Genomic DNA, 72,089 nt, shown 5'->3' on the forward strand with positions numbered 1-72,089 from the left:
GAGGTGGGACGGGGCGGGGCTAAGTTCCGGGAATTAGCTCCGCCCCATCCCGCCTCTCCTCATTGAAAATAGTGCAGGGGGGGAGAAGAGGTAGAGAGGGGGCGGGAGCTCAGAGCACTGCTCCCAGCTCTTCCAGCCTCCTCCCCCTGCAGAGAGAGACGCCATATATCGGCCGGCGTGAATACCCAGACAATATACGGTAGTCTGAATGCACCCTAAAGGTTTCTAAAGCCTTTATGGCTCAAAAAGCTGAGTCCTTACGGGATGTATAACATTTAGGCGGCCATCACTGCAGCAGAAATATTGTTGAGAATGAAATGTAAATCACCACAAGTTTTTCTTTATTTTGGTAAGGTTTATAGCCGCTATAAGCCGGTTGCATTTTGGCATGCAAATATTTGATCTTGAGCTCTATCTATTAACAGAATGAATTATTATTGGTCGACTGATAGGGAATGTTTCTTTTGTTCATTAGTTGAAACAGCTCTGGTTTTAGTACCGTTAAAGGAAATCTGTCATCGGGTTCATGCTGGCCAAACCACGTATCAGAAAAAACAAACTTTGAAGCTTGACTCGAGAACAAGGCTCCAAATCACGAAGGCGGGCCCTGCCAGCCTCTCCCCACACACAGCATGTAGACTGACAGTTCTCTCCCTATACACAAAAGGGGAGAAAGCTGTCAATCTTTACGCTGTGGGCAGGGAGAAGCTGTCCATCTCTTGGAGCTCTGTTCCCAAATGAAATGCCCCTGCCTTTGAGAATAAAGTATACATGGGGGTAACAGGCTTCCCTGTCCTGGGTTCGTGCTACATGAAGCTGACGACAGATTTCCTTTAATAGTAAATAGACATAGTTATGAAATGTTTTCTTATCCTCCATTGTGGTGTTCATACACTGAGGCTAGTAAACAAGAGGTGAGGACTTAGCCTGGGGTTGCGTCACTTATTTTTTTTCTTAGAATGGGGCAAGCTGTCCCATCCTGAAAGACGTTGGTGCCCTAATTAGTCAGTAGGATAATGGCACAGCATTGATGTTTGTTTTGGGACTTCCTCTTTTTCTATGTTGGCCACTGACTGCACTATATTGAAATAATGGAAATTATATGTTGCCACTCTTCCTGCCCAATAAAAAGTGTTACTTGAGTTCTTACTTTCTTATTGTGGTATTTTTAGATACTTTTGTATTTGTTTTTATATATTGCATTGTTATTTAGTAGGCATTGGCAGTTTTTCATCTATAGTTTATTGTGCAATACCCAGGGACTTGGATTGACAGAAGGTGGTAAACTAGAAAGTTTTGATATGAAATATTAGCATATGAAAGAAATAAAAAAAAGGCAAAATCAAGAAGAAAAGATGATATTTCTGTAAAATTCTGCATATGTGTATTGCATTGTATTACAAACAAATGTACAGGTACATAATAAATATATGTTTAGAACACTGATTTGTAAAGACAACAAATTAATTTATTTAATCTGTACAGAATCTGGAGTAGGTTTTTATAGGTTTGGGAATTTTAAGAAGAGTATTCATATTCTTCAGCACTGCGGCGTCCGAAATCCATCCAACCCATGTAATCTCTGTCATTTATCCGATGGGTAGGGTCAATAATGGGTCTGCTTGGCAAAACTGCATACCGTCCAGAAGAAGGTCCTGCTAAAATAAAAAATATATCATGTCTCCAAATAAACATAGATTGATATAGCCCTATCACAACCATTACTTGAAGTATCACAATCTATGGTTAAGATTTAATCTTTAAGCCCCTTTCTTACAAAAACTATGCCCAATTCACATCAGTGGACTTGAGTTAGAATACCAGATACAACCCATTTTTGTATAAAGGCCCATTTAGACACAACGATTATCGCTCAAAATTCGCTCAAAAGCCGTCTTTTGAGCGATAATCATTGGGTGTAACTGCACTGACATCGTGAAGTTTTTGTTATGGCATCGCTCATCGTTGTCTTTCAGCATGAGCCTTATCAGGGATTCACAGCGGGATACAGCTGATACTATTGTTTCAGCTGTATCCCGCTCCCCGATGACAGGCTGAGTATGAAGAACAGAGCGTTCTAGCAGGGCGCTCCATGCAGAGCACAGCTGGATGCAGAGGACAAGAGCGGCCACCCTGCTTGTCTTCTGCATCCTCCGCTGGGAGCACAAGGTGATCGCTCAACGTTTGAGTGATCAACTTACGCTTAAGTGACACAACGATTATTGCTCAAAAGTCACTCAAAAGACATCTTTTGTGTCTAAATGGGCTTTTAGACAGCAGTAATGCTTTTTAAAAAAAATCCTGGACCAAGCCCTGTAACGTACTCAGGATTGAAAGATGGAACAGAAGCACAGAAGAGATTTGAGGTTTCTGTATCCCTGTGGTAGCATTGGCTTCTTTATTAGCAATCTGCCGAATTCATAGTGCTCTACAATACTTGATCTTCCGATTATGGGGAGCTTCCTTCTATTCATGCTCTTCCCTCTATTCATGTCCCCCTCTATCATTTTGTTTCTCTCTATTTCCACTTTAGTTTTCATTTCTGATCTCTTCCTTTTCTGTATCCACAAGCACAAGTATCCACATAGGGACCAAAGTGTCAGCCTAGTCTTCATGACCCTTCTTAAAAAAATGTTTTAATATTATGTGTTAGTACCTGTTTGGAGTCTGTTTGACACTAGATGAAAGCTCCTATGGGTTCTGCAACTGCTCTAAATATTATTATCCAGCATTGGCTACCAATGGGGCATTACATGCAATGCCCAGATGAGACAGGACCTTCAGAGGGAGGGCTAACCGTTTCTGTTGGTAAAAGGGAGAGTCCTAAGGGGGGACTGTCTATTATATTCATGGAGGGGGGTTTCTAAAGCAAACGAGCCATTTAAACCTTACTGAAGCTCATGTGCCTCAGTATTTCTGTGATGGCTACCTAATAACTTTCTTTTTCTCAATAGCAACTTTTTTGGTCGTGATTTATTATTATTCAACACTTGTTATAATGAAAGTCAAATCTCTATGTACTAACTTATTGGTGAACCTGTAGTGGGCCTATGCTTATAAAAACAGCCAATCTGAACAAGAGTTGCAAGGATGTGGGGCCGGGACAAGAAGTAGCGTCATCCTCTGATTAGCTGGGACCTGCTTGCACCATTATTCAGGATATATGCTCCGAATATTTTGCCCTGTGCTCTGAATGTCTGGGCGAACGCCTCAATCAGCTACATTGCCATCCCCAGTTGAATACTGTAGTGTGGCACTAAACGCTATGGCTTCCTGCTCTGCCATTTGCCCTAATAAGCCACAGGCTAATATAGGCCTGCAGCCTATGAGAGTACAGATCAATGTCACAGGAGGTATAATGACATCATTGCGGTTGCCTGCATCAGGCTGCTGGAAGAATCCTGTAGTCTGTAGCGCACCCCTGATGATAACATGGAAGAGGTATGAGGTGAATAACAGGTTTCTTTCTTTAAAATTTCTCTGTGGTACACTTAACGTGTACCTAAATTTCAGATGACTTTTCAGAATATTCTGCCATATGTGTTTACATGAGGAATAACACTATTTCTGGCAATGATATGATTATACCATACATTTTTCACAATTTTCTCTCTGCAGGCTCTATCTGTAATATTCAGTTCTCTCGGTTGTTAGGCTGTGTTCTATACACTGAAAGAAGATTGCAAATTCTGCTCCCTAACTCACTGTAACTCACAGAGACATAGCATCATCATGTTGGATACTATAGATGTAATGGGCAGTGCAAATGTTTTACTATTTACTATCACTTACTATTAGCTTTAAGCAGCATCTGTGTAACATTTCTTTCCCTTCAGCAGCTTATTCTCCCCTCCCCTCTCCTTCCCTCCCTTCGCCTTCCCTCCGCCTTCCCTTCCCTTTGCCTTCCCTTCCCTTCCTTCTCCTCTCCTTCCCTCCCCTCCCTTTTCCTCTCCTTCCCTCCCCTTCCTTCTCCTCTCCATAGTCTTCTATGGACAGCAAGGGTTATTATCACCCTTCTTCACTTCAGTTTCTCTGTCTTGTTATCTCTGTTATTAAAGATAGGCATCATCTGACATCAGGCATTAGACAGCACATTAGAAGGAAAGGAGACTTCTAATGACCATCACTTTACAGTGATTTTTTTTTGTACAAAAACATCATTTTAGATAAAGTGATTTGCACTTTTGCTATTTATCACATTGGCTATCATATAAGCACATGTTCTTGGAAAATGTTAGTGACAATTTAAATTGAGAAACTCTATGGAGAATGGGGGGGGGGGGGGGATAATCCTAATGAACTAATTCCTAATTACTATTGCGGGCACTTTGGGGAAGCATTACTATTGATCACACATCTGGGGACACTGAATCCTGGCATAGTTACTTTTGGGCTGCTGTAGGGGAAACTCTGCTTGGTACAATTATATTGGAGGGTACTTTTATGGAACAATAACATTAATAGTTTTGGAAGCACTGTACTGTTACTGTCAGAAGGATTACCCACTTGCCAATATTTTTGGGGCACTTAGTTGGCATTATTACTGTCAGGGGCACCAGTATGGGGAGTTGAGAAGATGGGAAGGATAATGGTAAACTAAAATGTCTGTGTAAAAAAACTCTTCAGAGACAAGTCGTGGCTGGAAGAAGTATCATGGTGGTCTGGGACAAATGGAGAAGATGAGGAAAGAGAATGACTGGTCAGAGTTGATGTCACCCATGAACCACTGGTTATAAGTGCTGTGTATTTTGCTTATGATTGCATCTGATCAAAAGTGTACTTTATTGGATGTTCTGCAGCATTAAATTTAATGTAGAAAGTAATATCTTTCCAGTGACCATGTACTGCTGATTCTCGGCATCAAGACCTAGCATGTAAATGGGTCTTTGGCATGGGGGAGGGAGAGAGTAATTTGGTACATACAGTATGCATTGGTGTTGTGCCCCTCACCTTTTAAGACCCCAGCAATGCCCCTGCTGATTAGGCAGACATTTTTAAACTTACAACTGGACATCTAATTCATGTGGACTATGTTGTACACTGGTTCTTCATACTACAATGATCTCAAGTAACAATATGTTCACCTAGCAATACTTTTTCTTGTGCCATCAAAACTTGGAACTCCAATCAACTAACGATGTCACATGCAGCGCTAATCTACGGCACATGCAATTGATTGAAAGATGCAGCCAGGCACCAGGGGCAATTAATTGGTAAAATGACTGTGAATCAGACCATCGTTTGGGGGCAAGTAGAGATAATCAATGGGGCTGTATTATAGTGCATCTGGTGTACTGTGCACAGCTTCATGTGCTTTCCTTCACCCTGTGACCGGATGAGCTTCTCCCTTGGGCACCAGGTGAGGGCGCGTCAATGTTATTTTTTGGTATACTATGCTTTGTACAGGACTCTGAAGAAGCTTCTGTCCTCTATGGAGAAAGTGATTTATGGCTTCCTACAGCTAATTCTGAGTTTATATGTAGGAATGCTCTTTATCTATCTTACTTATCTGCTTTCATTTGTCTTTACTCTAACATAGTAGCATACATAGTAACATGGTATGTAAGGCCGAAAAAAAAGACAAATGTCCGTCCAGTTCAGTCTATTACCCCCAATGTTGATCCACAGGAAAGCAATAAACTCCAATGAGGTAGAAGCCAATTTTCTTTATTTAAGGGGAAAAAAATTCCTTCCTGACTCCAATCTGGCAATCAGAATAATCCCCGGATCACCGACCCTCCTGAGTAATCACTGATATAACATGTAATACTGTTGCATTTAAGCAAGGCACACAGGCCCTCCTGTACTCTTTAATCGAGTTCACCATCACCACAACCTCAGGCAGCGTGTTCCACAGTCTCACTGCTCTTACAGTAAAGGACCCCCTTCTATGTTGGTGTACAAGCCTTCTTTCCTCTAGACGTAGGACGCACCTCCTTGTTACAGTCCTGGGTATAAATAGATGATGGGAGAGATCTCTGTATTGTCCCCTGATATATTTATACACAGTTATTAAGTCGCCCCTGAGCTGTCTCTTTTCTAAACTAAATAACCAGAATTTTAATAACTTATCTGGGTATTGTAGTCCGCCCGTTCCATTTATTACTTTAGTTGCCCTCCTTTGTACCCGCTCAAGCTCTAATATGTCCTTCTTGAGTACTGGTGCCCAAAACTGTACACAATATTCCATGTGTGGTCTGACCAGTGACTTGTAAAGAGGAGGAACAATGGTCTCATCATGTGCCCCTAGACCTCTTTGATGCCCCCCCCCTTAATCCTATGTGCCTTGGCAGCAGCTGCCTGACACTAGTTGCTCCAGTTAAGGTTAGAGTTAACTAAAATCCCCAAGTCCTTTTCCATGTTCATGGAAAATGCATGAATGGGCAAAGTTTGCACATGAAACTTTGTCCATTCACTGGAGCAGCTGCTCCATGAAGGTCCCCTCGTCACTGAATACTCTGACAGCACTGTCACAGTTTTCAGGGATAAGGGGACTGCAGCAGGGATGGAAGAAGCCCCTGCCACAGCTGTGGCAGAGGCCCCCGATGCTATCCCATTGCTTTCAATGAAAGGTTGGAATGAAGGCAACCCCGCAGCAATGATTTTCAGGGAGGGAGGTGTTAAAATATAAGCACTACCCCAAAAATCATTCCTAGTTGTAGCAAAAAAAAAAAAAGGTAACTCACCAAGAAGCGCTGTCCGGCCCTTCTCCCCATCCCCGGCAGACTTAATCTGTATTCTGGTGGCCAGGAAATGAAAAATCACTGCCTCCAGAAAGCGCTGCCTCTGATTGGCTGAGCGCAGTGCTGTCACAGTGTTAAAAGTACCCTCCGGGAGTCCCCTCATCCCCGCTGGGACTAAGGGGTTAACAGCAGGACATTTAAAAGGTGCTTCTGGCCAGAAGCACCTTTTAAATGCCCTGCTGTAAGCAATGGGGAAGCTATTGGCAGTGCAGGAGTTTCCATTACCTTCTGCTCCCATAGGAGTCAATGGAAACTCTGGCAAAACGCGCACTAACAGTGCGCACCATGTCCTATCTTTTTAAGGTGCACACCTGCTCTGTATAAGCGCCTGAATTGGCGTTTTTCCGCGATTACGGCCAGCATTTTCTCATCCATTCACACAACTGTGAGTGTCGATTTCAGCGAAAACATATGCCGCACCCCAGAAAATCCTCGCTCTGCCACAATCCTCCGGATGCCTTCCAGTTCCTATATAGAGGCACCTGTAAGCTTTTCGCAGCATTGAACGCTACAAAAATGCCTCCTCCTCCCTTCTTTTTCTCTGTTCCCATAGGAGTCTATAAGACCCGCCGGCATATATTTGCCAAAACATAGTTCTAGAACTATGTTTTGGCTGAGCGTATATACGCCGGCTGCGTATATATTCTATTTTTGCGCTACTGGTGTATTTACGCACCGCGTATTTGCCCCTTGTGAACGGCTGCATTGAAAACCAATGCTTCACATGAGTACCGTATATGCGTGCGCGTGTTAAAAAGGCGTCTTATATGCGGTATAAAGCCTTAAACCTCATTTGCCATTTTTCTGCCCCCAACCTATCCAGATCCTTATGGAACCGACTTACATCCTCTCTTGTGTTCATTTCTTTACATAGTTTTGTATTACCTGCAAAAATTAATATTTTACTGCACAATCCGTATACCAGGTCATTAAAAAATATATTTAAAAAATACGGCCCAATACTGCCCTCTGTGGTGCCCCACTAGTAACGGTGACCCAATCAGAGTATATACCATTAATAACCCCCTCTGCTTTCTATCACTGACCAGTTACCCACTTACATTCTCACACAGACCAGGCATTCTCCTTTTATATACCAACCGTAGGCTGGATTCAGACGAACGTATATCGGCTCGGTTTTCACGCCAAGCCGATATACAGTGTCCTCATCTGCAGGGGGGGGGATGGAAGAGCCAGGAGCAGGAACTGAGCTCCCACCCCTCTCTGCCTCCTCTCCACCCCCTCTCCGCCCCTCTGCACTATTTGCAATGAAAGGAGGCGGGATGGGGCGGGGCCAAGTTCCAAGAATTAGCCCCGCCCCATCCCGCCTCTCTTCATTGCAAATAGTGCAGATGGGCGGAGAGGAGGCAGATAAGGGGCGGGAGCTCAGAGCATTGCTCTTGGCTCTTCCAGCCTCCCGCCCAGCAGAGAGAGATGAGGTATATCGGCTGGGCGTGAAAACCCAGCCGATTATACATTCGTCTGAATCCAGCCGTATACGGCGCAGTATCAAACACTTAGGAAAAGTCCAGATACACAAGATCTAGTGACTATATATATATTGTCAATGATTTGGGGCTTTGGAACTAATTATTAGTTTTCTGTAGAATTTTGGACTCCAGTTAAAATGTTTTCAAATTACAATGGTGGTCCTGCAAGAAATAAATATTGTAACTTGAGGGACCGCTGTACTAATGCATTATCAAACGTTTTAGTCACATACTGTATAAACAGCAATGTTCATGCATGAAACGGCCTAGAAATAAATGTATAAGTAGATAAACTGACTCCCAAGTGTCAAGATGACTAATCAATATTTCATCAAAATACCATCACTCTACATTTTCACTAAGCAGCTATTTTTTCCATTTTCTCTGTGTATAAGCCCAAAATAGAAGATATCATAAATAGGAATTGGTATAGCTGTACACATGGGTAATGATGGGTGACCTGTGTCATGCACTGTACACACTGGCAGTTAGTACTGGAACCTCTGCTGTAAATCTACCATAATCCATGTGCTTTAAGCCAGAGGAACGGCTTCCTGACTATAACTTAGCCCCAGCCAGCTTAGCATGCCTTTGTCCTTCACCTGTTATTAATTAAAGAGGTTATCTCCCCCAAGATGTCTATCACCTGATCACAGGATAAGTCATGAATGTATGTCGACAACTGAGAACCCCTGGGACTACTGGTAGGGTGCCCCCCGAGTCCGGCTAATGATTGAAGTGTCACAGAAGATGGCCATACTTGCTTATATAAGTTTATACAGAGATACAAGGGCAGGTAAAAACAGCAGTTCCCAACAGTATGCAGAACAGGCAAAATGCTACATAGAGGAGCTTATAGAATGACTGGCGTGGCAGCGTGCATGCATGACCACAGCTGCACTAATGTCTATGGGACTGCTAGAGAAGGCTGAGCATAGCGCTCAGCTATCTCCATAGGCAGTGAATGGAGTGGTCACACATGAACACTGCTGCTCCATTCACTGCAACTCATGGTATGCTTTTGTGTGATGCCTGAGGGTCCCAATGGTCGGACCACCAGCAATGATACATTTATCACCTGTCCTGTGGATAGGTGATGCATGTTTTGAGTGGGATAACCCCTTTACGCTACAGTCAATCTCCTTAGAGACTTCCATAGCAATAAATTTGTAAGAATGGCGAATCCTACATCATTTCAAAAGGCAAATACCTTGATACTGTGATTCTTTAAAGCTGGTATATAAAATTAGAATTAAGGGGCTGCTCTATTTCCATAAACACTGCTATACATGTATGTGTGTGTGTGTGTGTGTATGTATGTATGTATGTATGTATGTATGTGTGTGTGTGTGTGTGTGTGTGTGTGTGTGTGTGTGTGTGTGTGTATAATATATATATATATATATATATATATATTACACTTTTATAGGCTGCCTCTTTCATTGCTAATCATCCCAACTCAAATAAATAAGGTTGACCTGCCTCACATCACAGCCTTTCGGCAAAAATGGCATGGTTTCTGGAAAAAAAACGTATCCTTTATTTTTTTTAAAAAAGCTCCTTCATCTAAAGATGATCACAAACAAAGTGTTTTAACTGCATCAATTAATTGTACTGATAACGATGCCACCAATTGTACCTCTTTTAGCTTGGCCTATTGGTTAACCCCTTCCTTCTATCCACCATACATGTATGGCAGTTGCCTGGCATAAGTGTATACAGCAGGATCAGGAGCTAAGCCCTCTCTGTACATGAAAAGTGTTGGCTATCTTTGACAGCTGACAACTGGCTGCAACTGCTGGCATCCATTAAAACTGTAATTCTAGCTGTTAATCCTTTAGATGCCACTGTCAGTTCTGACAGTGGCACTTAAAGGAAACAACAGAGGGAGGGGGTTCCCTCTGTCACTAGAACGGTTCGCCTGCAATAAGATCATGGGTGACTGTTCAGATATCATGGCAGCCTCGGACCTTGTTACGGGCTGAGGCTGCCATGCTGTGGCACGGCTTAATACATTGCCTACAGAAATATAATATTCTGCAATACTGAATCATTGCAGTATATTATAAGGGTGATTAAATGATCGCCAATTTAAATTTAATAAAGTTTTTCTTAATTATTGGTAAATTTCAGTTGCCCCTTTTTCATCACCCCACCTCTAAGAAAAAAAGATCAAAAAGCCATATGTTCCCCTAAATAGTGCCAATGAAAACTACATGTCAGTCCACAAAAATGAGCCCCCACACAGCTGTATTGATAGAAACAAAGTATTGGGTCAAAAGATGGTAACATAATCTTTTCAACCTCTTCATTCACTTCAGGACCGTCGAACGCTTATAAACATCCTGAAGTGTCTATGGAGAGGGTTTGGGCGCCAAATCCACTCTATATCTGGCAGCTATCAGTTGTTTCTGACAGTTGACAGCTGCTGGTAACTGCAGCGATCTAAGCTAGCACTGAACTGTTTAGATCCTGCAGTCAAAGCTAACCTTGCGTCTACCGCTAACCTTACTAACAGTACCGCATCAGCACCCCTCGCAATGTGATCATGGTGCCCTGATGGATATTATACTGATGCCTCCCGAGGCTGACATGCATAAATGCCTATTAAGCCCTGCCTGCGGGCTGTAGCAGGCTTTTAAAGACAACATCAAAAATTGCAGTATATAATACAAACACCCAAATGGTCACAAGTTCAAGTCCCATGTGGGGACTAAATAAAAGTGTAGAAAAAATGTATTAGTTTGTCTTTAACAGTTAAGGTAAAAAGAAAAAATTAAAGTAAAAAAAAACCCTATTCCCGCTTTTCCCATAAAAAACTGAGCAATTAAAAAAAACTCACGTATTTGGTATTGCCTTGCACATAAAAGTCCAAGCTATTAAAATATCCTAATATTTATCTCACATGGTGAAGGGCGTAAAAAAAAAAAAACAATGAAAAAATTGTAATTTTTAATTCACAAAAAAAGTGAAGAAAAAGAGATGAAAAACACAAAGATAAAAATTACAGCTCACCTCAGAAAAATCGAGCCCAATCAACACAAAAATAATAAAGTTACAAGTACCAGAATAGGACGACGGAAAGTAAATGTTTTTTTCTCAGGTACTTTAATGATCAGCACTAACCATGCGGTTCTGTTTTGTACGGCTTCTTTCAGTTTAATCATTTGCATGTTGGTGTCAGCTTTGATAGTATGAAGCCAGCACATTCCTTGGTGGCCAGATCTTAATATGCTGCTGACCACTCCAAGCATTATCGATGTTTCTAATGAATTAGCTCTCACTATGTGGCCGGAGTATGACAGTCTCTGTTTCGTAACTTTTCCCCCCAATGAAAACTTTAGTTTGATGTAGTCTAGGACTTGGCAGTCAAAAGGAATCCGTAGGAGTTTCCTCCAGCATCAAAGTTCAAAGGCAACAATCTTCTTCCGGTCTATTTTCTTCAGTGTCCAGCTTTCACAGCCGTAAGTTGTGATTGGGAAGATGATTGCGTTGCCTATTCAGCATTTCGTTGCAGTGCTTATGTCTTTGTTTTTCCAGATCTTATCCATACTTGAGATTGCTCTGCGATCTAGTGGAATTCATCATTCTATTTTGGGTCCTGATTCTCTGTTGTGGTCAATTTTTGATTAAAGGAAGATGAAGTTTTGAACTGCTTCATTTTCTTCATTGCTGATTTTTTTCTGTACCATTATAGGCTGTTGTCATGATCTTAGTCTTCTTGATGTTCAAGTATAATCAGCTTTTTCACTTCATTCTTTAACTTTTAGTATCAGTTGTTCAAGATCTTCTGGACTTTCTGCCAGCAAGGTTGTATCATCTGAATATCTGAGATTGTTCATGTTTCTACCACTGATCTTAACTCCGATGTTGAATTAGTCTAAATTGCATTGCCTCATGATCGCCTCTGCATACAGGTTGATCAATACAGAGAATAAGATGAAGCCTTGGCTCAACCATTCCATGTTGCCATTTCATGTCCTGACTGTAGTCTCTTGGTTCTCATATAATGACTGTTTGAGCTGTCACAGATGTCCCGGGACTTCCATTTGTCTTGGGCATGGTCACAGCTTGCCATGTTCAATGGAAAAGAAGGCTTTGCTGTAAATCGATAAAGCATATGTACACCTCCTTTTGGTATTCCCAGGCCTTTTCCATAATCCATCAGCGATTTGCAATTTGGTCTCTTGCTCCTTTTCCTTTGCAAAAATCGGACTGTACATCAGGAAGTTCCCATTCCACTGTTTTCATATAATTCCAAGTTCACCGTCATGTGTTTTTATATAACCTTCAGTAGGATTTTACACGCATACGATATTAGTGCTATTGTGTGGTAGTTTGTGCATTCTGTCGGTTTGCCTTTTTTGGGAAGCGACACAAATATTGTCCTTGTCCAATCTCTTGGCTACAATTTGGTTTCCCAAATTTTGCGTCTGAGTGCTGTTAGCGTTTGGACTGGCAAGGATTTGGGCAGCTCAGAAGGTATGCAAACGATTCCAAGGGCTTTCCGATTTTAGTAGTTGATTCAGTACTCACTCATCTTCATCCTTCAATGCATTATATACTATGTTAAATGGTACTACTAAAAACTACAACTTGTCCATACTAAAAACTACAACTCGTTCATACAAAAAAAAAACCACAGGCCCTCATGTAGCTATATTGCCAAAAAATGAAAGTTATGATTGCTTGAAGGTGGGGATGGAAAAATGAAAACAAAAAAAGCAAAAAGGGCTGTAGCAGGATGGGATTAATAACATATCACATATACATGTGTAGAGTACATACCTAGTACATTAACATCACTGGTGCATATACTGTATGAGTTGGGAAATGGAAAAACAAGTGGATTCTGCTTTTGTAACATTTTGTTACTTAACCTTTACCCCATTTTATCATTATAGATTGTATGGGCTCATTGTTCATGGGCAATAAGGGTCGTTAATAAGGGATGGAGCTCTACTGACAAAATATCCAGGCACATGGTAAATAACTTCTGATAATGTCTACTATACTTTTAAAATGTGCACCTTCACCTTTAGAGACACCTGGGTTGTACCACAGTAGATTGCTTTATCAGTTATAAATGCTCCCATCATCCAATTTTATCATTTAGATTAGTAGCATTTGGATAGTTACTGTAATTACATTGTATTATGTAAGTCTACTTTTCCATGATCCTATCATACCAGCTCCCACAAAAGGAGTACATGATTATCAAACTGTACATGTTTCCATGTTACAAAAGAATAGTCCCTTTTGGAAATAATAGCCTCATACAACTCCTTAAAGCATACCTACACTTTCAGACAATGTTTCAGAATAACCTCCAGTGTGTACATGAGAAATAGCACAATTTCTGGATGACTTTGCATAAAAATTCTCAGTTTTCCTTGAGCTGTTGTGTGTAGACTATCTACTATGATATCTTTCATACACTGCAAACAGAGAAAATCAGTTTTAGCTCCCCTTTCTCTATTTCACATATACAGGGGTGCAGCAGTAGCATGGAGGACATTGTGGAGAAGTACTGTGCCGCATAGATGTGATTCCAGTAGATGTGAGAGAGTAAAACACTTACTATTAGCTGCAGCACCAGCTATCAGTCTCTGTTGTTCTCACTTGGCTCCTCCTGCTCTACTTCTCTCTATAGATTTCTATGGGAAGCATGTAAACTGATCTGTCCAAGAGCTTTCAGTTCATCTTGTCTACCAAAATCGATTTGGGCACTTTTTCAGAGTACATAAATAGTTTTAGATGGAGAAAGGAGAGCAGGAGCCTGATAAGGGAAGAACGAAACATTTTATCCTGCTTAAATATATTACAATGTTTCTTATATTCACCTCTACTATTGATTTATGCACGGTTTGTAGAAAGCTAAGTCACCACTTAAATTCTATAATAACATTAAAACCAAAGTGGAAACTATTCAAAATTAATGTCAAACTGATTTATTTAACTTCCGAAACCGTAGAGCAAAATCTGTCTAAAGATGACCACTATTAGCTCCGTAATGGAACTGTTCTCTTTACCCAATATACCCTCAACAAAGCTCCAGAGATCACATTATCTGGAGATTGTGCTATTCATTTTCATTGTATAATTCTAATTAGTTAAATCATGAATAAACCATTTTGCCTAGAGTATATTGCCCTTTGCAACCATGTGCCTTCATGGCAGTAACCTACGTAATTCACCCACTCTCCATCATTTTGGCACACACCATCAACTTATGTCCTCATTTTAAGTGAAATTGGCACACCTACATATTCTATGTTGCGTATCACATATGCCAGCTGTTATCTCAGCATCTGTCATCTGTACTAGCTTCTGAATGAAATCAATCCAGCATCTGTTCACACAATTCCCCAATTCATTACATGGTTCTGCTTCCAAATTTATCAATCTGACCCTGACTATTAAAGCGTAAACCAGCTGATTACCTAGTAAATGTTCAGACATGCACTATATCTGTAATTGTGTTGTGCAATGCAGTTACTGGGAGGTATTTCCATGATGAGCATGGCACTACAATTTAATACCACCTGTACATAAATGCCAAGCATTGGAAAATCAGAATTGGTACAACTAACCATCGGGGCAAAGTATGTTTCTCGAAAATGTAGTTACCATTGAGTTAATTGTCGCCATATACTTTTAGCTTTAATAACTAACCGCCAGCTGTTAGACACAATGAATATTGTCAGCACTGAAATGCACATTTGAGACCCATTCCTTCTAAGACAATCTTCAACAGATTACAGACTAGCGAGTTTTAGGGCTTGGAATTTGCCGCAAACAGCTTTCGAGATCGGCTTTAAATTGAATACAAGTAACTTTCTAACATAATATTCAAACAGAAATTAGAAGAATTCTATTGTTTTGTTCACCATGCTGATTAAAACTGTTGACTGCCCTATACATTCGCTAGCAAAGAAAAACCTATATTGTCTGATAGCAACAGTTTGAAACTTACTAAAACTTCTAGTCTATATAATTTGCACCTTTCCTGTCTGCTGCATTACTTTTTCTACATCATCATCCATTCCGCTATGAGTTTCTACAAAATTAAAGCCCTATGTTATGTAGTCGTTATGTCAGCTGACAATGCTATGTAATAGGCTGGTTGACGCTACATTGTATCCATTGCTAGTCTGAAATTTTTCTCTAACTGAAAAAATGGAATATACAGAATTCATTGAGCCTCCATGTATTTAGTTGGGTTCGATAAATGTTATTTTCATACTCCATTACTGGAAGCTTCATCAGACAAGGCTTCTTAGAAAAGGAAAAGGAGTAGGGGATAATAATAATAATCTTTACTTGTATAGCGCCAACTTATTCCCCAATGCTTTCATACCTTGTCCACCATCTAAACCTGCCAAACAGCTACTTACAAATAGTCTTATGGAAGCTTCAAATTAGCAATATTAAGCAAATGTTCATGTTGTAAAGAGTTTAATACAGTGACTTTCATAGTAAATTGTTTGAGTAAGGTCTCAGTAGGTAGCATCTGTGTAGTACTATACATATTACTTAATATATGAACTATCGGCTAGTCATCGCTGCCCTTTCCTTCACCAGGGCAATTAACAATTGATCAGTTCATTACCATAGCCCTCTGTCTACCTATATTGTCCAAGGCAGCGTGGCTTGTTAGGCTTCCTTTGACCCCCCCACACCTAGACAACCTGCTCCCCAATCCTACCCTACAGTAGTTATGTCTCTGCCATTAAGTTTCCCACTAAAACTAATACATTAATAGTCGTATATGTATACAGACAGTAACTTGAAATATTTAGATAGCTAGATTTCATTTTGGCAGCCATCACATCGATTTTCTAATGGAAAAAGACACATTTATACAGTTTCATTATAATCACTATTTAAACTATTTGCTATCACTAACGCTATGCTGACTTTGCTGAAGAAATAACTTTTCCTTTAGCAAAATAAATCACCGCTGACGGGAAATTCAAGCTCCAAAATATGATCGGAATGAGAATTTTCAATCAAATTTTTAAGACACATTTTTGAAATAAATGTCTCCACTTTTATGGCAGATATTTTTGTCTCATTTAGAAACCCCAAATGGAGTTTACATCAAAGAGAAAATGTGCAATTTGCTCTCATAGTAAGAGCTACATTGATCCTCGTGTCCCATCGACTAAAATGAACCTATGAACTAGATTGGGCATGGAAGGATTCAGCCAACAATCAAAGGGGGTCAATGACCTAAACACATCATCACTTTAATTGGTGTAGCTTTTTGTTAGCATAGGCAGCTCCATCTATGCAGCTCCATGGACAAAGATATATATATATATATATATATATATATATATATAAAATCACATCTGCCTAACATTTATATACAGTAGAATATAGTATGGATGTGCAATGTACTACACTATATGGCTCTCCATATCTATTCTCCCTGAAATGAGATGTCTAGGGTGACAATTTAATGCAAGGAGAATATAATAAATAAGGGCTTGTTATGGGCTAAGAACTTTTTTGCATTATTTTTTTTCTTCCTTTGTCTTTCTGTCCTAATCTACTTATCGATTGCTCTGGATCTTTGTTCTGAAACTTGCCCACTGCATGTATTTTCTCAGTACAAGCCTATCTATTGTTAGGAATCTATGGTGAATAAGGTTAATGTCTAGGATCTTATGACAAAAGCCTAATCTTACCTTTCCTGGTCTGAAGATATTTGGCCAACATTGCCCCAAAGTTAGCCTTTTGGTCTCCATTTCCATCAAAGCGTTGGAAGGTTCTTAACTGGCCAGAGGAGGCACGGATATGTCTTGGGTGATGTAATAGGTTCTGCTGTTCTATTTCACGGGTCCCAAGGTCCTCATTCATAGAGCCCACAGTTTGCTGTCCTGTTGAGCTTGCAGACAGCACGGCAAGTAATACACAGATGCATATTCCTCTGTACATAGCTAAGGGAAAGTTATAAGCCATGATAAACTTGGAATCAATGTAATAAGAAGATATCTGCACACATTAAAAAATTGACAATCTTACAAATGATCTAAAATGTAATTATGCAAAAATGCGTGCATAATCATAATAAGAACTCCTCTCCAAATGTTTTCCATTAACACATACTATCTAACAAGTAACACATACCACACAACTGAGTGTGACATTGGATGAGGTTTACGATGATATCACATCATCTGCTTTTACATAGAATTCTAGGTGAACCCATTGTAAACCTGATCTTACTATGTACAAGTCGTGCAGCCTCTGAAAGTCAAACTCTGGTCACTGAGTGTGTTTCACAATTCAGCAACTTTTAGTGACCATTGACCTTTCCTATGTAGAGTCTATGCAACATATTAAAGAAGCTGCAACGTTATGCATGCGCCTCACATAACAATACACAGCTCATTAATATTCGATGACCTTCTTGCAAAGCAACAGCCTAAGAGAGGGAAAATGAATAAATGATATAAGGAAAACACAGAGTGGAATGATAACACAAAGTTATTGCCATGATATATATTTCTGCAATGCTGGTGGATAGACCACGGTTTTACATGTATGATCATGTGCAGATGGCACCGAGACGACTAGTTGTGAATCTACTTCAAGACAGAAAAAACAAGATATGTTGCAGTGGTTATGAAATTTTCATCTGCACAAGGTCTACCTTAATTACGGAATGACTTACTGTAGTTCTGTTTTGTCTTACTATATTAATGTAAGACACATCAATTGGAAGACCCTTGCATTTCACTGTATGCTTTACAAAACTGTCAAGCAATGGCAGTTACATTATTAGATGAGACTAAACTCTACACTGTACAAAATAGTGGGAAATCGTTGTAGTAATTGTGATGCTAGTAACGAAGTATCTAATGGTGGGAATGAAGGAAAGGTTTTCTGGCATTTCTACAAATGCGTATTTGGCACTAATTTTGTTGTAACCTTTAAGATCTCTCATTAATGACAAAAGTTGATAATCGTCTATCAACATAGAGGCAAAACTCCGCATCAGTGGAAACCCTTGGTCACCCAGTGGTTAACTTTGCTGCATATTGACTTCAATCTCTTAACATTGAGATCTTTTGTCATACCAAGTTCTACCTGCAGACAACTGTAGATTTTCTAAGGATTATATCAGTGCCTAGTGCCCATCCCAATGCACGACATGACATATTAACCCTAATCAATAATTAGTTCTGACCTATGAGTTTCTTATAATTATTTCATATAATTGGCATTCTGTCCTATATGAGAAAACGTATAGCGGAGGTAGAGATGCGATCTCGGTGTTTTCTGCCATGTATTCAACGGTCTCACATATCGCTAATGATAAAAATCACAAAGGTGTATTTGTTGCATAAGTTGTTCAATTCACGCTGTACCGTTCATGCAGGTAAAATGAGGCACATCTGAGTAATTCCGAAAAATTGAAATCTAACTGGGAAAATAGCAGGGATACCCGACACCAAGGGGCAGTTTATAGGTGCATGCCCCCGCCTCTGAAAGTTTAGGGGGAAAGTAAAATCTGACTTTGCTCTGAAATCTCTAGTATTTGCAGAACACCCTGTCTCATCTGAAGACATCCACAGTATTTCAGTGTGCTGTACTTACTGATTAGACTGTATTCATAGTACACATCTGCATAATAAAGACATATTTGATGAAAGGCAGATTATTCATGTCGTCTTATGACCCCAAATTTTCTGTTTGCAGCCAACACATAGGCTAATATTATCCACATATCCTCATATAACAAAACGTATTCTAATATTCACTCAAGTCATACATTCTAGAGAACCCAGCGGGTCTTCCGTTACAGTATTTGCACGCTGAAATATCTAGACGGAAAAACTGAAGAAGTAGAAGACATAGTCAATTAATAACAAAGAGGGTGAAAGATCAGCAGCCCATTGGAGAACCGAAAAGCCTCAAACTTCACAGAACTTCTCTGTACTGAGGAACCTGCAATGTTGGCTGCATGTTCTTCTGCACAGTAACTCTTTGTATAGCAAATTCCATTACCCACATAGTATTTCTATAAATGAATGCAATTTCCCTTCTCTTTGTAGCATTGAAGAACGTGTAATGCCAATGAATAGACAGAGTACTCACCTTTCCAAAAAAGATCTGCTTTTCCAAAAGAGAAGCAGGAGAGGGCAGTGCTCGGTGTGCAGGAATAGTTACTGTGCTCTTGGCTGCTGCGCTGGAGCTTATATACTCCCCCTCACTGTCATCTGTTTGCACAAGGTGATGCAAACAAGGGATCGCCACATGTTCAACTGGATGCCATCAGGTTATAACCAATTCATGTCACTCCAGGCGAGTCCGCAGATAGACCCCTTAGCATCACTGTGACCCTCTCCCAGTCATTAGACGGCACACATATAGTTGCTGCATCAGTCTGATCATCCCTGGAGAAATTGTATAATCCTTTATGGAGGCTATATAGCTTCAGGGGGAAAATTGAGAAAATTCATTCATTCACTGTTGAAATCCTTTACTAGAGAGCAAGGCAGCATTCATTATATGGGTTACTTTATGGATATCTTGCTTGTCTTAAAAAAAGCTAACATGTTTGTAAACTTACAAATATAACTTGTTTCGTTAGCTAAAGCTAATTTGCATTATCTCCGCTGTTCTTCAGTGCATGGCTGTGGTATGTCTTTATCGTGTCTCTGCCTTGTGGTTAAATGTGATTACTCTGAGAATGTCTGGCTATACATTAGTGGTAATTAATTGTTGGCATGAAAAGATAATTTCCTTATGAGTTTATCAAGATCTGTATAATAAACACTGATGGGATATGAATTTTGGCATAAAGCTGCTATAATGGCAAAGTATAAAATGTGACAGTCATAATCACCGTTCGCTCAATGAGCTGTAGGCTGTAGTCACATTTTTAAGGCGGTGTATGAGAATTGTATATTTAGCTTGAAATGCCATTAGATTGTCTTATGGGAAAGCCGCACTCGGAAGGAACCTACAGGAAAGGTTTTCTTGCATTCCCATAAGTCGATCTGATCCGGTATTTGGCACTAAATATACTGTTTAACTATAACATGCGATGAAAGCCGAAGTGTGGCGGAATCGAGAATGTAAATGGATGATATTTATCCGTCATTATTCCTTTACTCTGTTATTTTCTTTACACTGTGCATCAGATTGATAACACAACATCATAACTTCTTTCCTTGTCTATCTCCCACTGGAAATAATTAGTAAACTCGCCAACATCTTTCCTCTGGTGATGTGAGAATGATGTGCAGAACAAGCGGAGGAGTATGATGTCTATGTCAAGAATTACTTTATCCTACAACAGCTTTCTCTAACCTTTTCATGTTGTAATGAGAACTGTAACCCATTCGTATCCCTACTGGTGATGGCTTAACTATAGTACATATGACTGTAATAGATAGGAAATACATCCATGTACTATGTGCGCCCAGTGGTAGTACATATTGCTTAAAAAAGTCAGAATGCAAAAAAATAAATAAATACCCCCCTTCAGGGCTTACATAATAGGCTGCCTTCTTTACAACATCTCATTTTCCTTCTATTTTATTGATTTCTACTTTATGAGTATAACATGTAAGGGCTATATTATGAATGGTATTAGTATGATTACCTACTATCATTAGTATTGCACACAGATACTACTAATACACATAGACTAGACCCATTGCTGACTTGTGTTTCATACAACTCAGTCACTATAAAAATATGTAGCATATATACAGGAAGCAGCACTATGAACTCATTTTATATGTTTTACATTTCATACCAGAAGTGTAAATTGAAGCTGCTGGACCCCAACGCAAAATCTGTAACAGAGCCCCCCCAAGTATAATACTTCTAGTCAAACTACTAATGCCCACTTGACTGTGAGTATGTATGTTTGTGTGTGGGTGCTTCTCATGCACTGCCCTGGTGACGTCAGCGCTCCGCCCCTGGTGATGTCATCGCAGGTCCTATAACTTATATAAAACACAGAGCCTGACTGACAGAAGAACAACAAAGTTAGGGCTCTTGGAAGGTGAGGACGAAAATAACAAAATCAGAATTAGAGATGAGCAAGCATACTCACTAAGGGCAATTACTCGAGCGAGCATTGCCCTTAGCGAGTACCTGCCCGCTCGGAAGAAAAGATTCGCAGCATGTCAATTTTATCACCGTTTCTGCAGCAGAATTCACCTCTTCCCATTGACGGAATGAATTCTGCACAGAAATAAAACCCACCTCAAACTCCACACCAAATGGTGCAGGTTTTGAGGCAGGCTTTCCACTGCTGATCTGGCCCTATGTGGCCCCAGCCTTAAGCTCTAAGGCACAAGTGCAACTGCTTCTTCTGCACCTGGAGTATCATAGCTACACCCCTACTTCCTACAGGTCCTCACTGGTTCTTAATACTTTCTTCCCTTCCTTTAGGATAAAGTTTGCAGCATTTGGGTTTTCAAATAAAGACTGGTCAATACTAAAATACTTGGATCTTCAATGCCAACAGCACATAATATCCATATTAAGGGTTGTTGATCTCAAATGTTGATTCAGGGATTATTCTGACTGCCATTATGGAGTCGGGAAGGACTCCTAGAATGAGGGTAAATTGGCTTCTGCCTGTTTTTATTTGCCTTCCTCTGGATCAACAAGGGGGGTGTAATAAGGCTGAACTAGATGGACATTGTCGCCTTTCAGCCTAACATACTATGTGACGAGATGATTTAATCTCTTGCACTCTATTATCTCTCTACTTTTCATTCATTGCTACAATATACCGCAGGTCTAATCACAGGCTTCTTTAATGGTGCTAATTGGTGTCTACCTTTTTTTCAAATGAAGAAAAAGTTCTAAAACTCAGGGGGAAATTGTCAGAGGGATTTTCATACCAGTTTCCAGGCATTTTTCCCCTCCCTGCTCCATTTTAAAATGTCCCGAACGTATCAATGCGGCACAATGTTGATACAGTTGCTACATATATAAATCTGTCTAGAGACGTGGAGTCCGTTTTTATGCTGCCTAGGTACTGGAGTGATATAAGAATTGCAACATATTTTGTGACTTTTTAAGAAAGTGGCAACTTTCAAATCTATCTAAAAACCACGTTCCACTCAAAACTAGAGATGAGCGAACACCAAAATGTTCGGGTGTTCGTTATTCGGAACGAACTTCCCGCGATGCTCGAGGGTTCGTTTCGAACAACGAACCCCATTGAAGTCAATGGGCGACCAGAGCATTTTTGTATTTCGCCGATGCTCGCTAAGGTTTTCATGTGTGAAAATCTGGGCAATTCAACAAAGTGATGGGAACGACACAGCAACGGATAGGGCAGGCAAGGGGCTACATGTTGGGCTGCATCTCAAGTTCACAGGTCCCACTATTAAGCCACAATACCGGCAAGAGTGGGCCCCCCCCCCTCCCAACAACTTTTACTTCTGAAAAGCCCTCATTAGCATGGCATACCTTTGCTAAGCACCACACTAGCTACAACAAAGCACAATCACTGCCTGCATGACACTCCACTGCCACTTCTCCTGGGTTACATGCTGCCCAACCGCCCCCCCTCCCCCCCACAGCGCACACCAAAGTGTCCCTGCGCAGCCTTCAGCTGCCCTCATGCCACGCCACACTCATGTCTATTTATAAGTGCGTCTGCCATGAGGAGGAACTGCAGGCACACACTGCAGAGGGTTGGCACGGCTAGGCAGCGACCCTCTTTAATAGGGGCGGGGCGATAGCCCACAATGCTGTACAGAAGCAATGAGAAATAGAATCCTGTGCCACCGCCATCAGGAGCTGCACACGTGGGCATAGCAATGGGGAAGCTATGTGCCACACACTATTCATTCTGTCAAGGTGTCTGCATGCCCCAGTCAGACTGGTAATATGCACCTTAACAGTAACCGCGTTGGTGGTAATGTGGTGGTGACTGCGGACCTAGTAGCACGGTTGTATTTTGTTGGTTTTCGGAATGTGGCCAGGATTAAGTGGGCCGTGGCGGGGGGATGGTGTGGGGGCTCTCTTGTTGTGTCGGTAAAGGTGAAATTCTTGGACTGCCACCAGACGAACCAATGCAAAGGCATTTGCCAAGAATGTTTTCCCTGTTGGAGGAGGAGGGGGATGTTTTTGAGGCACTACGTGTCCTCTCCACGTGTCCGTGGTTATATGCACCTTAACAGTAACCGCGTTGGTGGTAATGTGGTGGTGACTGCGGACCTAGTAGCACGGTTGTATTTTGTTGGTTTTCGGAATGTGGCCAGGATTAAGTGGGCCGTGGCGGGGGGATGGTGTGGGGGCTCTCTTGTTGTGTCGGTAAAGGTGAAATTCTTGGACTGCCACCAGACGAACCAATGCAAAGGCATTTGCCAAGAATGTTTTCCCTGTTGGAGGAGGAGGGGGATGTTTTTGAGGCACTACGTGTCCTCTCCACGTGTCCGTTCCATGTCAGCAATAGTAGCACTCAAGACAGGCCCCAGTAACAATTCTGAAGCAGCAGTATAGCGGGAGCGCAGTCTTCGTTCCATGTAAGCAATAGTAGCACTCAGGACAGGCCCCATTAACAATTCTGAAGCAGCAGTATAGCGGGAGCGCAGTCTTCGTTCCATGTAAGCAATAGTAGCACTCAGGACAGGCCCCATTAACAATTCTGAAGCAGCAGTATAGCGGGAGCGCAGTCTTCGTTCCATGTAAGCAATAGTAGCACTCAGGACAGGCCCCATTAACAATTCTGAAGCAGCAGTATAGCGGGAGCGCAGTCTTCGTTCCATTTCAGTAGCCTTAGTATAGCCAAGGCACAAGTTACATTTATGTAGCTAAACTGTAGGCCAACCCCACACACCTTTCTGTACCATGAGTGCAGGCGAAGAACATAGAAATTACTATGATTACACTGTAGGTGAGGGCCCCAAAAAATTGGTGTACCAACAGTACTAATGTACCTCAGTAAAAATTGGCCATGCCCAACCAAGATGGCAGGTGAATCGCTTTGGTTAATGTGGCTTAAGTGGTAACTAGGCCTGGAGGCAGCCCAGTGAAACGAAAAATTGGTTCAAGTTAAAGTTCCAACGCTTTTAAGCGCATTGAAACTTATAAAAATTGTTCAGAAAAATTATTTGAGTGAGCCTTGTGGCCCTAAGAAAAATTGCCCGTTCAGCGTGATTACGTGAGGTTTCAGGAGGAGGAGCAGGAGGAGGAGGAGGAATATTAGACACAGATTGATGAAGCAGAAATGTCCCCGTTTTGGATGGTGAGAGAGAACGTAGCTTCCATCCGCGGGTGCAGCCTACGTATTGCTTACGTATCGCTGCTGTCCGCTGGTGGAGAACAGAAGTCTGGGGAAATCCAGCCTTTGTTCATCTTGATGAGTGTTAGCCTGTCGGCACTGTCGGTTGACAAGCGGCTACGCTTATCTGTGATGATTCCCCCAGCCGCACTAAACACCCTCTCCGACAAGACGCTAGCCGCAGGACAAGCAAGCACCTCCAGGGCATACAGCGCTAGTTCAGGCCACGTGTCCAGCTTCGACACCCAGTAGTTGTAAGGGGCAGAGGCGTCACCGAGGATGGTCGTGCGATCCGCTACGTACTCCCTCACCATCCTTTTACAGTGCTCCCGCCGACTCAGCCGTGACTGGGGAGCCATAAAGCTGGCCAGGCCCTTAAAGACTGTTGCACTGCCTGGGATGTACATGCTGCTCGATCTACGCACATCCCCTGCTACCTTGCCCTCGGTACTGCGCCTTCTGCCACTAGCGCTGTCGGCTGGGAATTTTACCATCAGCTTGTCCGCAAGGGTCCTGTGGTATAGCAACACTCTCGAACCCCTTTCCTCTTCGGGAATCAGAGTGGGCAGGTTCTCCTTATACCGTGGATCGAGCAGTGTGTACACCCAGTAATCCGTCGTGGCCAGAATGCGTGCAACGCGAGGGTCACGAGAAAGGCATTGTGAGGGTTATGAACATGAAAACTTATATATGTATACATTTCATCCATCTGTAATATACGTTTCCGGAGGCTGTAGGCCTAAATGGTACACTCTATTCTGTGTCCTATGAAAAGCTCTGCTAAATGGAGTACTTAATTACATTATGTAGAGGTGTAATCTTAAGTGTCCATCATGTCTCCAAGATCTTGATTATCTCGTTACACTGATCAAAAGGTTGTATGGAATGCTTTGTACTGCTGTCTAGGTAGGGCATGCAATTAGAATGTAGAGTGTGATGATAATCAGGGTACCAGACACGATGTCTACAAACAAACAAATAAAGCATTGTTTTATAGAGAAGACAAACTTATGTACCAGTAAAACAGGCCAACCTCTGTAACACTAACCTACTGATACGCCTCCTTTTTTCTGTATAAGACTAAGTCAATTTACACAATAAAGCAGATTGCTCTAAGACACGACCGTGATGCCTGTGTCTATTGCTTTCTCATGGTGGCCGGCATAGCTCTGATTTGGAGCCCCACAGCATATTAACGTAACATGGATTTTATCCCTAACATAATTGGCGCCCGAACGCGGGGCTTGATGGAACAAGAGGACCACCTACACCTCGAACCCCCCCGGACCCAGATGGGATAAGGAGCCACTCGGAACCACGGATTGACAAAAACTGCGCAGTAAGGTAAGGTTTTATCTTGCCACAATCTATCCGTGCTTCCTGGCTGCTCCTTTCCTGTCCGAGGGGTAAGAAGTGCATGCCTCTTATAAATCTTCAAGCTTTTTAAGAATTCATATGGTGGGCTGAATATGCTGTGCGGGTGTTTAACTGTTATTGTCTTTATTTGTTACTTTGCATGGTCAGTGTACAGAATATGATACCCTATTGCCAATCTCTGGAAGGCATGATATAAGTTATACCAGGGAAGCCTAAAATTTTCAGGGGATAAAACCCCTGATGGGATCCTCTTATAAACATAAGAGAAGTAGTAGAGACGAGGTAAAATATACAGGGTGAGGAAGTAATACCCTATTGCCAATCTCTGGAAGGCATGGTATAAGTTATATCAGGGAAGCCTAAAATTTTCAGGGGATAAAACCCCTGATGGGATCCTCTTATAAACATAAGAGAAGTAGTAGAGACGAGGTAAAATATGCAGGGTGAGGAAGTACAGAATATGAAACCCGCTTGCCGATCTCGGGAAGGCATGGTATAAATTGTACCAGGGAAGCCTAAAATTTTCAGGGGATAAAATCCCTGAATGGGAGCCTCTTATAGGTATAAGAGAAGTAGTTGAGACGGGGGGAAATAAGCAGGGTTGGGAAGTACCGACACTTTTAGACAAGTGAGGAAGTACTGACACTTAAAAAAGTACTGACACTTTAGTAACTGACATGCAAATGTTTTTGTCTTTATGTGTGTGTATAAATGGAAGGACCTGTATGAGAGTTAGACTGTGTTGTATGGTGTATACTGTCCGGTAACCAGAAACGAAATGAAGCAAAAATGACCAAATGCTGAGCCAGACCACAGGGGGTGGAGCTAGGTGATGTAAGGAGATGGGAGGGAAGAACAATAGGAACAGGTCTTGCTCCACCCTACACACAGTCCAGCCTAGGTGAAAAGTGTGTCTCCATTTTAAGTGGATGTTGGTGTATATATATATGTATATTGTGGTAATGTATAGAGTGAAGGTCACTCTTAGACTCCATGTTAAGTCTCTCACTTGAACAAATGGAGTGACCAAAGGAGGGGCATCTAATTTTATTCCTGAGACTAGTTGTGTGAGATAATAGCCCAGGATTACCACAGTGTATATATGTATATACAGATTCGTGGAATATGTGGAATTCAAAAATATTGGGTTGTGTTAATTTGAATATTATTGAATTAAGATATTAATATGAGATAATTGTGTACTTGAAACACCTGATAAGTACTTTAGTCAAATTAATAACAAAAGTTCTATTTAAAGTGTAATTCATCTTCAATGAACAACAGTATTTTATTTGAAGAGTGTATAAAGAAAATAATAATAAAAATAATAAGCCTCTTGGTATACATAAACCGCCAGCCATTGTCCATACTGCTGGTAAAGAGGATAAGGTGCGGAAGATTTCACAGAAAAATAGTGAAACAAACAATTGTTTTATGTGTGTGAAAGAGTAAAAATTATAAGCCTCTTGGTGTACATAAGCCGCCAGCCATTGTCCATACTGCTGGTAAAGAGGATAAGGTGCGGAAGATTTCTAAAGAAATTGGCAAATGAATATTGGTCCCCATCCCACTTATTAGGGTCCCAATCAACTACAGTATGATCCTTTTATAGTGTCTTACTCTCTATAAAGCGTAATTTGAACTAAGTCTTGCTCCTTCCAGCAATACATTAATAGCGCTGTGAACAGGATTACGCAGAGAGTAATACACTAGTTTGTTTTAAAGGAAAATTTTGATAAACTGATAGTTGAAGAATTTCTTGTGATAATCTGGCATAGTGTGAAAATGTCGCTGTTTAAGAAAATCCGCAATAGTACGAAAATGTCGGTAGCTAAGAACAAAGAAGTGTCCGATGAATTGTTAATAATGCCAGGGTGGAATAAAGCCCCCTATAATATATTGGCCGCTGAGTGGTCACAGTGTGGTGAATATCAGTATGTGGGTAGAAATGGGCATAAGTTGTATTGTGTTTGTCATTGGGTAGCCTATTCTGAACGAATTGTGTAAAAACCGCGGTACTAAGAGTTTTTCTTATCTATACATAATTCGCTCATTATTGGAAGTCTGGTGTACAGTAAATACAATCCCAATTTCTACTTCACATATTATCAGTCCGTATAGGAATGAATAAAACCCCCCTTAGTCAGCCCAGGTTATTTGCACAATAGAAGATGTCACAGGCAGTGGAACCAGTTATACAGCTATTTGTCTGGAGAAGTTTCTGTGTTCTATAGAAGATAAGATACATTTCAAAGGGTGGGGAGTACTGGGCTTTAGAAGACCTACTTGTCTTTGCAAAGAAATCTGAATTAAGAATTGGTTATATTTGGCTATACAGGAAGTATGTTGTATTATATATATATATATATACTGTTCAGTAGCTGAAAATGAAATGAGAAAAGAATTCAAAGATGTTCTCTCATTGTCGGGTTAGTTCCCTCTTCCATCTTCACCCCCTCCTTCATCTCAATTCCAACCGTCTCCTCCCCACCCTATGCCAAGTCATCCACTCCAAGGTCAAACATTGGACTGGAGGGATGGACCTGCTGGCATTGTGGACAACAGAACCCGGATTGGAGAGAGAGCTGCCCTGCTTGCGGAGCTCCTCGGCACAAACCGGTTATGCCTATGCTCACTAGATCCTAGGCTAGTGAGTGGAAGCATGAGGACAAGAAAGAGATGCAGGGAGCGGAGGGTGGAATAGGAGCAGATGTAAAACAGGGAAGGCAGTGGGAACGATAATCTAAAATTATGTGAAAAACTATTGTGGCACAGATTAGGATTAAATTAATCATAGAGAATTGAGAAGTGGTAAAATATTTTTAATTTGTCTGAAACATTGGGAAAAAGAAAAAACAAAAATTTGAGAGAATCCTCCTTGTCTCTTTCTAATATCACACAAAGAGAAGGAAGAAAGTGTAAAACAATTCTATGCCCCCCTTCAACAACGTTTGTCAGATCTGGGGTATAGGGGCATAGAAGAGATGGGTAAACATGTACTTAGTATGGCCTTTGTAGAAGGTCTATTGAAATCCCTAAGGTCATAGATAATAAGCCAGAGTGGAGACAGTCTGAATCTCCGGCCCCTTTTCAGACAAAAGGGCATTTATGTAACTGTCCTGCAGGCTTGGACTCCGCCTGAGGGGACTGTGCTGTTGCAATATGTTAATGACTTTCCAGCTTTGTGTTGAGGATCTGAAACATGTCAATCTGCATCTATTTTTCTTCAAAAATTTTTTTTTTAGCAGAAAATGGCTGCAAGGCTTAAAAAGGAAAAATTACAGCTTTGTAAACAAAAGGTTGTTGTCTAGCTCAAGAAGGCAGACATCTCACAGAACGACGCAGGGCTGCAGTTCAAGCCATTTCTGTATCTTCTTCTGCTGCCAAAGCTTCGCACCTTTTTGGGACTTGTCTCATACTGCCGTCCCTGGCCTTTCATGCGACAGCAGTATTGACGCAAAAACATGGAGGACGTCCACGGTCACTTGGGTATTACTCCGGTAGCCCGAGGAGCCCCCTCCTGTGTCTGTGCGGTGGCAGCAGTACAAGTAAGGGTTGACAAGTCTTCTGAGTTGGTCCTGAACTACCCCCCCTAGTGGTTCTCACCCCTCATGACATCCAGAGTATACTCACTCAAGTACAACCTAAACATCTGTCTCTAGCTCGTCAAATAAGGTTGCAATGTGCTTTGCTCATGCCCCCCCTTTAATATTTCTTTTCAATGGTGAACCCGGCTACTCTTCTTCCAATCGAGTATCCTGTTTCAAATGGGGGAGGGGGAGGCATAGGTGATCAAATGGGGGAGGGGGATGCATAGGTGATCTATGTATTACAGATCAGCTATTTTTAAAAATTTTTGCAAATAAGAACGTGATCTATTTGGAATAGAATATCAGCATGATTGTCTAGCATTGATGCAACAAGAAAAGTTTAAGTTTTAAAGAGTTATTGAAACCCCTTGTTAATACATATTTTGAGTTGTATTTTATAGATGGTACCAGGGTGATTGACGACTCCACACCAGATGTTCACACAACAAGATCTCTAAAAGCAGAATGCCTCCGCATGTCTCGATACAAGAAGCGGAACTGAAGGCCCTCACTGAGGCGTGTAGAGTGACAGAAGGTAACCATTTACACTGACTCCTGGTATGTATTCGGCATAGATCATGGTTACGGCCCAATATGGAAGGCCAGACATTTTTAAACTTCTGTAGGACAACCCATTGAGAATGGTGTAGCAGTACAGAACCTTATGAAAGCCCTACTCCTACCAGACAAAGTAGCAATCCTGAAGGTGAAAGCTCATACTAAAGCCAACAGTGCAGAAGCAAAAGGCAACGCCCTAGCAGACTTCAACGCAGACAGCGGCCCTCAAGCCGTGGAAGAAAGAAGAAAAGAAGATACTGACCGCACAAGTCAGAGACTATGATTTGGACTTTGATAAAAATTTGAACATTGATGTACTAAAGACATTACAGTCACAAGCCAGCAAAGAAGAAAAAGATAAATGGACTAATATGAGAGCAGTAGAACAGGGTGGCGTATGGCAAACGGTCAGTAACTTGCCTACCACGATCCCTGTACCCCATGATGGCCCAGCTGATCCATGGAAAGACTCACCTATCGAAGGCAGCTATGTTACCTACGCTTGAGAGAGAAAGGGTTGCCTCCTGGGTTCTTTGTAGCTGCTACATCATTTGTCCAGTTTTGCATGAGCTATGCCGTAAGCAACAGGGTAGAAGTAAATTGACCACAAAGGCACTTGCCAGGACCACTCTACCCATTTCAGGGATTGCAAATTGACGACATTCAGCTCCCACGTGTTGGGAAGTATGAATATGTGCTTGTTGTTGATGTTTTTCAGGTTGGAGGCGTACCCTGTTACAAAAGTAAATGAGCAGGTAACCGAAAAGAAGCTCATGAATAAGGTAATCTGCAGATACGGGGTACCAGAGGTAATCGAGTCAGATAGAGGTACACATTTCACAGGTGAAATAATGCAACACTTCATGTCTGCCCTGGGTAACTCCCAGGCATTTGACACCCCTTATCCACAAAGAGCCAGAAAACCATATTGCATTATAATATTTCTCTTCAGGCAATGAAACCCTGCACCAGAGGAAAACGAAAATGGTATGATACCCTATTAGGGGGAATTGGTACAGGTGTAGGGGTTCTGAACTCTATAGATTTAGAGGTGATGAAGATTAAAATGGCTGGGGTAGGACAGGATGTTTCTAGATTGATAAATGTTCAGGCACAATGCATGCCTTCCTTGTTCCTCCCCCGATGTCTTGCATTAGGATATGATAAGGATGTATTAACGCTTTTTAATCTGGTTTTGCGGTTTAAAAGGATTTGTTTGTAAATATGAGTAAATTCATGAACTATACACAATGTAGCCTGCAATATGTATATAGGATTCACGAGAGGGACAAAGAACAGTCAGATGTGATGACAAATAATGAAAAATTGTGGAGAAATATTCTCAATAATGTAATTCCAGTAGCATCCTGGATACGGCCCGGGGCTGATGGTGTAGAATGCTCTGATGAGTATAGCACTGGGGAAATGATTTTATGATGTAAAGGACACAAGCCTGATGTGTAAGTTTGTAGTACTACCTGTGGTGTTCGGACCGCCTCTATATGCTTTACAATATTGGTTGCCCAAGTTCACAGGTATGATGATTTATAGTGAAAATAAAACCCATGGTATAGAGAACTGTGAAGAAACACTGGATGGCCTAGCATGCGGACGGAGTACAGCCGCATATGAGCCATGTTTCCAGCAGCCTTCAATCAGCATATGTGATTGGACGGTGTTACCTGCTTCTTCTATATGCTGATAGAAGTTGGCCCCCAATATGTATATGTTCTTTGTTGCCAACCGAACTGGAACCACCAGTATGTATAATCTCACCACTCCATTGTCTGGATGTATACAGAACATATCGGTGATACATTGGTTTACAGAAACTTACACATTTTTGCCAGATGCTGAAGCAACATTAAGGTACTACTGGTACCCAGATGCTATCCCTATGTCAACTCTGACAGTATCCTTGGGTAGAATTGTAAGACTAATGATAGATACTGAACACCTTTAAAAGCATTTGGATGTTACTAACCTCTCCCTTATGGAATTAGAAAAATGTATGGGTAGGAGATAAGCTAGTCAGCCTAGGTACTAAGATCCAGGGACACAGAGTATAACTGGTATGATATTTTTACTGAATGGTCACCTATTGCAGGAAAGATGATGGATTTTATGTTTCACCCTTTACTAATACTGTTTCTTTTGTTCATTCTTTTGAGTGTTTGCAATTTATGGACATTCTGTGGGATACGGAGACAAGCAAATTATCTGGAATCGCTCCCTCTACGATATCGTTAAAACAGTCATACGTAAAAGAGCAACAACAGTGGGGATCCGGCGAAGAGGATAGAAAGACCGGCGGGGGTGGCTTAGCACCCTTGATAGTACCACTACAAAGGCTCTTTTCAAGATGGACTGTTTCAAAATGGGGGACTGTGAGGGTTATGAACATGAAAACTTATATATGTATACATTTCATCCATCTGTAATATACGTTTCCGGAGGCTGTAGGCCTAAACGGTACACTCTATTCTGTGTCCTATGAAAAGCTCTGCTAAATGGAGTACTTAATTACATTATGTAGAGGTGTAATCTTAAGTGTCCATCATGTCTCCAAGATCTTGATTATCTCGTTACACTGATCAAAAGGTTGTATGGAATGCTTTGTACTGCTGTCTAGGTAGGGCATGCAATTAGAATGTAGAGTGTGATGATAATCAGGGTACCAGACACGATGTCTACAAACAAACAAATAAAGCATTGTTTTATAGAGAAGACAAACTTATGTACCAGTAAAACAGGCCAACCTCTGTAACACTAACCTACTGATACGCCTCCTTTTTTCTGTATAAGACTAAGTCAATTTACACAATAAAGCAGATTGCTCTAAGACACGACCGTGATGCCTGTGTCTATTGCTTTCTCATGGTGGCCGGCATAGCTCTGATTTGGAGCCCCACAGCATATTAACGTAACATGGATTTTATCCCTAACAGGCATCCTAACATGAAGTCAGCCATGTGTGCCAGGGTACCTGTACGCAACACATGGCTGTCTTCACTAGGAAGATCACTTTCAGGATCCTCCTCCTCCTCCTCAGGCCATACACGCTGAAAGGATGACAGGCAATCAGCCGGTGTACCGTCAGCAGCGGCCCAAGCTGTCTCTTCCCCCTCCTCCTCATCCTCCTCATGCTCCTCCTCCTCCTCCTGTACGCGCTGAGAAATAGACAGGAGGGTGCCCTGACTATCCAGCGGCATACTGTCTTCCCCCGCCCCCGTTTCCGAGCGCAAAGCAGCTGCCTTTATGGTTTGCAGGGAATTTCTCAAGATGCATAGCAGAGGAATGGTGACGCTAATGATTGTAGCATCGCCGCTCACCACCTGGGTAGACTCCTCAAAATTACCAAGGACATGGCAGATGTCTGCCAACCAGGCCCACTCTTCTGAAAGGAATTGAGGAGGCTGACTCCCACTGCGCCGCCCATGTTGGAGTTGGTATTCGACTATAGCTCTACGTTGTTCATAGAGCCTGGCCAACATGTGGAGCGTAGAGTTCCACCGTGTGGGCACGTCGCACAGCAGTCGGTGCACTGGCAGCTTAAAGTGATGTTGCAGGGTGCGCAGGGTGGCAGCGTCCGTGTGGGACTTGCGGAAATGTGCGCAGAGCCGGCGCACCTTTACGAGCAGGTCTGACAAGCGTGGGTAGCTTTTCAGAAACCGCTGAACCACCAAATTAAAGACGTGGGCCAGGCATGGCACGTGCGTGAGGCTGCCAAGCTGCAGAGCCGCCACCAGGTTACGGCCGTTGTCACACACGACCATGCCCGGTTGGAGGCTCAGCGGCGCAAGCCAGCGGTCGGTCTGCTGTGTCAGACCCTGCAGCAGTTCGTGGGCCGTGTGCCTCTTATCGCCTAAGCTGAGTAGTTTCAGCACGGCCTGCTGACGCTTGCCCACCGCTGTGCTGCCACACCGCGCGACACCGACTGCTGGCGACATGCTGCTGCTAACACATCTTGATTGCGAGACAGAGGAGGAGGAGGAGGAGGAGGAGGAGGGTGCTTTAGTGGAGGAAGCATACACCTCCGCAGATACCACCACCGAGCTGGGGCCCGCAATTCTGGGGGTGGGTAGGACGTGAGCGGTCCCAGGCTCTGACTCTGTCCCAGCCTCCACTAAATTCACCCAATGTGCCGTCAGGGAGATGTAGTGGCCCTGCCCGCCTGTGCTTGTCCACGTGTCCGTAGTTAAGTGGACCGTGGCAGTAACCGCGTTGGTGAGGGCGCGTACAATGTTGCGGGAGACGTGGTCGTGCAGGGCTGGGACGGCACATCGGGAAAAGTAGTGGCGACTGGGAACTGAGTAGCGCGGGGCCGCCGCCTCCATGATACTTTTGAAGGACTCCGTTTCCACAACCCTATACGGCAGCATCTCAAGGCTGATGAATTTTGCTATGCGGACGGTTAACGTTTGAGCGTGCGGGTGCGTGGCGGCGTACTTGCGCTTGCGCTCCAACAGTTGCGCAAGCGACGGCTGGACAGTGCGCTGAACTACACTGCTGGATGGGGCCGAGGACAGCGGAGGTGAGGGTGTGGGTGCAGGCCAGGAGACGGTAGTGCCTGTGTCCTGAGAGGGGGGTTGCATCTCAGTGGCAGGTTGGGGCACAGGGGGAGAGGCAGTGGTGCAAACCGGAGGCGCTGAACGGCCTTCGTCCCACCTTGTGGGGTGCTTGGCCATCATATGTCTGCGCATGGTGGTGGTGGTGAGGCTGTTGGTGTTGGCTCCCCGGCTGAGCTTTGCGCGACAAAGGTTGCACACCACTGTTCGTCGGTCGTCAGGCGTCTCTGTGAAAAACTGCCAGACCTTAGAGCACCTCGGCCTCTGCAGGGTGGCATGGCGCGAGGGGGCGCTTTGGGAAACACTTGGTGGATTATTCAGTCTGGCCCTGCCTCTACCCCTGGCCACCGCACTGCCTCTTGCAACCTGCCCTGCTGATGCCCTTGACTCCCCCTCTGAAGACCTGTCCTCCTGAGTAAGCGTTGCACACCAGGTGGGGTCAGTCACCTCATCGTCCTGCTGCTCTTCCTCCGAATCCTCTGTGCGCTGCTCCCTCGGACTTACTGCCCTTACTACTACCTCACTGCAAGACAACTGTGTCTGATCGTCATCGTCCTCCTCACCCACAGAAAGTTGTTGAGACAGTTGGCGGAAGTCCCCAGCCTCTTCCCCCGGACCCCGGGAACTTTCGAATGGTTGGGCATCAGTGACGATAAACTCCTCTGGTGGGAGAGGAACCGCTGCTGCCCAATCTAAGCAGGGGCCCGAGAACAGTTCCTGGGAGTGTTCCCGCTCCTGAGCAGGTGTTATTGTAGTGGAGTGAGGAGGCTGGGAGGAAGGAGGAGCAGCAGACAGAGGATTCGGATTGGCAGCAGTGGACGGCGCAGAACTGCGGGTAGACGATAGGTTGCTCGAAGCACTTTCTGCCATCCAGGACAGGACCTGCTCACACTGCTCATTTTCTAATAACCGTCTCCCGCGTGGACCCATTAATTGGGCGATGAATGTGGGGACGCCAGAAACGTGCCTCTCTCCTAATCGCGCAGCAGTCGGCTGCGACACACCGGGATCAGGAGCTCGGGCTGTGCCCACACCCTGACTTGGCCCTCCGCGTCCTCGGCCGCGTCCACGTCCTCTAGGCCTACCCCTACCCCTCAGCATGCTGTATTACCAGTTATTTGATTTCACAGGCAGGAAATAAATTGGCGCAAGACTGCAGGCCAAATATAATTTTTGCCCTTTTTGGAAAACGAAAGGCCCCACTGCCTCTAGTGAATGAATTATCTAAGTTTAATAACTGTGCTGTGTCCCTGCTAATGTGTCACAGAACGTGAGGGTAGCAGAGTTATTATAACTCTGGCAGAGCAGGTATTTTTTTCCCAATTAAGGAAAGCAAATGGCGAAGCCAGCAGTAAAGCGTAGCTGGGTGCGTCTGATTTAGCAATGTTGTTCCCGCAGCTCACACGTGTCCACAGCCCTTAGGACGGACAGAGGCTGGACAAATAGATTTGTTTTCAGTTTTTTTCCACCAAAAGGCAGCACTGCGTATATTCAATGAACATGAGAAGTTTAATAACTGTGCTGTGTCCCTGCTTATGTGTCACAGAACGTGAGGGTAGCAGAGTTATTATAACTCTGGCAGAGCAGGTATTTTTTTCCCAATTAAGGAAAGCAAATGGCGAAGCCAGCAGTAAAGCGTAGCTGGGTGCGTCTGATTTAGCACTGTTGTTCACGCAGCTCACACGTGTCCACCGCCCTTAGGACGGACAGAGGCTGGACAAATAGATTTGTTTTCAGTTTTTTTCCACCAAAAGGCAGCACTGCGTATATTCAATGAACATGAGAAGTTTAATAACTGTGCTGTGTCCCTGCTTATGTGTCACAGAACGTGAGGGTAGCAGAGTTATTATAACTCTGGCAGAGCAGGTATTTTTTTCCCAATTAAGGAAAGCAAATGGCGAAGCCAGCAGTAAAGCGTAGCTGGGTGCGTCTGATTTTTACAGGTTGCAGACGCAGCTCACACGTGTCCACCGGCGTTAGGCCGGACAGAGGCAGGACAAATTTAATTATTTTCCGTTTTTTGGCACCAAAAGGCAGCACTGCGTATATTCAATGAATAACAACTGTGTTGTCGCCCTGCCTATACAATTCTTTCCCTGCAGTATCAATGGAGGGTGCAATGGTCTGCAGAGGCGATTTTGAGAAGCAAAAAAAAAATGCAGCACAGCCAACAGCAGCCTGGACAGTACTGCACACGGATAAATATGGCCCTAGAAAGGACCGTTGAGGTTCTTGAAGGCTACACTCACTCCTAACACTCTCCCTGCCTATGCAGCACTTCTGTCCCTAATGCCAGGTGCAACGGTCTGCAGAGGCGATTTCGAGAAAAAAAAATTTGCCACTGCTAACAGCAGCCAACACACAGCTATCAGTGGCCCTAATAAGGACCTTTGGGGGGTCTTGAAGCCTACACTAACTACCAATTCTTTCCCTACAGCAGCTCCGGTACAAACAGCACTGTCCCTCATCTAACTCACACGGCATCTGAGGCGAACCGCGGGAGGGGCCGACTTTTATGTTCGGGTGACACCTGATCTTCCCAGCCACTCACTGCAGGGGGGTGGTATAGGGCTTGAACGTCACAGGGGGAAGTTGTAATGCCTTCCCTGTCTTTCAATTGGCCAGAAAAGCGCGCTAACGTCTCAGGGAAGGAAGTGAAAATAACCAGAACACCGCATGGTGTTCGTTACGAATAACGAACATCCCGAACACCCTAATATTCGCACGAATATCAAGCTCGGAAGAACACGTTCGCTCATCTCTACTCAAAACCCTTTTTCTAGACACCTTTGAAAGGTGGAGTGAGAGGTATAACATCTGTTCTTTTGGGTACAAATCAATAATAAATTTAAATAGCAAACTAACTAACTTACTTAGGGCTCCCGCCCATGGCCAGATATTTGCTGTGGTATCTGTGGCGGGTGTTCACACCATGGATCTGCAGCAAATAGCTCCCATAGCATGCTATGGGAAAATAATTCTTCCTCCATGCTTGCAATAATGCTACAAATCGCTTTTATGTAAAGCACATGCTTTCCTATGGGTCTCATCACATTTGCAATGTTTTGTAGCATGCGCCATTGTGTGACAAAAACCCTGCAGGTTTCACAATATGCATGCGATCTGCAAGGTTTTGTAGCCCATGTTTCTCTATGGAGCCTTCCTCTCTGTTGCATTGCATGAAAATGCAGTTCTCGTGTGATGCAACTTTGACAGTAGGAAATCCTACTGTCAAAGCCCTAAACTAAGCCCTGGCTGCAGGAAAATAAATAAAAAATACACATACATCACCTAGGAACGCTGTCCGGCTCCGCTACATCCCCGATACCTGACACTGGTCTTCAGCATCTCTTCTGGATGGGGATCGGAAAATCCCCACGTCCAGGAAGCACTGGCTATGATTGGCTGAGGGACTCAGCTCAGCCAATCAGAGCCAGCGCTCGTTGAACCAATCACAGCCATTCAATGAACACATTCCAATCCCCATCGAGAGGAGATGCTGAAGACCAGTGCAAGGGACTGGGGAGAAGATGCAGCGGAGGCGGACAGCACTTATAGGTGATGTATGTGTATTTTTTTTCTGCAGCTAAGGCTTATTTTCGGAGTATGGCTTATATTTCAAGCCCCAATGAAAATCCTTGCATGTTGGACTACAAAGTCACGCAACTTTGTAGTACCACGTGTGACTTTGTAGCGCCACAAAATCGTGGTATTGCCACGAGAAAACACAGCGATATTGCACTGGACCACCGATGTGGTATCGCTGAGATTTTTTGCGGCGATGCCATGTCCCCCGTGTGAAGGGGGCCTTTAGCTTTAATAATATATCTTGCAATGTATGAGTCATATATTTAAAAGAGGGGTCAGATCAATGAATGAAGCCTGGATATATTTCAGTGTATCTACAGACACAAATAAGATTACAAGTATTGTGACAACTGGTATTTGTTCTGCACTCCCTTCCAGCGTCGCACACACAACTCTTGCGGCATCATATCATTTCCAGCAGAGTGAGAATGCCTGCCTGGATTAGGCATCTGAAAATCCATACCGTGCTGCTTCATTTTAATCACTGTCCAGCAGGATCACACCGCAATAAGCATCATCATTGTGAGCGGTTACATTCTCCTGAGAGACAGATTAAATCCCTTCTCCAAACATGACATTATCATTTACTGCACTCTGAGATCTATAATGTTGACACAGCAAGCTGCCTCTTTCCTGACGTGTAATGCATTTAATCCCTCTCCATATCCCCAAATCAACCCAATGCTACTCACTCATGTACATATCTACATAGGAAGAGCACTGTCATTAACAGGTGTCTTTTACAAGATCATTATGATACTAATGCTTAAGCCATCAAGCCAGGAAAATTCAATGGCGACAAGCAAATCAAGCTGTTCTTCTTAATTCAGTCTTACTTGGTCAATATTTATTTTATATTGCACCATTAACCTAATGTCTTACGAAAGACAGAGCTTCAGCATTTAGCTATTTCGGGGTTGAAAGCTTTATTTTGACACTTGATATTTTATGCAGAATGTATATCATATTTGTATCTATTGTATTAAATATTACGAGCAGCCATATTTAGCTATACACTACTACAAAGATATACAAGGGCAGGTATAGCACCACTTCGCAACAGAATGCAGACAGGCAGATTGCTATATGGAGGAGGCGGCACAGGTGAAGATATTGATGAACAACCAAGTACCTACCGCATATTGGGGGGCTGCTTAGTATTATACTTGCACATAGATAAGGCATACAAAGGGTGTCAGGTCTTGCTGATATGTGTGCTGCACCATGCAGGCTTATAACCTATTAATGGCACCCAGGGGCATAGCTAAAGGCTTATGGGCCCGGTTGCAAAAGTTTATCTTGGGGCCCCCCAACTTCTCTTAACCCCTTAACGCAGAAGTGTAACTTGAAGCTCCTGGACCCCAATGCAAAACCTGTAACAGGGCCCCCAACTATAATGCTTTATTCATAGTACTGGGCTTCCTATATGGAGAAGAGAGGCTTTATGGGCCCCCTAAGGCTCCTGGGCCTGGGTGCAACTGCATTCCCTGCACCCCCTATAGTTACACCACTGATAACGCCCGATTCAGCATCATAAAGTGAGCTACATTGGTCCGACACCCCGGGTACCCCCAGCATATAATGCCATACTGCAAAAAACAATGAATGACATATACTAATACATACGAGGCATCCGTTAATATTTTGGCCAAAATATGTACGTGCGTGAGCCCACAACAAGGGTCCTCATTATCTTGTGAGTCCCTACACTACCATTTTCAAACAAATCACTGCAAAGGAAAAAAAATCAACTTAAATATCACTGCCAACAGCCATGTTAACCTACATACTAATAGAGAGATATACCAGGGCAGGTACATACACTACTTCCCAGCTGAGTGCAGACAGGCAGACTGCTACATGACTGCTATAAGATACTGACGAACAACCACTCACACCTCGACCACATATTGAGGAAAGTTGTTGCTTAGTATTATACTTGTACAAAGATAAGGCATACAAAGGGTGTCCGTGCCACTGATACATGTAGTGCGCCATGTAGGCTTATAACCTATTAATGATCCCGCATATGATTCAGCCCGGTGGGTTGCCCTACATCACAAAGTAAGCAAACTGGCCCGACACCCTAGTCCAATGTGTTTGTAAATGTTAGTGTAGGGACTGGCTAGTGTAGGGTTGCGAGCTTACATAATTTGGCCAAGATATTAACTAACCCCTCATATTTATTGCTATTTACTAGAGATGAGCGAGCATACTCATCCGAGCTTGATGCTCGTTCGAGTATTAGGGTGCTTGAGATGCTCGTTACTCTAGACGAGCACCACGCGGTACTCGTCTCGATTAAACGAGCACTGACCATTAAATTCAATGGAGCCGGCAATACAGCCGGCTCCATTGAAAGCAATGGGCTGCCGGCGATCGCGGGATGAATTGTCGGGAAGGGCTTAAATATATAAGCCCTTCCCTGCAATTCATCCAGAAATGTGTAAAAATAAAATATATATATATATACTCACCTTGTCCCGGCAGACGGAGTTCAGCGTGGCTGGCCTGCAGTGGGTGTGAAGGGGGTGAGTCAGACATGCCCCTGATTGGCTCAGCTGAGCCAATCAGAGGCAGATCTCACTCACACCCATTCATGAATTCATGAATGGGTGAGTGAATGCTGCCTCTGATTGGCTCAGGGCAGCTCTCAGCTGAATGACAGCAGTTCAGCACCATAGTGCAGGGGACAGCAGGAGAACACGTGGCTGTGCCCCGGCAGCTGAAGGGAGGAGAGTATTTATTTTTTTTGTTTTTTAAATCACTTTTAATTCATTTCCAGGGAATGGCTTATATGTAAAGTCCTTCCCTGAAAAAGAATTCAGGTGTGCCAGCGGACCATTGTCTTCAATGGAGTCACCGGCAGCAGCAGCGGCTCCATTGAAGAGAATGCCTGCATTTTTATTCTTTTTTACACTAAAATCTTTCTTTTTCAGGTAAAGGCTTATATTTTTAAGCCCTTCCCGAAAATTCATCCCGCGCTCGCCGGCAGCCCATTGCTTTCAATGGAGCCAGCTGTATTGCCGCCTCCATTGAATTCAATGGGCTAACATCGTTCTTCTCTGCCACAGCTGTTACAGCTGTGGCAGAGGAGAACGATCTTTATGCTGACAGTGCGGGGGGGGGGGGGGGGTTGGGGGTGTCTCACTCTTGCCACCATTGTGGCTTAATAGTGAGACCTCGGAGCCCGAAATGCAGCCCTGCATGTTGCTCCTCGTCTGCCCTATCCATTTCTGTGTTTTTTACATGACTTTGGTGATTTGCTAAGATTTTCACAAATGAAAACCTTAGCGGAGCACCAGTCATATACAAAAATGCTCGAGTTGCCCATTGACTTCAATGGGGTTCGTTACTCGAAACGAACTCTCGAGCATCACTGAAAGTTCGACTCGAGTAACGAGCACCCGAGCATTTTGGTGCTCGCTCATCTCTACTATTTACCATAGTTTTTGCAGCAAACAGTTGGATTCTAGATGCTGGGGGAGCCCGGTGTAATGCTCCAGTGTGGCTCACTTTGAGGTGCAGGGCAACCAGCCGTGATGTGCTGACTCCTATGTGGCATTATTAATAGGCTGTAAGTCCGCATGGTACACTACATGTATCAGAGAGACTTGGAACCCTTTGTATGCCTTATCAATGTGCAAGTATAATACTAAGCAGTCATTCCTCAATATATACTGTAAGTGTGTGAGTGGTTGTTTATCAGTATCTTGCACTTGTACAATGCTCTTTGGTTTAGCAGTGTGCCTGCCTGCATTTTGCTGGGAAGTGGTGTTTGTACTTGCTCTTGTATATCTTTGTGTTGGTATATAGGCAAATATGATATTTGAATTGATTTTTTTTCCTTTGTAGTGATATGTTAGTATAGAGCAGTGATTCCAAACTGCAGTCCTCAAGGCACCCCAACAGGTCCTGTTTTCAGGATTTCCTCACTATTGCACTGGTGGAATAACTCTTGTCAGTGCCTCAGATATCATCATAGGTGTTCTTACTATAGGATATCCTGAAAACATGTCCTGTTGGGGTTCATGAGGACTGCAGTTCAGAAAAACTCAAATAGAGCTTTAAAGGGGTTGTCCCGCGAAAGCAAGTGGGGTTCAGCACTTCTGTATGGCCATATTAATGCACTTTGTAATGTACATCGTGCATTAAATATGAGCCATACAGAAGTTATTCACTTACCTGCTCCGTTGCTAGCGTCCCCGTCGCCATGGTGCCGTCTAATTTCAGCGTCTAATCGCCCGATTAGACGCGCTTGCGCAGTCCGGTCTTCTGGCTGGTGAATGGGGCCACTCGTGCCGGAGAGCTGGTCACCGCGTCGTCATCGTAGCTCCGCCCCGTCACGTGTGCCGATTCCAGCCAATCAGGAGGCTGGAATCGGCAATGGAACGCAAGGAAGGAGAAGAAAATCCATGGTGCACCATGGGAGAAGACCTGCGTTCCACCGTGGGAGAAGACCAGCGGCGCCATCTTCACAAGAAGAAAAGAAGAAGCTGCAGAACGCTGATGCAGGTAAGTGCAATGTGCTTTTTAAAAACTAACCCATGCTTTCTTTTTAACAGGGCAGAATGCGGGGGTAAGTGAAAAAAAAAATTTTTCACTTTCGCCGCGGGACAACCCCTTTAAGTGAATCACACGTGAGGAACTGTCCACGGTGCTGGTAAAATAGTGAGATATTAGTAAAAAAGGCTCTTTTATCCATGGACTGTTTGGTATTACGGTTCATCCATATTCATGTAAATTGGATGAGTTACAATACTAGTCATAGCAAAAGAGTAAGAGTGGTGCTGTTTCAGGAATAAAAACACATTTAGGTACACTGAATACATGACAAATAGATACTGTAGATACAGCATAGCAATTTATTTCAAGTGTAGCTTGTATCAAATTGCCATTTAACTATTTATATTATGTGTTCACACTTCTTAACTGTATATATATATATATATATATATATATATATATATATTTATATATATATATAAGCTGATGTACCTGGCTCTGTCCGAGTTATTTTGGTACGGGGGCTTATGGAAAATTTGATCCGCTTCCCTATGTACTTTACAGTCTTTCAGTATATGCACACAGAGATTCTCCTCAGTATATACAAGTAGAGGAGAGGTAGATTATCCTTAGTATATACACATAGCGGTGAGTTAGATTCTCCTCAGTATATACACATAGAGGTGAGGTAGATTCTCCTTAGTATATACACATAGCGGTGAGGTAGATTCTCCTCAGTATATACGCATAGAGGTGAGGTAGATTCTCCTCAGTATATACACATGTAGGTGAAGTAGTTTCTTCTCAGTATATACACATGCATGGAGGTGAGGTAGATTCCTCTCAGTATATACATATAGAGATGAGGTAGATTCTCCTTAGTATATACACATAGAGGTGAGGTAGATTTCTCTCAGTATATACACATGGAGGTGAGGTAGATTCTCCTCAGTATATACACATGCATGTAGGTGAGGTAGATTCTTCTCAGTATATACACATAGAGGCGGGGTATATTCTCCTCAGTATATACACATAGAGGTGAGGTAGATTCCTCTCAGTATATACATATAGAGATGAGGTAGATTCTCCTCAGTATATACATATAGAGGTGAGGTAGATTCTCCTCAGTATATACACACAGAGGTGAGGTATATTCTCCTCAGTATATACACACAGAGGTGAGTTAGATTCTCCTCAGTATATACACATAGAGGTGAGTTAGATTCTCCGCAGTATATACACACAGAGGTGGGGTATATTCTCCTCAGTATATACACAGAGAGGTGAGGTAGATTCCTCTCAGTATATACATATAGAGATGAGGTAGATTCTCCTCAGTATATACATATAGAGGTGAGGTAGATTCTCCTCAGTATATACACATAGAGGTGAGGTAGATACTCATCAGTATATACACATAGAGGTGAGATAGATTCACCTCAGTATATACGCATAGAGGTGAGGTAGATTCTCCTCAGTATATACACATAGAGGGAAGGTATATTCTCCTCAGTATATACACATAGAGGTGAGGTATATTCTCCTCAGTATATACACACAGAGGTGAGTTAGATTCTCCTCAGTATATACACATAGGGGTGGGGTATATTCTCCTCAGCATATACGCATAGAGGTGAGGTAGATTCTCCTCAGTATATACACATGTAGGTGAAGTAGTTTCTTCTCAGTATATACACATGCATGGAGGTGAGGTAGATTCCTCTCAGTATATACATATAGAGATGAGGTAGATTCTCCTTAGTATATACACATAGAGGTGAGGTAGATTTCTCTCAGTATATACACATGGAGGTGAGGTAGATTCTCCTCAGTATATACACATGCATGTAGGTGAGGTAGATTCTTCTCAGTATATACACATAGAGGCGGGGTATATTCTCCTCAGTATATACACATAGAGGTGAGGTAGATTCCTCTCAGTATATACATATAGAGATGAGGTAGATTCTCCTCAGTATATACATATAGAGGTGAGGTAGATTCTCCTCAGTATATACACACAGAGGTGAGGTATATTCTCCTCAGTATATACACACAGAGGTGAGTTAGATTCTCCTCAGTATATACACATAGAGGTGAGTTAGATTCTCCGCAGTATATACACACAGAGGTGGGGTATATTCTCCTCAGTATATACACAGAGAGGTGAGGTAGATTCCTCTCAGTATATACATATAGAGATGAGGTAGATTCTCCTCAGTATATACATATAGAGGTGAGGTAGATTCTCCTCAGTATATACACATAGAGGTGAGGTAGATACTCATCAGTATATACACATAGAGGTGAGATAGATTCACCTCAGTATATACGCATAGAGGTGAGGTAGATTCTCCTCAGTATATACACATAGAGGGAAGGTATATTCTCCTCAGTATATACACATAGAGGTGAGGTATATTCTCCTCAGTATATACACACAGAGGTGAGTTAGATTCTCCTCAGTATATACACATAGGGGTGGGGTATATTCTCCTCAGCATATACACATAGAGGGAAGGTATATTCTCCTCAGTATATACACATAGAGGTGAGGTACATTCTCCTCAGTATATACACATAGAGGTGAGATACATTCTCCTCAGTATATACACATAGAGGTGAGATACATTCTCCTCAGTATATACATATAGAGGTGAGGTACATTCTCCTCAGTATATACATATAGAGGTGTGGTAGATTCTCCTCAGTATATACACATAGAGGTGAGGTAGATTCTCCTCAGTATATACACATAGAGGTGAGGTAGATTCCTCTCAGTATATACATATAGAGGTGAGGTAGATTCTCCTCAGTATATACACATAGAGATGAGGTAGATTTCTCTCAGTATAAACACATGGAGGTGAGGTAGATTCTTCTCAGTATATACACATGCATGGAGGTGAGGTAGATTCTTCTCAGTATATACACATAGAGGTGGGGTAGATTCTCCTCAGTATATACACATTAGAGGGGAGGTATATTCTTCTCAGTATATACACATGGAGGTGAGGTAGATTCTCCTCAGTATATACACATAGAGGTGAGGTAGATTCTCCTCAGTATATACACATAGAGGTGAGGTAGATTCTCCTCAATATATACACATTAGAGGGGAGGTATATTCTTCTCAGTATATACACATGGAGGTGAGGTAGATTCTCCTCAGTATATACACATGTAGGTGAAGTAGATTCTTCTCAGTATATACACATGGAGGTGAAGTAGATTTCTCTCAGTATATACACATGAAGGTGAGGTAGATTCTTCGCAGAACATACACATGCATGGAGGTGAGGTAGATTCTTCTCAGTATATACAAATAGAGGTGGGGAATATTCTCCTCAGTATATACACATAGAGGTGAGGTAGATTCCTCTCAGTATATACACATAGAGGTGAGGTAGATTCTCCTCCGTATATACACATAGAGGTGGGGTAGATTCTCCTCAGTATATACACATAGAGGTGGGGTAGATTCTCCTCAATATATACACATGGAGGTGAGGTAGACTCTCCTCAGTATATGCACATAGAGGTCAGTTACACTTTTCTCAGTATATACACGTAGAGGTGAGGTAGATTCTCCTCAGTATATACACATAGAGGTGAGGTAGATTCTCCTCAGTATATACACACAGAGGTGAGGTAGATAATCATCAGAATATACACATAGAGGTGGGGTAGATTCTCCTCAGTATATACACATAGAGGTGAGGTAGATTCTCCTCAGTATATACATATAGAGGTGAGGTACATTCTCCTCAGTATATACACATAGAGGTGAGGTACATTCTCCTCAGTATATACACATAGAGGTGAGGTAGATTCTCCTCAGTATATACACATGGATGTGAAGTAGATTCTTCTCAGTATATACACATAGAGGTGGGGTATATTCTCCTCAGTATATGCACTTAGGGGTGAGGTAGATTCTCCTCAGTATATACACATTAGAGGTGAGGTAGATTCTTCTCAGTATATACACATAGAGGTGGGGTATATTCTCCTCAGTATATACACATAGAGGTGAGGTAGATTCTCCTCAGTATATACACATAGAGGTGAGGTAGATTCTCCTCAATATATACACATTAGAGGGGAGGTATATTCTTCTCAGTATATACACATGGAGGTGAGGTAGATTCTCCTCAGTATATACACATGTAGGTGAAGTAGATTCTCCTCAGTATATACACATGTAGGTGAAGTAGATTCTTCTCAGTATATACACATGGAGGTGAAGTAGATTTCTCTCAGTATATACACATGGAGGTGAGGTAGATTCTTCGCAGAATATACACATGCATGGAGGTGGGGTAGATTCTCCTCAGTATATACACATAGAGGTGAGGTACATTCTCCTCAGTATATACACATAGAGGTGAGGTACATTCTCCTCAGTATATACACATAGAGGTGAGGTAGATTCTCCTCAGTATATACACATGGAGTTGAGGTCCATTCTCCTCAGTATATACACATAGAGGTGAGATAGATTCTCCTCAGTATACAAATCATTTCCCTAGGCTTTACGGTTTCTGAGAAAAGAACTATCTCATGTGTCATGGATTTCTGCACAGTTTTTCACTCTCAGAATTGAATATGGAAGTTGTGATCCCTTTACTTTTCCTGTTTAAGACCTAAAGAATGGACCTGCCGAATTACATGTTTGTGCAGTTCAGATGTGTGTTATTCGTTACATTACATAGGGATGCACTTACTTTGGAGCTTAGCATTGAATAATCTAGTTGCGACCCCTTTACTTTTCCTATTTATGACCTAAAGAATGGTTGTGTCAAACGTTTGTGTGGTACAGATGTGTGTTGTTAGTTACATTACATAAGGAGTCACTTACTTTGGCGCTTAGAATTAATTGATCTAGTTGCAAACACTATACCTTTCCTATTTAGGACCTACAAAAAGGTTGTTCCAAATTTCAAGTTTGTACGACATTGGGAAGTTAGAGAATTAGATCAGGTACATTACATAGGGGGTCACTTATTTTTGCACATACAATTAAATAATCTAGTTGTGACCCCTTCACTCTTCCTATTTAGGACCTAAGGAATGGTCATGCCAAATCTCAAGTTTGTACAACTCTGGGAAGTTAGAGAATTAGTGGCGAGTCAGTGAGTGAGCAAGTCAGCCAGTGAGGGCTTTCGCCTTTTATATATACGGTAGATATATATCTCCAGATTTATTCAATATATTATATATATTTATAACTTTTCATTCTTGATTAACAAAAACAGTAGGTGTGCTGCATAATATCATGGAATAAAAAGGGTCAAATAACTTGTCTACACAAACACATTACCGTAAATGTTCATTTAAGTACTTTTCTTACCTAATCACTCTACGTCTCTGTGAGAGAGATGATAAGCAGCATTTATTTCAGCCTCTTCAAAGTGGGGTATTGATATTTATACAGCTTCATGCTAAGAGGCAGAGTGACGTTAGAGCTTCAAAAACCCCCTAAACGTTAAAGCGATGAATACGTTAAGTATGCTTCTAAATACAGAGGATCATACAGGGTTATTTACATGATCTGCTTCTATGATCTCATTTATGATCTTCTTAAGAAAAATGAAGCACCCTCAGGCTTGAGGCATTTGAAATTAGGAATATTCTTAATTTTAACCATCATTATTGATAAGGGCTTCAAGCAGTATCAGATTCTAAGATAAATAAAAGTCATTGCTGGTGATAAAGTTAGGATTCTTGATGAAGTTGTGCCACAAACTAAGTTATTTGGCCCACATTGTCATTATATTACTCTGTTAAGTGCATTAGCTATCAGAAGAGGTACACCCAAATCATGGTTTCGTAATATATGTTAAAATCCTACAAACTACCTCTCTTGTCCTAGATTTTCAATACAAGTTATAAAAGACTAACAGTGCAGATCCAACTTTGGAACCATTATTATACTTGTTATAGAATTGCTTCTATGTAGAATTGGGAGAGATTCCGGTAATAGGGAAGAACAGCAGCTTTCAATGTGTCACAGGTAGAATAAATGGGGGCAACCTGTGTAAATCTAGCAGAGGGGGATGTTTTAATGGCCATCAACTCATTTTGAAAACCCCCTTCTCCTGCAGGATCTACCCAGCAGGACAGATATGAGATTTTATTTCTTTCTGGCAGTCATCACATATTCACGCTGTTCTTATTTATAAAGAAAACAATTCAGGTTTTACGGATATATTAGGGAAAAGCAATTGCTTAATGTACAGATATGTACTTCCTTAACTTGTCCCTAAATCCAACACAGCTGCAGTTGTGTATCACAAGATATTAATTCAACAAACAAAAAAATGCAAACAAAAAATAATGCATACGTCCAACGGATACCTTGATGGATGCCTACTGTTGGATATTCACTGACCATCCATTATCCGTCTATGTTTAATTTATACATTTCTTGTAATGTGATGGCTGTGATAGATGCCTATGATGAATGGCATCTGTCTGCTATGTCAGCCCTAGGCACCGATATTTAAAAAAGCACTCATTTAATGTACAGCTTACGTTTTTTAATGAATGGCACAGAATTGTATTGATTTGGTATCATAACAAATTGTAGAACTTAAGGCAATCTAAGAAATGATAGAGGGAATCCATCAGCTTGAACAAGTTCTCCAAACTGCAGGCATGATGTTATAGAGCAGGAGGAGCTGAGCAGATTGATATATAGTTTTATGGGGAGAGATTTAGTATAGCTTGTATTTTAATTTATTTTATGCACATTTTGAGTTGAACAGTCCAATGGGTGGTCCTATCAGTGATTGACAGCTATCTGTGGTGATAGCTCCGCCCATTGGACTGTTCAACTCAGAATAAGCAAAGATTTAAATGAATACATTTCAAGTTATACTGAATGTTTCCCCATAAAACTATATATCCATCTGCTCAGCTGCTCCTGCTCTATAACATGATATCTGCAGTTTGAACATTATTTTCAAGCTGACAGACTCCCTTTAAGGGTGGAAACATCTGTACATGTGCATTAAAGATCCAATGGATTTGATGACATTGATGGAGCTTCCATCAACATATACATAAATCTCTGGCTTAAGAGTCAAAATGTCATTGAGCTTGTCTCAATGACACGTTAGAAAACATACAAAAGTGGTGTTATATGTCATAATTGAAGAATCTTTATTTAACATACTACAAACTAAACATATCTGAAGTTGGCCATTGATGCATGAATGGCTCATTTGAAAATGCATAGAATTTTAGTTATATCTGAAAATACAAAGGATTGGCTAGGATATAATCTGTCAGTGTCACGTTTGTGCTCCTGGGAGGTCCCAGTTCTGTGGGTTTCCAGGAGCACACTACTGAAGATGTGGTTGATTTGGCTGCCTGATGGTGTGGAGTTCTCCAGACAGCCAATCACCACTGGTCTGCTACATATAAATACCAGCTCCTTTCACTAAAGGGTGCTATTCATTTATTCATCCTATCTCATTTTCCACTCAGAGCTCGGCGTTATGCATATTAGCCTGAAGTGTTTTTCCCACCTTCTCTGAGGATGGTCTGGAAATCTGTATTTACCGTCTGCGTCTTATGCGGACCCCTTTTCCTTTGCTCTTTGACAAGTGTGGCCTCCAGATGTCTAATGTCATGTTTGTTGTCAGGTGGGTGATATCTGACACTGTTCCCTTTTGGTCAGTTCGGTGTCTGACCATCTTTTCCCTTGGTGTGAAGACTAGAGATAAGCGAGCCTACTCCGTAAGGCAGTTACTCGAGCGAGCATCGCTCTTCTTGAGTAACTGCTTAGTGATCCGAGCAGGCTCGGGTGAGCTGCGGGGGTGAGCGGGTGGGAATGGAACGGAGTAGGGGGGAAGAGAGAGAGATCTCTTTTACTCTTCCTCCCGCTCACCTCCGCCCCGCCCCCTGCAACCCACTCGAGCCTGCTCGGATCACTAGGCAGTTACTCGAGAAGAGCGATGCTCACTCGAGTAACTGCGTTACCGAGTAGGCTCGCTCATCTCTAGTGAAGACACCTGCATTAGCTCCTGTTCTATATCTGTATGCATGAAAGTTCTGAGTGGGGTTTCTATCTGTTTGTTGATGTGAACAGCAATGAACTCTGCATCTGTGTAGGTGACTAGACAAGATGTGGGAATAGTTACCTGTCCATGTGTTATATATTCCCCTTGCCGGTTGTTGGTGTGACCAGCGACGTGTGCAGTGTCTGTGAAAGTTACCAGACATGAGGTGCAAATTGTCCTGTTCAGTTTGTATGTTGTAATTCCCTCATCTGTTTGATGATGTGAACAGTTACCTGTTCAGGGCGAATGTCCCTTGTCTGTTGGTGCATGGGAACTGTGTCCTATTTAGTGTGTCTGTTGTATTCCAACTAGAGGGAGCAGACCTCTAGCTTCCAGTGTGAGGCCATCACTATTGGGATGATCACCCCGCTTACAGGCAGGAGTCTCTAAGGTTTGAGTTGTCTTATTAGAGTAGGAACTCATGAGACAACAAGGCCCCTTGTTGTGGGCTCGTGAGCTTAAGTATCTTGGCCAAAATATGAACCAATACCTTGTATGTACTTTAGCTATTCCATCTGCTTAAGGGTCTTGTTATTCTAGGTAAGTCTTTAGTGGTTGTTAGTCATTGTTGATGTCTGCTCAAAAGTCCTATTTGCAGTTCAGTTTGTTACAGTGTTCAGCTCGTATCTACGTTTTCCTGTCCCAATCATTTCCTTTCCGCCCCTATTTGAGTTGCATTTGGGTAGGTAGTTTCTCCCAATGCAATAGTCAGGTCTTTTTTACCATAGGTTGCAATTAAAGAAATGCACCATATAAAGCCCAAGAGTACTTCTAACTGCATAGATTTGTTCATGGATCAATACTGTTCTGTCCTTGGTAAAGGAGAGCATTGCAAATCTTATCCTGATGTCATCATTCTGCATTGCTGTCTTTTTACCCCTCTTTGAATGTGTTTGCTAGGTCATTGATATTTGTCTTATGAATCAGTGTACCCCATTCCTCATAATGATTATATAGCCCCTGTGTTTGCTTGAATATGGGATTCTGAGTTCTCTGATACAGGGATTTGCTTTTATTAGGGACTTGTAGTGAAGCATTTCCTCTGTATGACAAGTTTATGTATCACCAGGCTACTGTCAACACTTAACACTATGTTAAAAATAGTATAAAAATGGTACATAAACCTATCCTTCTCAGTCCTTAACATGCTAAATTGTCTTGGTAGAACTCATGGGAATGAGGTTGCTTTCACATCTGGAAGGGGGGTCCATCTTATGACAGAACTAAACAGCGCCAAACGGACCCTATTGACTATAATAGAGTCTGTTCAGTTTCTGCTTAGCTGCCTGGCATTTTACTGGAAGAATGCAGCACTTTTTCTTCCTGTTTTTTGTACTGGATCTACGATGGGACCTCTGAATGGAGGGTCTAGCGCAAATATGAACCCAGCCTAAAAGAGCTAGAAATAGGAGAAAAACAATGTGGCTACTTGAAAATGTAACATAGTAGAAACATGGTGCCGTGCTGCTAGGATCCAAAAAGTAGCACTAGTACATGGTAGTGCAATACAATCGATTTTATTCCTTAAAGGGGTTGTCTCATGAAATCAAGTGGGGTTCAGTACTTCTGTATGGCCATATTAATGCACTTTGTAATATACATCGTGCATTAATTATGAGCCATACAGAAGTTATTCACTTACCTGCTCCGTTGCTAGCGTCCCCGTCGCCATGGATCCGTCTAAATTCGTTGTCTTCTGGCATTTTTAGATGCGCTTGCGCAGTCCGGTCTTCTCCCTGGTGAATGGGGCCGCTCGTGTCGGAGAGCTGGTCCTCGTAGCTCCGCCCCGTCACGTGTGCCGATTCCAGCCAATCAGGAGGCTGGAATCGGCAATGGACCGCACAGAGCCCACGGTGCACCATGGGAGAAGACCCGCGGTGCATCGTGGGTGAAGATCCTGGCGGCCATCTTGGTAAAGGAAGAAAGAAGTCGCCGCAGCGCGGGGATTCGGGTAAGTACTAAACGTTTTTTTTTTTTTAACCCATCCCTTGGGTTTGTCTCGCACCTATTGAATAAAAAAAAACCCGTTTCGGCGTGAGACAACGCCTTTAATGCTATGCGTTTCGACACTTAAAACAAACGAGCCTTTGTAGGTATGCTTGACAAAGGCACATTTGTTTTAAGTGCCGAAACGCATAGCATTAAGGGAAAAAAATTGATTATATTGCACTACCATGCACTAGTGCTACTTTTCGGACCCTAGCAGCGCGGCGCCATGTTTCTACTATAAGTTATATATCTAGTGAGTACCTGATATCAGACTGCTCATCGGCTCCGGACGTCTCTCCAGACACCACTGGATTGGGACCAAAAGACACTTCTACACGCTAACCAGGACGTGGGGTGCCGGTGGGATATCCCTTGCTGGGGTTAACCCACCGAGCGCCGGGTGAGTCATCATCTCACTCTCCGTTTCTGAATCTATTATATCCACAAGGCGCATCCTCATTTATATTTCTTCTGACTTGAAAATGTAAGGCCAATAAAATGTTATAGCGGTGTTTATTCACACTGTGCAGTCAAGTTCAGTTTGTTTACCCATAATCATAGTCAGAGGCTGCGGTGCGGCTTCAGTGATGATGAGGATGAGACCATTTTCACTAAACTCTGTATTGAGTAAGTGCAAAAGCACAGCAGTTAACACTGATTTGTAAAGACTCCCCTAAAATTGGCCAACCTTTTCGATGAGTCTATGGGTGCTTGTTATGTGATTTAGTGTTATCCATGATGGGCAAAGTACCCACACAGTTTGGACCTAAATGCCATACTTAGTGTTACATTCTTGGCTTTCCCCATTATGTAACTCTTCTTCTCAGGCATCTATGACTCCCACTGAGGCATCTTTAAAATAATCTCCCTTTACTTTTTCTCCTGCTCACAGCACCAACGCACCTTTCTGAAGCAACATATCTCCCCCTTAAATAATAAACCCCCACCCCTCTTTGCAACACCACATCTCGCCATCACAGCAGAGTTCTCCATCTTTAGTCCTGCACCACAACATCTGCCCCTCATCTCCCTTCAGGGCCGCATCGACTCCTGACGGTACCACCTCCCTATCACAGCACGAACCCACCCATAATCTCTCTCCCCCCTACAGCACCACATTTCCCTCCTGCAGAACCACATCTACCTCCTGCAGTATGATCTCCCCCAACGTAGCACATTTCCTCCCTCTGTTCCTCCACATGCAGCAAGAAATGCTTTCCTCCAACTGCTCCACTATTAAAACACATTGGCACATACAACTCCTAAAATAAGTACTTTTCTTCAATGTGCAGTTAGTCTATAAGAGTGTGACAGATGTCTTCTATTAACCAATGAGCGCCAAAGTAAGTACTCATTGCTGTCCAGCAGCAGTCTGTCCCTGAGATTTTCAGATAGAAACCCAACTGATCACACAGACAGGCATTCAACTGTGTTTCTATCTAACAGATCAGGGGCGCAACTTTCGGCAGCGCGGGCTGCTGATTGTTCACTCCTGGTCGATTTAAAGGTATTTTCACAACTGACAAGTAAGCAAAAATTTTCATTGTATTACAGTTGACTAAAGTATACTGCAGACACTTTCCTAAATTAAAACATATCATTATGGCCGCCTGCAGACGAGCGGGTCGGATCCGGCAGCGAGAAATCTCGCCGCGCGATCCGACCCCAGAGCCTGCAGGGGCGAGCGCGTACTCACCCGCGCCTGGCGGCCCCGGCTCTTTGATGTGCCGGCTGCCGCGCAGCCGGCGCATGCGCAGACCGGAGCCGGCGGCCAGGTGAGTGCGTGCTCCGCACAAAATTAGAACATGCCGCGGTTTGTTTGCCGCGCGAGATTTCGCGCGGCCAAACCGCGGCCGTCTGCATAGGAGTGCGTATTGTAATGCACTCCTATGCAGACTTTCAGCGGCGGAAATCCCGCGGGAAATCCCGCGGCGGGATTTCCGCTCGTCTGCAGGCGGCCTATGGGTTTATGCTATTTGTGAATATTCATCACTGATACTGTATTTTGGTGAAGGTTTCTTCATTACTAGAACATTGTAAAATGTGATTGTTCCCAGCAAGAGAAACCACGTAATCTTGTAGATATGATACCTTTTAATGGCCAACAAAAACACATGATGTTACAGCAAGCTTCCGAACCAACGCAGGGTTCTTCTTCAGGTTTAAATGAAATAGATCCGAAGAGGCGTGCATATTTATACACACATACTTATGACAAGGCACATACATGGATGTGATTGGTTTGCACCTAAAGGAATACTGCAACAGAAACACAAGCACTTTTAACTAGACCCTGATAAGGGTCTAGAGTGAAAGTTTTATAGTTCCTGAATTAGTGTTGGGGGGTCACCAGGCCAGCAGTGTTATCTGTGCTATACATTTCTTATACCTCCCATTCATGCATCAATCCTCATGAAGAATGTAACCCTCTATTGAAAGTCTCAAAAGTTGAAATAAATTTATATTAATTCCCTGAGAGATTCAATGTATTCCACCCCACCATGAACCTGACATTAAGCTACTTGTATACCGAAATCAACTTTTTGGACACCACCATAAAAATGTCAAACTCAATACTCATGTATTTTGTTACATTAAAAGCTATTACTTGTTTTCTGTTGCTGGGAACAATCCCATTTTGCTCTACTGGCTAACATGGTACCAAATCTTTTTTTTCATTAGAACATTGTAAGAAATGATATTTTGGTCTAACAACTAATACATGGAAAGAAAAATAACAGTTCATGTGTACTTTTTCCTAGGAATCCTCAGTACATCCAGGTCAATAGGGCTCTAGTGGAAACATGGTGAAGAATATCAAATGGTTCATCAAGGGTATCTTCTCTGGACAAAAGCTAGATATTATAAAACCTATTATGGGAGCATCTACTGCTTGTGTTGATTCTTTATGACCTCCTTAGTGAAGTTTTGTTTGGGTCTCTTGGGTGAAAAGTACAGGCACTTTTAGAATATACAGAATGGTACAGTGAAAATGACACATCCATGGATAACATAGAAGGCCATTAATTCGACAGATGCAAGTAATCTTACAGTTCACCTTTCTAGAAGAAATCGGCAGCACACAGCATCTTCGTGTTGTAAAATCAGCTATTTGCTGGGGTCTAGAAAGCACCGGTCACGCACATATTAAAGGGGTGGTTATTTTCTGACAAAGAGTAAACATTGAAAAATTAGGGTACTAAAGCTTTAGAGAGACATAAAGGAAATACAATGAATAGGCAAATTACAATCCTCGAAAATGTAATTGCTAGTGATTATTAGTACAGATAAATGTTAATTAATTCACATAGCACTTAACACACATTAGTGAAGGCTAATAAACGGGTTGTAGGTTTTAGAAACCTTGATTGAAAAGACATTTTGATATAATTTTGTTAATAATTTTACAAATAACAGTCTTAATTACTCATGATACAGTTATGTGACATATTCTAGAACAATAGTTATTGTTAACATACTATTAACAAAAGTGCTACCCGTTATGTATATGGCTGATGCATCTGAAAGTTACATAATTCTGGCATTACGTAATTTCATAAAGTTATCATAGGTTTATATTACTAGGAGATAGTATCAAGCAGCACTCAGGCAATATCTACTCAAAGTGAGGTGAGAGTAAAGCACGCCACTAAATAAGAGTCTGAACCTCAAGACTCAACATACAGTTCCAAAAATAATATAAAGAAGTGGAAAGAGATTGATTGGTTGAGCTCAATCTAGACCTTAAGAAATTCTTTAGAAATTTGAGATTAAGAAGTATGTTTTCTCTTGTGCCATCTTGTGGTGGCGCTGTTTCAGAGTCCAACACCCCTGAGGGTTTTTCCTTGGCTGGTGTTGGACTGCGCAACAGATTTGTGTACAAGATTTTGAGGGTACATGTAGGCGAGGCTTAATCCTATGTCCGCGATACTGGCGACTTTTTAACCAAGTTGGTGACTTAGGGGTGACTGATGGGTCAATTTTAGCATCTTTTGACGTGGTGTTGCTTTACACCTCAATTGAGCATAAATGTGGCCTTGAAACCGTTAATCGTTATATCACCAAGCGTGGATGGTCCCCTGGATGTATTGGCTTTACCCTGTCGCCGCTTGGGTTCATCCTATCAAACAACTACTTTGTTTTAGGAGGGATGCACTACAGGCAGCGACAGGGTACTGCCACAGGATCGAATGTTGCACCTACAGATTCAAAAATGGTTACGCGCAAATTTGAAGAGGATAATGTGTTTTTGTCATCTTACTGGCCTAAAGTTAAGACTTGGCTACATTATATCGATGACATATTTCTGTTCTGGGAGTGAAGTGTAATGGAACTTTTTAAATTTCATCAGTCCCCAAATGCTGTGTGTCAGGCAATACAATTAACTCTTTGTTACTCTGCCAGGAATATTCAGTTCCTGGATGTCAATGGGATTAAAGTAGGTGATAGACTGTCTACGGACCTGGTCATTGTGCCAACAAATAAAAACTATTTTCTGCATTTTAGTAGTAATCACCCTAAGTCCATGCTACCCTCTCTACAATGGAGCCAACTCCTTCGTGTGAGGCATGTGACCGACAATGAATATGTTGACTCCAGACTTAACCAGATGGGTGCCAGAATTCTCACTAGGGGGTATCCTAAACCCTTTATTGAAAAGGCAATTGTAAATGCTAAACAAAAAGAACTGTTGATTCCTAAAGACAAGAAGAATGAACCTGTGAGGATACTTTTTGTTTCTACATATAATCCCTGTAGTGGACAGATCTCAAACATCATTAAAAAACATTGGTCCCTGCTAACTAGAGGATTTAATAACCAGTCCCATTATGACATATAAGAGAAATATGAACCTGAGATAAACTTGTTAAACCACTGTTTAACACACGTGATTCAGTGAGGCTTTGCATGTTGCAATTGTTCATGCTGTGGGAATGTCATTAAGGGTGATACTTTCTATCATCCATACATTGGTGTGCAGTATAAAATCAAAAATAGGTACTCGTCGTCCTACGTGGTATACATAATTACATGCCCGTGTGGGTTAATGTATATTGGTGAGGCGACAATGGAGGTGCGTTCTCATATAACACAGCATAAATCCACCATACGCACTGGTGACACCGAACTCCCTGTCCCCAAGCACTTTTTAGAAAAAAAACCATAATATGAGCCCACTCCACTTCCGGGTCATTGACCATGTACCCCCCCGAAAAGGGGTGGAGATCGTGTGGCAATTTTAAAGAAAAAATAAGATGGATCTATAATCTAAACACCTTAACCCCTAACAGACTTAATATTGACTATCACTATATGCCTTATATATAATAAATTCCGGTAGGCGTCCTTTCCTTTTTCTGCCCTTTTCCTTTTTTTACGTATAGTTTTTTAGGGTGTATAGTAGGTGTAATAATTAACATTTTCATATGTTATTTTTTTTTCAGATGTTTTTCTAGATTAGATTGTCCTGGTGGTTGGATGGTCTCCTCTGCTCCGTCTTTTTGCGTTGAAGTTGCTCATGTTTTCTGTTATCTCTTTTTTTTTTTTTTTTTCTTCTGGTGCTTGATGTGTGATAATCTTTATCAATAAATTTTTTTTTTACCTGCAGACTGGTGTGTGTATGTGTGTGTGTGTGTGTGTGTGTGTATATATATATATATATATATATAGAGAGAGAGAGAGTTGTATATATATTCTTTATTTTTCCATTATTTTTTATATTAATGAAATGTCCTTTAGACTATTATTTTCCCTCAAAATACCTGGGGGTTGTCTTCTTTATGGTTCCACATTCATACATTGTGCATGAGTATATATGTAGTATACAGAATTGTTTGTGTATATATATATATATATATATATATATATATATATATATATATATATATATATATATGTATGTGTATATATATATATATATATATATATATATATATATATATATATATATATATAAAGCTGAAAGCCCTCACTGACTCACTGACTGACTGACTGACTCGCCAAAAGTTCTCCAACTTCCCGATGTCGTAGAAACATGAAATTTGGCGCAAGCATAGATTATCTCCAAAATAGGAAAAGAAATTGGGTCCCAACTCGATTATTCAATTCTAGCGCAAAAGAATTGGCGTCGAAATTTAACGTACATAATCTAAATCTCTCAGTTCCCAATGTCATAGAAACGGGAAATTTGGCACGAGCATTAATTATGTCATAAATAGGAAAAGCGAATGGGTCCCAACTCGATTATTCAATTCTAGCGCAAAAGAATTGGCGTCGAAATTTTACGTGCGGAATGTAATTTTCTCACTTTCCGGTGTCATAGAAACAGGAAGTTTGGCACGAGCATTGATTATGTCATAAATAGGAAAAGCTAATGGGTCCCAACTCGATTATTCAATTCTATGCGCAAAAGAATCAGCGTCCAAATTTTACGTACGGAATCTAATTTTCTCACTTTCTGGTGTCATAGAAACATGAAATTTGGCACGAGCATTGATTATGTCATAAATAGGAATAGCTAATGGGTCCCAACTCCATTATTCAATTCTAGCGCAAAAGAATTGGCGTCGAAATTTTACGTGCGGAATGTAATTTCTTCACTTTCCAGTGTCATAGAAACAGGAAATTTGGCACGAGCATTGATTATGTCATAAATAGTAAAAGCTAATGGGTCCCAACTCCATTATTCAATTCTATGCGCAAAAGAATTAGCGTCCAAATTTTACGTGCAGAATGTAATTTTCTCACTTTCCGGTGTCATAGAAACGGGAAATTTGGCACGAGCATTGATTATGTCATAAATAGGAAAAGTTAATAGGTCCCAACTCCATTATTCAATTCTATGCGCAAAAGAATTAGCGTCCAAATTTTACGTGCGGAATGTAATTTTCTCACTTTCCGGTGTCATAGAAACGGGAAATTCGGCACGAGCATTGATTATGTCATAAATAGGAAAAGCTAATGGGTCCCAATTAGATTATTCAATTCTAGCGCAAAAGAATAGGCGTCGAAATTTTACGTGCGGAATGTAATTTTCTCACTTTCCGGTGTCATAGAAACGGGAAATTTGGCACGAGCATTGATTGTCATAAATAGTAAAAGTTAATAGGTCCCAACTCCATTATTCAATTCTAGCGCAAAAGAATTGGCGTCGAAATTTTACGTGTGGAATGTAATTTCTTCACTTTCCAGTGTCATAGAAACAGGAAATTTGGCACAAGCATTGATTGTCATAAATAGTAAAAGTTAATAGGTCCCAACTCCATTATTCAATTCTATGCGCAAAAGAATTAGCGTCCAAATTTTACGTACAGAATCTAATTTTAACTCTTTCCGGTGTCCTAGAAACAGGACATTTGGCACGAGCATTGATTATGTCATAAATAGGAAAAGCTAATGGGTCCCAACTCCATTATTCAATTCTAAGCGCAAAAGAATTAGCATCCAAATTTTACGTGCGGAATGTAATTTTCTCACTTTCCGGTGTCATAGAAACGGGAAATTTGGCACGAGCATTGATTATGTCATAAATAGTAAAAGCTAATGGGTCCCAACTCCATTATTCAATTCTATGCGCAAAAGAATTAGCGTCCAAATTTTACGTGCGGAATGTAATTTTCTCACTTTCCGGTGTCATAGAAATGGGAAATTTGGCACGAGCATTGATTATGTCATAAATAGTAAAAGCTAATGGGTCCCAACTCCATTATTCAATTCTATGCGCAAAAGAATTAGCGTCCAAATTTTACGTGCGGAATGTAATTTTCTCACTTTCCGGTGTCCTAGAAACAGGAAATTTGGCACGAGCATTGATTATGTCATAAATAGGGAAAGCTAATGGGTCCCAACTCCATTATTCAATTCTATGCGCAAAAGAATTAGCGTCCAAATTTTACGTGCGGAATGTAATTTTCTCACTTTCCGGTGTCCTAGAAACGGGAAATTTGGCACGAGCATTGATTGTGTCATAAATATGAAAAGTTAATAGGTCCCAACTCGATTATTCAATTCTAAGCGCAAAAGAATTAGTGTCCAAATTTTATGTACGTAATCTAATTCTCTCACTTCCTGATGTCATTTTATATGAAGGAAACGTCGTATGGTTACCTCCACGTGGTGTTTCCTGGGTAACCCAGAGAACTATGCAAAATGGTGAACATATGTTTTCCCTCCGTATCTCTAAAGTAACCACGACTTCATAAGATTTACCGTGTGAACACCAGATAAACACCAGTACCAAATTAACTCGGGCGAAGCCGGGTATATCAGCTAGTATATATATATATATATATATATAATGATTATCATCTAACTTTCCCTGCTTTCTCTCTTTTTTGGTTAGTATATGTATACATTCTTTTCATATGATGATTTTGTTACTGTTATGCTTACTGTTTTTTTCTATTGCATATTCTTGGGTAGGGTGACATATACTCCTGATTTTTAACATCATGTGTTTTGTTTAATTCTATCAGATTCTGTGGAGTCATCTACTATGTACACTTGGCAATTGATGTAAACTTTGCATCTGCGGATCAGCCTGCTCTTTACTATATATGCCTCCACACCATGAGGTTGTGTTGTTACTAGAGATGAGCGAGCACCCAAATGCTCGGGTCCGCATTATTTGAGTCGAGCTTTTCGTAAAATACGAGAGCTCTACTCGAGTAACGAACCCCATTGACTACAATGGGAGACTCAAACATTTTTGTATGTGGGACGCCGGGTCCCAAGCTTTTTTTCACTCTCTCTCTCTTGGAAGAGTATGTTCGCTCAACTCTAGTTGTTACCCTTCGCTATATATACATCATGTAACAGATTTGGTCACATGATGGTTTCATTTGACTGCATCTTCTCCCTCCAGTACTCTTCCGGCATTATTTGGTTGCTGGGGTGAGGACACATGCGCATTATGCATCAACAGCCAGTTTATGGAAACACTGCGATAACTCTTTGATCTCGAGCATGTGGACTGGCATTTTTCAGGCGCTGTGGCATATGACGCGGCAGAAGAGACATCGTATGCCGCCCTCGACCTAATATCTGACCATATGTGGTATGTGGCATTGGCTTGTGTATTGATTATGCTGGGTGTATACGTTTCTGTGATTTGTGGAATGTGACTTGTGTTTTGTTATTTAAGTGTTATACTGTGTATGTACATGGAAGCTTGAAAAAGGCCTTTTATAGGCCGAAACGTAGCTTGCCTTTTTTTAAAGACCATGAAGTAATAAAGATTATTCTTTTATCTAGTTTTTACTGTTTATGCTGCCACTCCTCTATATTATTTTTGGGTGCATATTACCAGTGATTCGTACACTAAATGCAAATGATAATTTATTAATTTAGTATAAAGTTGGGGGTGAGTCAGGAAGCATTTTAACTTTCAATACTATTTTACAGCATATCTATCTATCTATCTATCCCATATCTATCTATCTATCAATCCTATATCTATCTATCTATCTCATATCTATCTATCTATCTCATATCTATCTATCCCATATCTATCTCATATCTATCTATCTCATATCTATCTATCTATCTATCTATCTATCTCATATCTATCTATCTCTCATATCTATCTCATATCTATCTATCTCATATCTATCTATCTCATATCTATCTATCTCATATCTATCTATCTATCTATCTCATATCTATCTATCTATCTATCTATCTCATATCTATCTATCTATCTCATATCTATTTATCTATCTATCTCATGTCTATCTATCTCCTATCTATCTATCTATCTATCTATCTATCTATCTATCTATCTATCTATCTATCTATCTATCTCATATCTATCTATCTATCTATCTATCTATCTATCTATGTATCTCATATCTATCTATCTATGTATCTCATATCTATCTCATATCTATCTATCTATCTATCCCATATCTATCTATCTATCTATCTATCTATCTATCCCATATCTATCTATCCCATATCTATCTATCCCATATCTATCCCATATCTATCTATCCCATATCTATCTATCCCATATCTATCTATCCCATATCTATCTATCTCATATCTATCTATCTATCCCATATCTATCTATCTATCCCATATCTATCTATCTATCTATCTATCTATCTATCCCATATCTATCTATCCCATATCTATCTATCCCATATCTATCCCATATCTATCTATCCCATATCTATCTATCCCATATCTATCTATCCCATATCTATCTATCTCATATCTATCTATCTATCCCATATCTATCTATCTATCCCATATCTATCTATCTATCTATCCCATATCTATCTATCTATCTATCTATCTATCTATCTATCTCATATCTATCTATCTATCTATCTCATATCTATCTATCTATCTCATATCTATCTATCTATCTCATATCTATCTATCTATCTATCTATCTATCTATCTATCTATCTATCCCATATCTATCTATCCCATATCTATCTATCTCATATCTATCTATCCCATATCTATCTATCTCATATCTATCTCATATCTATCTCATATCTATCTATCTATCTATCTATCTATCTATCTATCTATCTATCTATCTCATATCTATCTATCTATCTATCTATCTATCTATCTATCTCATATCTATCTATCTCATATCTATCTATCTATCTCATATCTATCTATCTATCTCATATCTATCTATCTATCTCATATCTATCTATCTATCTCATATCTATCTATCTATCTCATATCTATCTCATATCTATCTATCTATCTCATATCTATCTATCTATCTATCTCATATCTATCTATCTATCTCATATCTATCTATCTCATATCTATCTATCTCATATCTATCTATCTATCTATCTATCTATCTATCTATCTATCTATCTATCTATCTATCTATCTCATATCTATCTATCTATCTCATATCTATCTATCTATCTCATATCTATCTATCTCATATCTATCTATCTCCTATCTATCTATCTATCTATCTATCTATCTATCTATCTATCTATCTATCTATCTATCTATCTATCTATCTATCTATCTATCTATCTATCTATCATCACCTGAGCTCTGCAGTCTCTGAGAACAGCTGATCTATGAGGGTTTTGGACAAAGAACCCCCACTGATCAGATATTGATGATCTATCCTAAGGATAAGTTATCAATATTGGAGTCCCAGAAAACCTCTTTAAAGGGGTTGTCCCGCGCTGCAACGGCTTTTTTTTTTTTTCAATAGGCCCCCCGTTCGGCGCGAGACAAACACAAGGGATGGGTTAAAACAAAAAAGAATAGTTTAGTACTTACCCGAATCCCCGCTCTGCGGCGACTTCTTACTTACCTTCCCAAGATGGCCGCCGGGATCTTCACCCACGATGCACCGCGGGTCTTCTCCCATGGTGCACCGTGGGCTCTGTGCGGTCCATTGCCGATTCCAGCCTCCTGATTGGCTGGAATCGGCACACGTGACGGAGCAGAGCTACGCGATGACGCGTAGAAGGGGGCGGAGCCAGAATGCCGCTCGTGCCGAGACCCAAGAGAAGGGAGAAGACCCTTCTGCGCAAGCGCGTCTAATCGGGAGATTAGACGCTGAAATTAGATGGCACCATGGAGACGGGGATGCCAGCAACGGAGCAGGTAAGTGAATAACTTCTGTATGGCTCATATTTAATGCACGATGTATATTACAAAGTGCATTAATATGGCCATACAGAAGTGCTGAACCCCACTTGCTTTCTCGGGACAACCCCTTTAAGTGTAATTGGCTTATTGATTTATTATTGTATTTCACTTTAGAATTTTGTGTGGTTTTGAGTTTATAAAGTTTTTCGATATAAAAAGTATATTTAATTATATGATTTGTTTAATGTAATTTTCTGATTCTTACATACTTTGCTGCTGCATATTTTTGTTTCATCGATATAGTTCAAGTTTGACGTTGATAGAGATGATTCATTGGGATCTGAAAGACTCCCTAAAGAACAGTTACAGTGGGGAACGCCAACATATTTGATTTTGGCAATTATCAAACTTTCTTTCTCATAAATAAATAGTACAAGAAAAGATAAGAAACTTTGTATTATATTATAGAAAAATTTCTTCAACCATTTATTAACCACTTCTCTTTCTTCTCAAAGTCTCCTGAAATGGTGACTCATTTTTAATATATTGATTAATCCATACACAAAAGTTGGTACATTGAGAGATCAGATTACAGCTGCTACCCATAGAAGGCTATGGAGAGAAAAAGAGGAAGGAGCTGATGGAGGGAAAGAAAGACACATACCGAGCTGCTGCAGCTTCTAGTAAGTGTTTTATCTCACTGCAGAACTGATTCACCTTTACACTGCTCAGTACTGCTATATAATGTCTTCTATGCAGCTGAAGCTTTTTTAGACCTGCTACAAAGAGATATGGGAGCAGGATCTCCCCTTCTCTTTGTGTACTGTGTATGTAAGATTATATAGCAGCTAGTCTACGCTGACTAGCTCAAGAAAAACTAACAATTATGAATAGTAGCAGGAAAAAGTGCTTAAAATGCAGGCTAAAAATCACAAATATCAGGAAAAAAGTTACCGTATATACCGGCGTATAAGACGACTTTTGAACCCCGAAAAATCTGCTCTGCAGTCGGGGGTCGTCTTATGCGCCGGTAATACAAAAAAAAAAAAGTGTAAAAAAAAAAAAATTTATTACTCACCTCCCCCGGCGTTCTGTCGCGCTCCGGCAGGCTGTCGCTCGCTCCTCGTCCCCGGCGCAGCATAGCTTTCTGAATGCGGGGCATGAAATCCCCGCTTCCAGAAAGCTAATACACACGCCGGCAGCCATGACAGCATTGAATGGCTGTGATTGGCTGAAGGCGCACGTGTTAGCAATCACACCCATTCAATGATGTCATTGAATAGTGTGATTGGCTGAAGCCACGTGTGCTTTAGCCAATCACAGCCATTCAATGATGTCATGGCTGCCGGCGTGTGTATTAGCTTTCTGGAAGCGGGGATTTCAAGCCCCGCATTCAGAAAGCTATGCTGCGCCGGGGACGAGGAGCGAGCGACAGCCTGCCGGAGCGCGACAGAACGCCGTGGGAGGTGAGTAATGAATTTTTTTTTTTTTCTCCACTGTACACCGGCGTATAAGGTGACAGTTGGGGGGTCGTCTTATACGCCCCGTCGCCTTATACGCCGGTATATACGGTAATACATTCCTCTTTTACACACACGTCAGCTTAGCACTTTTTCATATCATATTTGAAAAAAACTCCCAAAGGAAGTCTACAATGTATTACACTGTATAGGTACTTTATACAATGAGGTACTCAATTTACTCTATACATTGCCATACTCAACTCTATAGACCTTGAGCTAGGCCCCTATGTACTAGCTAAAGTCTATTGCAGAATGGATCCCGGGAGTAATGTATTGACTTTTTCCATACAGCACAGTTCATGATGTGACTCGAAGGTTGAACTTCATTCTGAGTGGTCACTTTACTGGACACAGCTGTTAACGCTATCCCTATCCCAGAAGATTCCATCATGCCATCATGTCATTTGGAAGATAATGTCACCCCATGGCCAATACAGCTGAAGGAGGTACCAGACTCTCGCCTTCAGGAAGAAAACTTCTCCAAGCTCTGGTGCTCGATCCAAGCAACTCATTCCCCTCTTCTCACTGCAACTGGGATCCACTTTACTTCTCCTTGATGTTTTTCTATAGCGAGCAATGCCCAACATGAGATTGGGCCAACGGCTGCCTTTGTGCTGAGAGCCCAAAAGCAGATGAACCGTTCTAAGAGTGCAGCCATTGCTTTACTATCAAAAGTAGTAGGCTTCCATATATGCATGGATATTATGCTCAGGGAAGCTCCCAAGTAAAATGCAGCTTGAATACCTGATAGAATGTCAAGGTTCAGAGAGGAAACTCCAGTTGCTTGTAGGCCATACACCCAACACCTAGGAAAAGTGCAGCTGGAGGGTCTGACCCTAAACTGCTGAAGTAGCGTATTAGGGCTCATGTCCACGGGCAAAAGAAGAATTAAAATCCGCAGCAGATTTTGACTCTTCTCCTGCCCGCGGATCCGCACCCCATAGGGATGCATTGACCACCCGCGGGGTAGATAAATACCCGCGGAGGGTCAATAAAAGTGATTTTAAAAAAAATGGAGCATGAAAAAATCTGGACCATGCTCCATTTTCGTGCGGGTCTCCCGCGGGCTTCTATTGAAGCCTATGGAAGCCGTCCGGATCCGCGGGAGACAAAATTCGGAATTTAAAAGAATTTACTCATCCGGAGCGGGCGGGGAAGGTCTTCTCTTCCTCACGGCCGGATCTTTCTTGCTTCGGCTCGGCGGATGTGCCCGGCGCATGCGCGCGGCACGTCGGCGACGTGCCGGCGACGTGCCGCCGGCGTGACGAATTCATCCGCCGGCCGAAAAAGAAGATCCGGCCATGAGGAAGAGAAGGCTTTCCCCGCCCGCGCCGGATGAGTAAATTCTTTTAAATTCCTATTTTCAGCGCCCATGTCCGCGGGGCAGGAGGGACCCGCTGCAGATTCTACATGTAGAATCCGTAGCGGGCCTGATTTTCCCCGTGGACATGAGGCCTTAGACAGTCAACAGGGAGAAACTGGGAAGGGAATCTGAGCTCTGAGCCTGCAGGCAGCAAACCACCATCATCTCCAAGCTGGGAAGCTCTGGTGATAATAGTCTCTATTTAAAAAGTTATGTCATGCAGGTTTTTTATGTAGATGTTTTATCGAGGGCTTTTAGGTAATTAATTAATGTATACTTTTACAGAATACTGTTGAATTGAATAGTGTCGCCTACTACTCTAGGCCATACCCTTTGTTTTACAGTATACTGATATAAACTGGCCAGTCAGAAGCCAAAAGTACATTCTTTTGGCCTGTATCTAGCAATGGAAGCCTATAGAAACATTTAGCATGTATGTTGGGAGCTTTCACAGCATAAACACTAAATACAGAAGAACAATATGATGTGGGCGGCCATTATACCTAAATATCATCTAAAAGTTTTAGGTGTGATTTATATTAGTGTACACCCCAATGGAATCCTCACATTGCCTAATAGTGTGTGTAATAGATAAAAAAGTTGTATACCGTGTGATGATCTACTGCAAACCACCGGATGTATGGAGTGGGATTCAGTAAATAATTTAATAAAAATACATTTATTATAAACATATACTATCATCAATATCAAGAATACACATGGAACATGTGCCTTTATCAAGTTATATCACAAAGTTATATCACATAGTTCGTAAAGCCGAATGAAGACAATGTCTATCTAGTCCAGCCCGTCTATCCTCCTGTGTTGTTGATCCAGAGGAAGGCAAAAAACCCCAAGAGCAGAAGCCAATTAGCCCTTTTGGGGAAAAAATTCCTTCTCGACTCCCTAATGGCAATCAGACTGTTCCCTGGATCAACCCCTAATAGTTCCTACCTGCCTGTATACCCGGATTAACAATTAACCTAAGATTTATAGCCTATAATATCCTTCCTCTCCAGAAAGGCATCTAGTCCCCTTTTAAACTTCTCTATGGATTTTACCATCACCACTTCCTCAGGCAGAGAGTTCCACAGTCTAACTGCTCTTACAGTAACTCTTAGGCCTCCTGCAGACGGCCGAGTCGGATCCCGCTGCGCAAACTCCTGCAGCAGGATGCGAGCCGTGCCCCTGCGGTTACCACCGTGGCTCACCTGCTCTGCCATCTCCTCTGTGCATGTGCCGGCTGCCCCCCAGCCGGCGCATGCGCAGAGCCGGCGCGTCAGCCGTGACGTTTCTGTGCAAGCCTCTGAGAGGCTCGCACAGAAATAGGGGATGTCGCAATTTGTGTACTGCGTGAGTTTTCACACGGTCAAATCACAGCTGTTTGCATAGGATTGCATTATCTAACGCAATCCTACGGCAGCGGGTATGGGCAGAAACTCTGCCGGAATTTCCACCCGTGTGCAGGAGGCCTCAGGCTGTAATTGTACATAGTGTTTTTGTAATGCATTCAAAATGTATTTGAAAAACCAAATGTGAAAACACAATCATTAGCATTAATAAAAATGTGCAGAAATGTCTGCCTCTTCAATAGAAGGTCGCCACCCTATGAGTCAATATCCAATAACTAGGGATGCCAAGCCAGAAAATCAATGAACAATCAGCTATTTCACGGTACTTGCCCACATTCGTATACAGTAGGTTTGTTATGTGAAAGACCATCAATCTGACTCTGGGGTAGGAGGTAGTGTTTCTCACTGGGGAGAGCACCAGAAGGGTCTATTGAGTATTATAGGCAATGCAATGCTCTCTGGGAAAAAGCTGTGCAAATGAGTGATGGAGTAATCCTCCATAAAACCACCTATTGGAAGATTGCTGCCTTATAAGTCAATATCTGACCTTTACATGGGCTTTGCACAATGACTACTATGGGCAAGACTCTGAAACCTGAAACAAGCTGTCCGTATGTAGGTATTCTGGTTTGTCTTACATCCCCAGTCATCTTGCAAGGCCTGTTAACCAATTGGATATTGACTTACAGGGTAACTATCTTCCATTAGGTGAAACTCTGGAAGATTATTGCATCACTCATTTGCATGGCTTTTTCCCAGAAAGCACTGCATGGCCTATAAGATTGCCTACACCTTTGTAGTGCTCTCTACAAGGAGAAATATTAGCCTCCCGACTCACATGTGTTTTCCAAACACGTGCATGCGCGCCCAACGTTTGCACAGAGGGGCTCGCGCCCCGGGAGATTTAAAATCCTTCTGCTCCCGGCCAACATGTGTAGCCCGAAACAGAGAGATGTGGTTCCTGGACACATGATCACTGTTATCCAATAGATAACAGTAATCATGTAAAGTAACAAAAAGTTTTAAAAAGTTTAAATTTCATCTCCCCTCACAGATCATATCCATGAGGGAGGATGAAATTATGTACCTGAGGCCCCCGGATTTATCCGCGAACTTTACCCCGGGTTCTATGCACGTGCCAATCGCCAAACTGGCGGACGAATTTGCAAAAGCCGCTGATTCCCTGGGTAATTTTAAATCTCCCTGCTTCTGTCTACTAAACATAGCTGAGAGCCTAAAGATTTTGCAGGCTGCTACGGTACGAGGTCTTCGATCATGTGGTCGCTGCTAGCCAATGGATAACGTCAGTCACGTAAAGTAAAAAAAGTTAAAATTTCACCTCCTGCCATGGATCTGATCTATGAGCGGAGGGGAAATTACTTACCAAAGGCCTCCGATGATGTCCTCCGACGGGATCTTAATCCGCGGACCTTTCCGCAGCTTCAGTGCATGTGCCCGTTGGCAAAATGGTGGATGCAAACGCAGAAGCTGTGGAGGGCCTGGAAGATTTAAAATCTCCTCGCTCTTGGCTACTAAAGGTAGCCGAGAGCCTGGAGTAGTGACCGAGGGCCGCAGTGAGCAGTCCCCAGTCACATGATTGCCGTTATCCAACAGATAATGGCGATCACATAAAAGTTAAAAACAGTTGAACTTCAATGCTCCTTTCGGTTTGGCCCCGTTATGCATACAGACATAAGATTATGCCCACAATGGGTATTTTTCTGAACACAGGACAGACAGGGGTATCCATTCTGGGGTGAAAGCAGGGGTATCCATTTTGGGGTAATGTACAAAAAAAAATTTTTTTAAATGACACAATTGTTAAAAAAATAAAAATCATAATTTTTTACCTCCTGCTTTGCTTAAATTTATTCAAAAACTGTGGGGTCAAAATACGCAGTACACCCCTAGATGAATTTATCAAGGGGTCTAGTTTTCAAAATGGGGTCATTTGTAGGGGTTGTCTCTCGTTTTGGCTGCTCAAGGGCTCTACAAGTGGGCAATGGGGCCTAAATCACCTTCATGCAAAATGTCTGTTCTGAAAGCCACTGGCTGCTCCTTTCAGTTTGGGTCCCGTTGTGTATACAGACATAATATTAGGACCACAATGGGTATGTCTCTGAACACAGGACAAACAGGGGTATCCATTTTGGAGTGTAAATCCTCACTTTCATTTGAACTATAGAAAAAAAATATGTTTTTAAAATGACATATTTGTAAAAATCTGATTTTTTTTTTTTCTCTTGCTCTAAATTGCATTAACTCCTGAAAACAACTGCGGGTATAAATACTCCTGACCCCCCTCAGTGAATACATTAAGTTTTTAAAATAGGGTCATTTGTTGGGGTATCTATCATTCTGACACCTGTGAGCCTTTGCAATCTTGGCTTGGTGCAGGAAAACAAAGTGTTTCTCAAAATGTTAATAAGTAATGTTAAATTTGTAAGTCATCTAAATGGTTAAAAAAAACAAAGTTTTTCAAATGTGCGCCCAGAATAAATTAAGCAGATGGAAATATATATCTCAGCAAAAATTTGTACAGTATGTTTGCACATATTTGAGATATTACAGTTGAAAATGTGAAAAAATAACATTTTTTCCCCAAAAATTTTCACAATTTTGGCACTTTTAATAAATATACACAAATTCTATTGGTCTATTTTTACTATCTAAATGAAGTACAAAAACAATGTCAGAATCACTTGGATATTCAAAACCTTTACGGAGTTATTCTATGTTAAAGTGAGACGTGTCAGATTTCCAAAATTTGGCTCCCTCACCAAGGCGCAAACAGGCTGCGTTACTGAGAGGTTAAGATACAAAACAGCCTGGTCCTTAAGGGGTTAATGTAAAATTCTGGGTTAAAAAAAACTAAATTCATCTTTTGGTCATTCCTATTAAGCTGCACATCTCCAACATTTTACTTCATTGAATGTCACCATTTTAGAGATTCGTTACTGTCTAAAGATGAGCGAGCATACTCGTCGAGCTTGATACTCGTTCGAGTATTAGGGTGTTCGAGATGCTCGTTACTCGTAACGAGCACCACGCGGTGTTCGGGTTACTTTCATTTTCTTCCCTGAGAAATTTGCGTGCTTTTCTGGCCAGTAGAAAGACAGGGAAGGCATTACAACTTCCCCCTGCAACGTTCAAGCCCTATACCACCCCCCTGCAGTGAGTGCCTGGCGAGATTAGGTGTCACCCGAGTATTAAAATCTGCCCCTCCCGCGGCTCGCCACAGATGCATTCTGACATTAGTTCAGGGAAAGTGGTATCTTGGTGGAGCTGCTATAGGGAGAGTGTTAGGAGTATTTTAGGTTTCAAGAACCCCAACGGTCCTCCTTAGGCCATAGAAATCGCAGATCGCACCTATGTGCGGTCTGCGATTTCTGTTCTCTTCTCTATATGCGCTCAATGGGGCCGGCGGCAGCAGCGCCGACCCCATTGAGAACATATAGAAGACAAATCATTCTTCTCTGCCACAGCTGTAACAGCTGTGGCAGAG

The 72,089-nt window shown here is 41.9% G+C and overlaps 1 protein-coding gene across 2 annotated transcripts; it reads right to left on the reverse strand.

Moving 5' to 3' along the window:
- Positions 1-1,313: 1,313 nt before the first annotated feature.
- Positions 1,314-19,443, reverse strand: CCK (cholecystokinin). 2 transcript variants are annotated; one of them, XM_066584930.1, is made up of 3 exons: positions 19,346-19,443; positions 16,930-17,181; positions 1,314-1,655 (listed from the first exon to the last, which is right to left on the reverse strand). In XM_066584930.1, exons 2-3 carry the CDS (start codon positions 17,177-17,179, stop codon positions 1,519-1,521), a joined length of 387 nt encoding a protein of 128 aa, XP_066441027.1. In that variant the 5' UTR covers positions 17,180-17,181; positions 19,346-19,443; the 3' UTR covers positions 1,314-1,518. The 2 variants fall into 2 exon arrangements, with proteins under 2 accessions (XP_066441027.1, XP_066441026.1); XM_066584929.1 differs by having other exon boundaries at positions 1,314-1,658.
- Positions 19,444-72,089: the final 52,646 nt, after the last annotated feature.

This window comes from Eleutherodactylus coqui, chromosome 12, assembly GCF_035609145.1.
Source record: "Eleutherodactylus coqui strain aEleCoq1 chromosome 12, aEleCoq1.hap1, whole genome shotgun sequence".
In the NCBI taxonomy this organism is placed as follows: domain Eukaryota; kingdom Metazoa; phylum Chordata; class Amphibia; order Anura; family Eleutherodactylidae; genus Eleutherodactylus; species Eleutherodactylus coqui.

What these genes read in the sequence shown, in the direction of transcription:
- CCK (XM_066584929.1), bottom strand. Translation starts at nt 17,179, where the DNA reads ATGTACAGAGGAATATGCATCTGTGTATTACTTGCCGTGCTGTCTGCA. An exon ending in ATATCTTCAGACCAGGAAAG is followed by an intron (nt 1,659 to 16,929) that starts GTAAGATTAGGC and finishes TTTTTATTTTAG; the next exon opens with CAGGACCTTCTTCTGGACGG.